The sequence below is a fragment of the Lactuca virosa genome, chromosome 4 (assembly GCF_052849685.1).
Source record: "Lactuca virosa cultivar CGN04683 chromosome 4, Lactuca_virosa_CGN04683_v6, whole genome shotgun sequence".
Taxonomy (NCBI): Eukaryota; Viridiplantae; Streptophyta; class Magnoliopsida; order Asterales; family Asteraceae; genus Lactuca; species Lactuca virosa.
In genome coordinates, this window is record NC_136429.1 from 57312509 (window position 1) to 57384597 (window position 72089).

Consider the following 72089-nt stretch of genomic DNA (forward strand, 5'->3'; position numbering starts at 1 on the left):
ATGAGGGTATCATAGACAACCGAAGACTCGAATATGAGAGTACAATGAGTGTTTGTTAAAAAGTTTGTGGAATGGAGTATCGTGTCGAAGGGTGGTGGATGGCAAAATATTGAGTAAGTGGGTAGCCATATGAAGAGCTTCCACCTAGTATGTAGGAGGAATGTGGGATTGAAAGAGCAAAGTGCGAACGACATTGTTAATTGTTCGAAGCATGCATTCAGATTTCTGTTTTGTTGGGATGCATATGGGCAAGAAAAACGCATGTGTATACCATGAGTGTCACAAAGTTGATGAAACTGATGATTGTCCAAACTTCCTGAGAGGTAGAATAATTCTTCAAGATTGTTTGCTGGAGAGTTTGAGATAAAGTTCCATAAATCCATTGCTTAACAATAGAGTCCACTTTGCACCATTCTTTGTCAGCAGGTTTAAGATTGGTACCGTCAAGATGATCAAAGACCGAGTAACCAATGTAATGGGTTTTGAATAACTCTCTCCAAGGATCATAGTTCAAACGATTCAAATCCAATATAATAGGCACATATGATTTGATGTTTGTAATACTATAGATCTGATTAGAATCTCGGAAAAGGTTTTCAATGGTTGTCCAAACTTCATGAGAGGTAGAATCATTCTTCAATGGTTGTACAAACTTCATGAGAGGTAGAATCATTCTTCAAGATTGTTTGTAGGAGAGTTTGAGATAAAGTGCCATAAATCCAATGCTTAACAATGGAGTCCACTTTGCACCATTCTTTGTCGGCAGGTTTAAGATTGGTACCGTCAAGATGATCAAAGACCGAGTAACCAATGCAATGGGGTTTGAATAACTCTCTCCAAGGATCATAGTTCAAACAATCCAAATCCAATATAAGAGGGCACATAGGATTTGATGTTTGTAATACCATAGATCTTATCATTGGCCATGGTAAGTAGAAGAAAAAAAGAAACAGAAAAGAGGGGAGAAGAAAAGAGGTTGCCGTTGACAGAAAGAAATAAGAGAGAAAAAATAGGATCGCTTTAGAGAAACAAGCTCGATACCATTTTGGCTAAGATATTTTCCCATGAATCCAATAATTACATTAACACAAATATATATACGTGGGGTACAATACAAAAATGGGCTGAATAAATACATGGACCCTTACAATAAATATAGCCCATACAAACAATATATATAAACATGAATATACGGTTAACACTTCACAAGCCAAACAAGTGTTCTACATCAGAGAGCCTTCTCGAACAAACCAAAACAATAACCATCGGTGTGTTGTCGAGCATGTTAATTATCGAAGTATTTGGGATCTACCATCGAATGATGATCGTGTCCAACTTGTTTACAATGACTCTGTCCAAAATGTTGACAATGGCTTATATAAAAATGCTGACAATGTCGGCGTAGTTCAAAATATCTTTTCATTTGATGCTCCACTTTTTATCGATTTCAGCATGTACTTTCTAAACATTCCTAGAGTCATTGTTGATGTAGAAAGTGCAACTGAAGTTCCTCCGCCAACTAGTATTTCTGATTTCGAGACTGAGGATGATAAGACCGATTTTGATTATGATACCGAAGAAGACAATGAATGATATGAGGAAGATTCTGATTAGAATAGTTTTTATGTAATGTCTATTTGTAGTATAAACTTTATTTGGATTCCTAGTTTAAATAGAAATGTTTATTCCTATGTAATGTGTATTTGTAATAGAAATTGTATCTATATGCATTATAATTTTTCAGGAAATGATGTCGATATGGCTCTTTTTTTGTACATCATGGCTGTTGTTATGGGCCCTAGACACGGGAGTGATGGAGCCGAGGACCCACGTTTTCCAGTCGGTAGAGGTGTTGGTCATCATGAGCAGGACGGTAAGTCTTATTATGAATTTTTATTTACTATTTTTATTTAGTTATTATAAATTAAATACCGTTTCTAATAACTTTTAATTATATATGTAGTTGAGCCATGTAGGAGAGGCCGAGGAAAAGCAAAAAATATTAAGCTTGAAAAAGCGCTCTTACAAAATAAGGGCAAACCGATTTACATGGACTATGATAGGGATATTACATATGATCCCGTAGGAGAGCCGAAGGACATGTTTGCACGTGAAGTTTGGAAAATAATATGACGGATAGTCTCTTTTGATAAACGGACTTGGAAAAAAGTTTCCCCTGCGATAAAGGATATAGTAAAACAACATTTAAGGGTAAATTATTTATATAAAAATATTCTATATGGTTAATTATGATTGGTTTTTACTTGGTTAACTTTTTTTTTGTAGACAAAATTTAATTTGGATCGGATGTCCCGGGATCCAGACGCTGCTATGTTGTTAGAGAGTTTTGAAGCGACTTTGTTAAAAGGTTATCGAGAACGTAAAGTTGATGCAAAAGAATATTTTTTGCAAGTCGGATGGTATGAGGATATCCCGAGAACATTAGCCACCCCTCCCCCACACCTAGATGATATGGATGCTGATAATTGGAGGAAAACAGTTAAGTATTTCCAAACGGACGAACACAGAGCTGATTCAGAAAGGAACAAAAAAAGTCTGTGATATGCAAACGACCGTGAACCATGGGGGGTCGAGATCGTATAACAATACTTGCTATAAGAAGGTAACGTACGATACATGTAATTATATATTTAAAATATAATTTAATTTTTAATGTTAAACAGAACCTTAAGAGAGTGGAAACGTTTCACAAGGCTCATACCGATAAGAATGGTGTATTTGTTAGTGTCGAGGCGGAACAACAATACATAAGTATTTAATTATAATTTTATCATATAATTAAGTGTTTATTTATACTTAATTTTTAATCACTTTTGGAAAACACAGAATCGGTTAGTGGAAGAGCTCTTAGAACAAACGTAAGGGCCTGAAGGTGAAAGAGAGTTAACACCCGCTCAAAAAAGAGCTACTTTCGAGAAAGTATTAGGATAACAATGTGGTCACATCAAAGGCATCAGCCGGAAACCTTCTGCTATCCCGCCGATTTCACAGCCATCGCAACCACCACCATAGCCATCACAGGTAAAACAATATTATTTAATTTCAATAAATGCATGTTGATTTGGGAATTTTTGTTTGTGGTGATTATTTGCTAAAAGCTTTGGTAATTGATTTTTTGTACCAAGTGTAAGAAATAGCAATGCACTTTGGTTTTTTGTTTTAGTTTAAAAATAGCGATGTACTTTGGCATCAATAAATGCATGTTGATTTGGTAATTGTGCTTTTGTCCCAAGTACAAGAAATAGCAATGTACTTTTGGTATTTTTTGTATTTTAAGTGCAAGAAATAGCAATGTACTTTGGTATTTCTTGTATTTCAGGTTCTTTAGAACAAATAGAGTAAATTATTTAATTTCAAAGTCTCATGTATCTATATAATGATCAATAAATGCATGTTGATTTGGTAATTGTGTTTGTAATTATGTTTATGTTTTAAGTGCAACAAATAGAAATGTACTTTGGTTTTTTGTCCCGAGTTTAAAAATAGCAATGTACTTTGGCATCATTGAATGCATGTTGATTTGATAATTTTGGTTTGTGGTGATTATTTGCTAAAAGCTTTGGTAATTGGGTTTTTGTCCCAAGTGCAAGAAATAGCAATGTACTTTGGTTTTTTTTGTCTTAGTTTAAAAATAGCAATGTACTTTGGCATCGATAAATGCATGTTCATTTGGTAATTTTGTTTTTGTCTCAAGTGCAAGAAATAGCAATGTAATTTTGGCATTTCTTGTATTTAAGTGCAAGAAATAGCAATGTACTTTGGTAGTTTTTGTTTATCTTTTATAATTTAACTTATAAGTTCATATATGTTGTTATTTATTATATAGTTGGAAAATCTTCGGGCAATGCTCAACGACCTGACATGTAAGGAGGAGCTTTATGCGTTTTTTCAATCGGGGAAAGATCAAGGAGGAAACGATGAGAATGGAGATGATGGTTCGTCGGATAATTATTTTGTGTTTTGTATGTTACACTTGTCGTGACACTTTGCTACTTGTTATAATTGTAAAATTTTAGTTGTTTATTTTGATATGAAATTAATTATAACACTATTTGGTATCTAATCGGATGTTATTATGTAATTTTTTTCTGCATTTAATGTTGTTATGTATCAGTTTTTTTGCACCCAAAATCGTTGATTAAAAAAAAAATTATTACCGGCGACAAGAGCATTAGCGGCAACTCTGGGTATTACCGGCGACAAGAGCATTAGCGGCAACAAATATTTTTTACCGTCGACATTTCGACCAATTGCGATAGAATAGTAGCGACGACTTTTTACCGGCGACGCGTCACCAATATTAGCTTTACCAGCGACTCTTTTAGGCTTTAACGGCGACTTTTGTCGCCGTTGATTCCCTTTTTTGTTGCAGCGCTAGCATGTATTAATGCATGTTTTTTTTCTTAAAAAATATCAATATGTATATCATTTAATTTAGAGCATAAAAATGATAAACTTTGACATTTTTGGTTTTGTTTTTTGAAAAAGTTGAAGTCGTAAAAAAATAAAAATAAAAACATCATAAATTAAAGGAGAATTTAGTATATGTCTTTGTTAAATATCGAAATATCATATTTGTCCAGCTTAATTTCTAAATATCGTAATTTATCATTCTTAAGTTTTCAAATTTTGTTCCCCAAATCCTTATTTTTAATATTTTATAATCATTTTAATTGTTAGTTGTGTTAATTGACTATACTTTCTTATAAATCCAAAATTAATATATCATTTATACTCTGAGGTGCGGAATGATTACACGATGGAAACAAATATTGTATGCTTAATATTAGACGAAAAGAATTATGTAGGGTCCTGCGTGGGAAACTTAATTAGTTACCACAATATGAGATTATCATGCACATTGGTTTGATTTTTCACCATTCTCCTTCCTCCTTTTTTAGTGGACGATTTCTAACCCTCTAAGGGTTTGTGAAATTGATCATCCTCCTAGTTAATTTTTAGTTACTCTATTGGAGTCATGGGCGTGAAACAAAAGAAGGATTCGTGCTACTGGGTCATCTTCATCCAAAGCAAAGTTGTTTGTGAATAGATTTCAATCAAGGAGTCTTTCAGAAGAACAAGAGCATCAAGAGGTTCGTAATTCTTCTATTGTTTTTCATAAGTAGGTTGCTATAGAATAAACCTAGATCTTTTAGGGTGCGTGTACACATATGGTTTCATATTGCTTCCGCTGTTATAACTAGTGTATAGAATGCTAGAAAACACATCAATCCCAATTGAGCATGTTGGCTTATAGTCTCTCCAATCTTGTCATTATACCAACAGAGCATATAAATATACAAGAAAACAATAAAGACCCTACTACTCTATGTGTACATGCACCCTAAATGATCTAGGTTTACTGAAATCCCACTAAGGATTCACATACGATCATGTCATAGTATTACACAGGAATCCAATACATAGACGGTCCAATCATGACATAAGTAATATAGTGAGAAGACTCACCTGAATCTAGCAACAGAATCTCAACAACAACAATTGTAACGAAACAGTTTGTACGAACACCTAACACCAATATGAGACCAATCCTTAGTGAATTACTCAAATCCATCAAAGTATGAACAAAACTAGTAAAAAAGTCAACGATCGATAGTGAACTAGTCAAAGTCAACGGTCAATGCGTCGCGACCAGCCCTTGGTCGCTTCGCTACCACTAGGCGACAAAATAGTCGCAACTACGAACTTAAGTTCACAGTGTGAACCTTCCCCTAGGTCGCGTCGCGAATCCACAACAACGTCCAATTTCTTATTAAGCACTTATCCCCTTGAAATAATGGTCCAAACTTTCTAAATCACCAAGAATTACTGTTTTAATTGATAAAGTTTCCAACTTTATCCATTGGTATGTCCCAAACATCACCAAATGTAAATCTAGGTTAAAAAGGGACCAAAATACAACCAAATCCTTGCATGACATGAAATAGAGGACAAAAATTACTTCTTAGTGCAACAAAGGGTCCATAATATCTCAAAACAAAACCTTTGGACTTGGAGTTATCCAAACTCCATTAAAACACCATAAAAGGGGCCAAAACAAGCTTACTAACCTAGATCTGACATGCATAAGCCATAAAAGTTTGAACTTGAATACTTACAGAGCTTTAGAAGGGTCATAAGAAGGTAGAAACTACAAGGGTTGCTTCACTTGACACCAAATATGAAAATCTACACCTTCAAAACCACCCAAAGGTCACACACTTAAGCTCAAAACACAAGAATGAAGGCTAGGGTTTGAGAGTAACGTTTATGGAGTATGGAGGATGTGAAAATGAGGTAACCCTAAGCATCATATTCCTTAAATAGGTCTCAAGGCCCGAGATATAGGGTTTAGGCTGATTGCGGCTTCATGTCGTGATCCTCACTCTGTCGTGACATGACACGTGGCTCGCAGCGCTACACTATAATATCCGCGACATAACAACGGGGTTTTCCCCAAAACCTCATATATGAAATCCTCAAAAATACAATTTAACAACTTTGGAAACGAGTTTTACAATACTTTTTAAAATGTTACTTTCACTCCTCCACTTTTCATAAATGACATTTTCCACATCTATATCTCTTAAAAATACTTCTTAAAATTAAATTTTTACCCCTATACTTTTTACAATATCACTTTAACCTCCTCCACTTTGAACTTTGTAAAATATCACTTTCACCCCCTCTATTTTGTAAAGTTTGGTGTTCATCCCCCATAGTATGTATGTATCAGTATAAATTAACTTATGTTCAATTGAGAAATGTGAAATCTATATTCCGAAATTTAATTCACAATCGGGCTTGTTATCTTTCCATATTTTTTAAAATAATTGTTTGTTATTCATCTTTCATCATGACTAGTTAGAAGGAAAAATTCAACCGTTCAGAGAAAACTTGAGATATCGTTGTGCATTCTTGTCCAAGATGAAGATATTGATTATGAAGAAGAACATATGTTGAACATGACGGGAAATACTGTTGGATTAGTGTCTAAGCCCGTAACTATATTTGGTAAGTACTTGACCCGGTTGTGCATGGTCCTTTTGGGTTGCCTTCACCATAGCAACTTGACAGGGTAATTTATGGAGAGAGAGAAGATATTATGGTTTATTGATATATTATAAGAATAATATATTAAATGAGAAATCATATTATTTAATTAATATTAGTTATAAATTAATTGAGAATTAATTTAGTTACTAAAAGAGATTAATTGAATAAAGGGGACTTAAACTGTCAAATGTGTGATAGTTGTATTTTGGGCTGGGAAACCTAATGGATTAAGGGGTGAACGAAATTCTGATGGGAGCCCATCATATTTTCGTCCATGGCCTGTATTCCAGAAGGTTCCATGGGTTGCTTAATGTTTAAGTTGTCCATTAGGGTTTTGATTGAAACCCTAGCTGCTCACAGTATAAATATAACCCCTAGGCTACAAAAATCGGCACTGCTTCTCTAAGAACCCTAGAGCCGGTTTTGTGTGCCTCCTCCCTCTCTCATATACTACCCTCTTTCTAGTTGGTGTTTGTAAGCCATTAGAGGAGTGACACTTGTGACTCTAAGCATCAAAGACAAGAAGATTCAAGCAAGCAAACAGGAGGTAATATTCTAGATCTGATTTGTTTCTTGTAATTTCGAATTATTACCATTAGATCTAGGGTTTATAATTCCTGGATGATTGCATGTACAATTAGTGAAACCTAGATCCAATCATTAGGGTTTGCATGATCACATAGTGTGTTTTATTGGCTCAAACCCATCAGTGGTATCAGAGCTTAGTCTGGTTTCAATTGTATTTGATGCTATATGAATTGGTTTTGCTTAAAAAATCATTTTTTGTGCATCTGGTTGTCTGACTCGGCGAGTCCCATTGTGGACTCGACGAGTAGGGTGAACTCGACGAGTCCATAAAGGGACTCGGCGAGTCGGAGAGTCAGGCAGGGGATATTTCGGGATTATTTGTTGTTTTGGTTAATGATCATTACCTAAATCGTTTTAAACAAATAAAATCCGAATTTTATTACCTTTTGACAATATCCTTAACAAAACAAAAGATAATTACAAATCATTTGAATAATAAATTTCCTATTTGATAATATTTGATTATTTGAAATTGATTTGATAAGTTATCTTGTAAATAATCTAAATTAGGTCAAATTTAGATAATCATTAAATTAGTTGTTTAATTTAAAATTATTTGCTATTTGATCCTTTGTGTTTTGAAAAGTTCAAAAACTTGTCCTCAAGTTTTGAAATTTAAATTTGTGATTAAAATGTTTAATTTGAACTATTTAAATTTCAAACCCTAGAATTTTACAAGTTTAAAATTAAACCTTATACATTATAATATTATAAGATTAGTATATATATATACATATATATATATATATATATATATATATATATATATATATATAACTTAAAATGCTAGTCTTACCATTAGTAGGCCTCATTCACGAAGCCGATCTATAAAGGGGGTAGAAGGTTATGGCCTATAAAATGGTCGTTTAATGGGTGTCCACTCTCACCCACCGCTTCCTTGATTGGTGGAGGGTCGTTAGCCGAACGGGTAGGATAGGGCAACCACCTTCTCATTAATAAGTATAATGAATTATAAAAGTAACTAAATGTTTTTTTTACAAAATTCCCAATCTTAGTTACTTTAAGCAAAAGTGAATTTGATGCAATTCCATGAAATTACACTTTGTACCCTTGCTAAGACGTTAATGGAGCGTGTGTGGTTAACCGGCACATTTATTGGGTTCTAAGCAAAGGTGGGAAAGGGTGACTCATTGTTTGTCATAGTTCGATGGAGCGTGTGTGGTTAACCGACACATCGAATTGGTGACTGTAACAATAAGGGCACCATGTATATTTGCATAGTTATTCACACCCGCTTTGTGATCCTCGGCATCCCAGTCACAAACTAGAGGGGCATATCGAGATTTAAACATGCCATTGAAAGGTTCAATGAATCTCAAAGAATCTAGGAGTTTTTCAATACATTTAAAACTTAATCTCTTTTTCATTTTTCATGGTGGAGAATTAGTGAATCGACATTCACTTACCTTCAAATTATTTGCTTGTTAGATTACGACATCCCTTTTCTAATTTGTGAATAATGTTGTTGGTTCCTAGCCCTAATTTCTCATTTGGGTGTTTAATTGGGGAATTCGTTTCTAATCAAACTTTGTTCTTTTTCCTTTTCAGATGTCGAACGTCAACAACAACGCTTATGGTTCAAACTCCTTTGGCTCGTTCTCACTCATGAACTTGTGTGGGAGAGTGATCTTTGATGGGTCCAATTTCAATGATTGGATCCGCAACATTCGCATGGTCACTCGCTACGAGGACGAAGAATATGTCCTCGATGAGAAGCTGAAGGAGATTGATATCAACACTGCCTTTGCTGAAGAGATCGCGGCCTTTGAGGCCCACAAGCGTAATGCCACGAAAGTCCATTGCATCATGTTAGCGACTATGACTGCAAAACTCCAGAAGTCCTATGAGGACATGTACCCCTACGAGATGCACCAAGATCTGCTGGACCGGTACCACCAGATCGCTAGGCAAGAAAGGTACGAGATCATCACTTCGATGATCACTACCAAAATGGGTAATGGAGAGTCCCTTACCGCTCATCTGCAAAAGATGCAGAGATATGTCGATCGCCTGCTAAAGTTGAATGTGAACTTTGATGAAGAGCTGGCAATTGACATTATCCTTCACTCCTTGCCTCCCTGCTATAGCCAGTTCCACATGACCTACCACATGAACAAGGAGGAGGTCTCCTTGAGCAAACTTCAGGGCTTGTTGGGGACTGCTGAGAGCAACCTCAAGGATAAATCTGTTGCATCAACTCCAACTCTCGCTGCTGCTCCTGTCTTGGCAATAGGACAAGGGAAGGGTAAGAAGAGGAAGGCTCCCTCTAAGAGCCACCACAAGGGAAAGTCCCAAGATAGTACCTCTTCTAGTGGAACCAAAGTTGGTTCTGCTAGACCCAAATCTAACCCTAAGGAGGCAGAGTGCCACTACTGCCACAAGATAGGGCATTGGAAGAGAAGGTGCCCAGAATATCTGCAGGCCATCAAAGATGGGAAGATCAAGCCATCTTTCGCAGGTATTTACACAATTAAATGTAATGGTTTATCACATGTGTTGGGTTTTGAGCATTCTAACACTTCTATGGTGTACATGCAACCCTATAAACCTTGGATCTATGTTTTCTCTATTATACATGCAAATATTAACTATTCCAAGGTTTCATCCTAACTAGCATATTATGAAGCACCTATACTACAAAGTTCTAGTTAGATGACATACCTTTTGATGTAGCTTGATGTCTTCAAGCTTTAAGAGCTTAGCCCCAATAGTGTGGAAGCCTCAAATGGAATCACAAATCACCAAAACACCTTGGAAGAACTTGAGAGAATATGTATGCACACTAAAATCGGCCCACTCTTATTTTCACACACTTGTCCCAATTTTGTGAGCCAAGGACCCCTTTATATATTATGGAGGATTAGGGTTACATCCATGTAAACCCTAATACCCATGACCTTTCATTTACATAGGATCCATGGGTTAAAAGCTCCATGGACCATCCATGAAAGCTTAGCCCAACCTAAATGAACTTGGCCCATTCCATATATATAAGAGTCCATATTTAATTAGTTCTTTTTGATCACTTAATTAATTCTAAATTAATTCTTGATTAATACTAATGAAATAATATGATTCCATATTAATATATTAGAACTTATAATATATTAATATAAATCATAAATATACTATTCTCAAAAGACTATCCATATAAATTGTGCCGGTGAAGTGCAACCCAAATGGACCATGCCGGGTCGGGTCAAGTACATACCAAATATAGTTATGGACTTAGACATTAATCCAACAGTCTCCCACTTGGATAAGTCTAAAACTATTATTGAGTATGACTTCAAAACCTAACTGGCAATCGTAGCTCTTAAAGCCGCTGTCGAACTCTGACCTTGTCAATGACTTGTCCATTAGATAAGGGATCATATATTCCTCCATTCTAGATATCATATGGACTGAGACATGGATTATAATCATTCTCTCTGTCCATTTGTTGTTTCCCGATTTTCGATTTATGATGACTGGCTGATTGAACAAATCAAATCAGTCCTGGCTGGCCAAGCACTCACATGTGTCATCGCTAAATCATCGAGGGGCCCACATATATCGCTTTTATCCCGAAGGTAAAAGGAATGGATAAACTTCGACTCATATGGCTTGTTCTACTAGTTGTTGAATCATACACAAAGGCACATTTTATAACATCGAGTTACCAAATGCGTTTTCGTGCAATCAATGTATAACCAACTCATAGTGACAACTCATATCTCTAGGTTTGAAGAATATAAGATATTATCGTCTCATGATCACTCGTGATAAAATCCATGAAGTGATTCAAATGAGCGCGGGTTGAATCCAATACTTAGAACTTATGAGCACTCATGAGTGTTGTAGCACCACTTTGTCCACCAACTTGGACCTCTACAAACCAAACCATGACAGTCTTGATTCATATCTACTTCCAACATATGACCGACTGTGGATGGTTTGAATAACTTAATCATTCAGGAAGAGCGACTTAGTTATTCTGGAAGTCAAAACAAGCAAAGTGAAACACAAGAATAAATGAATCAAATATGGTATCAAACCCTATGAATATAAATAAACACTTTTATTTATCACCATACTGATTACTCATTATTCATTGTTTCGGTTTTATTAACTTTATACTTGAATTTAAAACATTAGTTGTCCCATGCTCCAAGCATGTACACTATGTTTTTTTTAAACAATAGCTTTGCCATACACCAAGTATGCACTCTATGTTTGTCTATGATCCTTACTTTGTGAAATAAACCAATTGAGCATAATTTCAATGATTCTAATTTCACACTCCCAAATCCTTATCAAAAAATGTGAGAATTTCAAATTCCTATCATTTATCAAAATCTGTTTGGATTTTAAACTTATATGCACTGACCCTCCTGTAATGAATATGTACAAAGTCACAAAGACTTGTCAACAGTCATTATAAGGTATTCCAATGGAGATCAACTCCATGGAAACTAAGTCTCATATTCAAAGTACATTGCTTTGGACATGCTTCTTGCATTAAGTTTTCTAATCTTACACAGATAACTTCCACCTATGGAGACAACTTCATATTCTCATTTTGACTATCACTTCTGAATAAGAGATGCCTCTTTTCAGAATATGTCAATATGGTCCTTCCAAAATTAGCACTATACTTCCAACTGTCCCTGAGCAACCAATCTTTGGTAAACCTCAGATTGTCCTCGACAATTGCTTAATCATTTTAGTCATATCCAATTCTAGACCTTTTCCCTTCTTAATGCCTCTGGGCATTTGGAAAAATTTAGAAATGACAAATATTATAGCACATGCAATCGATCCTGTACCCAAAGCAAATGGTACACGATTCATGATGTCTCACATAAAGACATGATTCTAGACCAGTCTTTTGCTACAATATTTTTATTTGCCATGTTTTCAAAATTTGACTATGAAGAGGGATGTCGTAATCATAATCGAATTTTGAGAACACAATATATAGAATTTCCTTAAGTTGAACCAATCCAACATGAAATTCATATATATATTCTTGACTAAAGATGATTAAGGTCTCAATCTAAGCCTTTAGGACTGAAATGAAGTATATCCTCTCCCTTAATTATAGCAAAACAACTTTTTCAATCCCTGCAGCCTCACGAATTGAAACTTTTTGTTTTCTATAATTAACATTGCTAACTTGCAACACTAAAAATAATTATCATGCTCCCACTAACATGATGATTATTAGCATAACACTTATGCTCCCACTAGCTTTGACATGTACTCAGAAATCAGCTGGACTTCTAGAAATCAATACTTTATTGACTTTCTTACCAAAGTTCAGATTTCTGATACGAGATGCTTTGATAAAACTTTATCAAAATCATACACCTTTCCTTAGATAGCATGCATGTGTGTCTAAACAATTTCAGAACTATGAAAAGGGATGCCATAATCATAGTCTCAATTGTTTAGACCTTTTTCCATTTCTCATAAGTCAATGTTAGTGTGCCCGTTAACCACGCACGCTCCACTAACGACTTTGAGAACTGCAAATATCACAAGTGCTATCTACTTAAAATCTACTTAGTGAAATAATTTCCTCACCATCATTTTCATGAATCGGAAAGAAACCTTATGACACTTAGATTTTATGGTGTATGTGTTCTTATCCATGTGAATTTGTCAAACCATAATCACAAGACTAGGTTAGTGACAAATCCTAACTCATATGGATTGAACTTGTGCAATCTTAACCTCTTGCCACCTGGCAGCACAAGGGCCTGCCATTGCTTCCAAGTAGTTATGCAAACAATTAAGAACATGTAGAACTCAAATATATATAGCCAACTTAACTGGAATGGGAACAGAAATGTCAACATGATAGATTATAAACCTCAAGTCGTGTGCTAGTGAAGAACCTCAGGTTTTATTCTTGATTAGTTCTTGAAATTCTTTTTAGGATCTTTAAGACTCCCACTATCCTCTTGACATATAAGACTATCTTGCCAAATATTCAAGAGATAGTGCGGATTCTTTATCAAGACAAACACTTCACACAATTGGCCTTAGTTGGTCTTTGTTTTATCCAAAACATCACAACTTACCAATTTCAAATGTACAAGAGTAGGACACTTTTACTCTTACATTTGACAAGTGTTTTAAACCTTTCTTTAAGATATGTCACTCAAGTTACAATCTTGGAGTATGACTCTAAGAATTGTTTTGGAACGAAGTATGACTCATCTTCCTGATCTAACCATTTCAACAATTCATGACTCCTCTTCTTAGTCATAAGAATGCACTAAGATGACCTTTAGAGGACTAATTATGATATGATTTCTAAATCATTAAGATGATCACAAACATGATACTAAAGTACTCTCTCATCTTTTCAGATTTGAGAAACTTTTATCTTTCCGCCTAATTTGATTCTTCCCATTCGTTCTGCCATACATTGAGACTTTTCCAATGTTTCAGAATTATACTTAAACTTGTAAGTATAACCATATTTACTAAAATTTAGTAAATCAAATAGTCTTAACAAGCTTTATGGTGGACATGACCAGTGCACAAGAATGTGTACTCGATCCCTTTAGTCCTTCACTTGACTCACACATCCATGTGAACAAGTAATTAGTCTTGATTTTCCAATGCTTGAAAGTTCTCATTCATCATACTATTCAACTTGCATGATTCCAAGTTTCGGTCCAATTGAAACTTGGGTGATGAGGAACTTTCCTGATTTGGTAAATTTAGACACTACCACAAATGAAAGAATCAAATCCATTTTCCAATATTGCTGTCAGTGGAATCATATAAGCAACAATTTTCCATAAATGCCATTGTAAGGATACTTCAAATAAATAAAATTAAACAATTTTCTTTTATTTTAAAACTTTGCGGAAAAACTTATCCTTACAATCCACATGGAAAATTGTTGTTATCTATTCCTTAGCAATATATCATAACTTCTTAAGCAACTGCTCAAAATTCTGATGCGATCGAAATCCACCTTCGCGATCAGAATCAGCATATACTTCCTTTAAGATTTCTCTCTATTCTTTGATTCTTAAAACATCAACATGTGACCCAGTCACATCATGTAATGAGGATCTCAGAATAGAACTTAACAGAGTTAGATAATTGGCTCTACCTGATGTAGAGTCAAACTTATTGACTTTAACATCCTTAGGTAAATTTGGCAGCTTTGCAATCAACGCCCCTTCCTTTGGCAAAATAAACATATGGACCCTTTGGTAATGGGACTATCTCAGACTTAGCCTTTCTCTTTACCATTTGGTCAACCAGGTTGACTATGGCCAATCCCTTTCCATTGGAAAGAGAATGCTTTTTCTGGATTTCCAGTGTCACCATTGTCACTGTCCATAAAGTTTTTGGGAAGTTGATCTTCTAATCAAATTTGCTTTACTATCGTTCCAAATCATTGCTGATTCAGCAGCACCAAGCAAATAGATATGATCATTAAGGTTCATGTCATAGTCTGTTTCATAGTAGTCCCAAAGGAACTCACTATGTAACTTAGAAAGTGATTGAACATCCAACTTTCTCAAGACTTTGACACCCAACTCTCCCGGCTTGTCAATATGTGACTTCATCTCTAAGATGTGATCACACATAGACCTTGCTTGCCATTAGGGCTTGAGTGACCTTGAACTTGTGGGTTAGGGAGAATAATTGGAGGAGGTGGAGGAAGTGAAGTTCCAAGAGATTTGGGAGGATCATAGATGTCTGAACCAGACATCTTTTTGGGAGATATTCAAGATAGTTGATCTAAAGTCCTTAATATAACACCCAATATGAAATATTAAGGCTAGGACCCAGCAAACTATTTTATAACTTGGAAGAGGGATGCCGTAATCCAAGCTATAAAATATTTGAAGGTAGGTGAATGACGATTCACCAATTTCCACCAAGATAAACGAAATGTATTATTAGGTTTTAATTGGTTTTGAAACTCCTAGATTCTTTTGAGATTCATTGAACTTTTCAAAGGCATGTTTCAATCTCGAGTGTGCCCTTCAGGTTTTGTGAATGGGATGCCGAGGATCACAAAACAAGGTGTGAATAACCATGCAAATATACTTGGTACCCTTAATATTTACCCCTCAATCGATGTGCCGGTTAACCACACACGCTCCACCGATACTATGATAAACATTAAGTTACCCTTTGCCTACCTTGTTAAATCAAGCTAGTGTGCCGGTTAACCACACACGCTCCACTAACTGACTTAAGCAAAGTGCAAAGTGTAATTTCATGGGTTAGCACCAAATTCACATTTTCCTAAGTAACTAAGATTGGGTATTATTAAGAGTTTAGTTACTTAGTATTTATCATTAATACTTTTAATGAAGGGAGAATTATAGTCCTTGTCCTACCCGTTCGGCTAACGACCCTCCACCGGTCAAGGAAGCGGTGGGTGAGAGTAGACACCCATTAAACTGCCATTTTATAGGCAGTAACCTTATACCCCCTTATAGACCGGCTTCGTGAATGAGGCCTACTAATGGTAAGACGACTTGCTCTTATACATATAATATATTAAACTTTTAATATTATAATAGTATAAGGGTGTATTTTAGACATTTAAAATACTTGGTGGTTTAATCTATTAATTAAACTAGACTTTTAATTTAATTAAACTCAAACCATATATTTATGGATTAATAATACTCTTTTAATTAAACGCTTTAATTAACTATTAATAAAGTCCATAAGAGTTAATTTGAACTATTCAACAAAACATCATAATTCCAATTATTAAACTCAAATTAAAACCATTTAATTAATTGTTTAAGTTATGAATCCAAGAGTTTTAGAATTCAATTTTTTTTTCATAAAAAACTTTTCTCAAATTCCAAAACTTGAGGGCAAGTTTTGTAATTCCTGAAAACCTTTGGATTCCATAACTTATGGAATTAATGGTGTTTTATGATGAAACTTTCCATGTTCCATAACTTAAGAACAAGTTATGGAATTCTTTAAAACATTAACACCAAATTTTGTAACTCCATAAAAACTTTGAATCAAATTTTTTTTTTAAAAAAAAAAACATTCATATCCATAACTTATGGAAGTTTCAAAAACCCTTAAGATCACAACTTTAAAAAAACTTTTGAGCTCCGAAATTTTATGACAAAATATGTAACTCCTTAAAACATTTAGATCAAACTTTTAAAACTAATAAAATAATCATATCATTTTATCTTTTACTAAATTTGACCTAATTCAACTCATATAACAAATGATTCAAATTTTACAAATAATTCGTTTTTCACAAAACAAGTAATTATCTTAAAATTTGACAAACGTATGTTTTTTTTCCTTTTTTTTTCAACTTGAAAATAAAACATTTGCATCAATATAACAGAAAACAACCCATGGCTCTGATACCACTGTTGGGTTTTGAGCATTCTAACACTCCTATGGTGTACATGCAACCCTATAAACCTTGGATCTATGTTTTCTCTATTATACATGCAAATATTAACTATTCCAAGGTTTCATCCTAACTAGCATATTATGAAGCACCTATACTACAAAGTTCTAGTTAGATGACATACCTTTTGATGTAGCTTGATGTCTTCAAGCTTTAAGAGCTTAGCCCCAATAGTGTGGAAGCCTCAAATGGAATCACAAATCACCAAAACACATTGGAAGAACTTGAGAGAATATGTATGCACACTAAAATCGGCCCACTCTTATTTTCACACACTTGTCCCAATTTTGTGAGCCAAGGACCCCTTTATATATTATGGAGGATTAGGGTTACATCCATGTAAACCCTAATACCCATGACCTTTCATTTACATAGGATCCATGGGTTAAAAGCTCCATGGACCATCCATGAAAGCTTAGCCCAACCTAAATGAACTTGGCCCATTCCATATATATAAGAGTCCATATTTAATTAGTTCTTTTTGATCACTTAATTAATTCTAAATTAATTCTTGATCAATACTAATTAAATAATATGATTCCATATTAATATATTAGAACTTATAATATATTAATATAAATCATAAATATACTATTCTCAAAAGACTATCAATATAAATTGTGCCGGTGAAGTGCAACCCAAATGGACCATGCCGGGTCGGGTCAAGTACATACCAAATATAGTTATGGACTTAGACATTAATCCAACAACATGCTACTTCTTGGGTTCTTGATACAGGATGTGGTTTTCACATATGTTCTGATTTGCAGGGACTAAGAAGAAATAGGGATGTGGAGCATGGAAGGATGAATCTGATCATGGGGAACAGAAGATTGTCGCCTTTCACCAAGATTGGAGTTTATTCCTTAGTGCTTAGTAATGGATTAGATTTAGATTTAAACAGTTGTTGCTATTCGCCAGATATGGCAAGAAACATCATTTCATTTCATGGTTTATATAGACAAGGTTTTAGATATTCATTTGATAATGAAAACGGTTCTAATTATGCTTATCTTAATAATGTTTTATATTTTGAAGCATTTCCTTGTAATGGAATATATGAGACTGTGATGGTTGTAGATAACTTAGGAAATGATGTGTTGTGTGTGGATTCTTCCAATAGTATGGATAAAGCATGCTTGTGACATTGTCGTCTTGGACATGTCAACAAGAAACGCATAGCCCAACTCCAAAAGGATGGAGTGTTGGAGTCATTCGACCTTAGGGATGATGACTTGTGCGAGTCTTGTTTACTTGGAAAGATGACCAAGTCACCCTTCACTGGCACTTGTGCGATGGGTGAGGGTTTATTGGATCTCATACATACAGATGTATGTGGACCCTTTAGATCCACCACAAGGGATGCGAACCGCTTCTATGTGACTTTCACAGACGATTATAGCAGATATGGGTATATCTACTTAATCAAGCACAAGTCAGAAACCTTTGAAAAGTTCAAAGAATTTAAAAAAGAAGTGGAGAATCAGTTGGGCGGGAAAATCAAAATGCTTCGATCTGATCGAGGTGGAGAGTACCTAAGTCTTGAATTCCACGACTACCTCAAGGAATGCGGAATAGTTTCGCAATTGACGCCACCTAGGACACCGCAGTTGAATGGTGTAGCTGAAAGGCGTAATCGAACCTTGCTAGACATGGTTCGTTCCATGATGAGTCGTGCTTCACTACCTATCTCATTCTGGGGGTATGCCTTAGAGACTGCCGCCCATATCCTTAACTTAGTCCCTACGAAGAAGGTTGCCAAAACACCTCACGAAATGTGGACAGGGAAGGCTCCCTCGTTGGCACATATCAAGGTTTGGGGTTGCGAGGCTTTCGTAAGACGAGAGACTCACAACAAGCTCGAACCTCGTAGTGTGCGATGTATTTTCATCGGCTACCCGCAGAAATCCTTTGGATATCTCTTCTATAGACCGAGTGACAATGTTGTCTTTGTTGCGAGGAGAGGGGTTTTCCGAGAGTGAGAACTCATAAGCCAAGGAGACAGTGGGAGGCAAATCGATCTTGAAGAGCTTCAAGAGTCAAACGATGAAGGAACCTCTAACACTGGCACTCAACCAGAGGAGGAAACTCCGGTTGAACCGATTGACGAGTCCTTACCTCTTAGACGTTCCGAAAGGGTTAGTGTTCCACCCCAGTTTTATGGTTTTCATATTACTACAGAAGGGGATACATTCATTAGTGATAGTACACTAGTGAATCTGGACGAACCTAACAGCTATAAGGAAGCCATGGCAGGCCCGGAATCTACGAAATGGAAAGAGGCTATGGACAGCGAGATTCAGTCCATGTATGACAACCAAGTCTGGAACTTGGTTGACAATGTACCAGGTCGTAAGACGGTCGGGTGCAAATGGATCTTCAAGAAGAAGACCAACATAGATGGAAATGTGCACACTTATAAGGCGCGGTTAGTTGCGAAGGGTTTCACTCAAACTCCTGGAGTTGAGTATGATGAAACCTTCTCACCAGTTGCGAAGATAAAGTCTATCAGGGTGATGTTGGCCATTGCTGCATTTCATGACTATGAAATATGGCAAATGGATGTCAAAACCGCTTTCCTTAATGGGAAGTTGGCTGAGGATGTTTACATGGCTCAGCCAGAAGGTTTTGTCAATGTGAAGCATCCCAATAGAGTGTGTAAGCTTGAGAAGTCCATTTATGGACTTAAGCAAGCGTCTCGCAGATGGAATATTTGTTTTGATGAGAAGGTCAAAGAGTTTGGTTTTCTGCGAAACGAGGATGAATCATGTGTATATGTCAAAGCCAGTGGGAGTATAGTTAACTTCCTCGTATTGTATGTCGATGACATACTACTCATAGGAAACGACATCCCGACACTGCAGGAAGTTAAGTCCTGGGTCGGGAAGTGCTTCGCTATGAAGGACCTCGGAGAAGCTGCCTATATCTTGGGAATAAGGATAGTGAGAAACAGAAGTAAGAGACTAATAGGACTTAGTCAGAATACTTACTTGGAAAAAGTGCTAAAACGTTTTAGTATGGAGAATTCAAAGAAAGGGGAGTTACCAATCCAAAGTAATGCCAAGTTGAGTAAGACTCAAAGTCCGAGTACTAAAGTCGAGATAGCAGAAATGAGCCGAGTACCTTACACTTCCGCAGTTGGCTCAATCATGTATGCTATGACTTGTACTCGCCCTGATGTGGCCTTTGCTTTGAGCATGGTCAGCAGATATCAAGGGAACCCTGGCAAAGCACAGTGGACCGCACTCAAGAACATTCTTAAGTACCTTCGAAGAACCAAGGAATGGTTTCTGGTCCTCGGTGGGAGTGATGACTTAAGAGTACGAGGGTACAGTGACGCTAGTTTTCAGACCGACAGGGACAACTACTGTTCACACTCGGGCTGGGTCTTTACCCTTAATGGAGGAGCAGTGACTTGGAAAAGTTCCAAACAAGAGACCGTAGCTGATTCAACGTGCGAATCAGAGTATATAGCGGCAAGCGAAGCGTCAAAGGAGGCGATATGGTTGAAGAACTTCATCGGAGACCTTGGGGTTGTGCCGGCCATACAAGAGCCCATGGAAATTTTCTGTGATAATGAAGGAGCGGTTGCCTTGACCAAGGAACCTCGGGATCATGGCAGATCTCGACATATCGACATAAAATATCACTTTTTTCGACATCAGGTGGAAGAAGGACTCCTCGTAGTGAAGAGGGTATCGTTAGAGGATAACCCAGCAGATCCGCTTACGAAGGGACTGAGCAGGGTTAAGCACTTGCAGCACGCTAGGAGCATCGGGATGAAGGACGATATTAGTTTAGATTAGATAGTTTAGAAACGTGTAATAGATAAATTGTAATTAACATTCGCTGATTAAATAAAAGAGTATTATTTATTAGTAATGTTACTGTCTTATGTTAATCATTTACCTATTGTTTCATTTTGCATGTTTTGACTTCCTGAATAACAAGATTATTCAAACCGTCCACAGTCGTTCATATGTTGGAAGTAGATATGAATGAAGACTGTCATGAATTGGTGTGTAGATTGTCTAAAGTGTATTAGACATAGCAAAAGTTTGCTACAACATTCATGAGTGCTTATGAACTTGATTTGAGCATTGGAATAAACCCACGCTTGATGGAATCACTTCATGGAATTTATCACGAGTGATCGCAAGACGATAATATCATATGGTCTTAAAACCTAGATATATGGTTTATTGTTTGCTAATTGGTTGTGCATTGATAATGTGTAAATGCATCAGTAACTTGATGTTATAAAACACATTGTTGTGTATGATTTGATTAGTGGATAGTAAATGCATATAAGTCGAAGTTTATCTGTTCCTTTTATCCTAAGAGGGTAAAAGCGATATCAGGGCCCATCGATGATTTGATTTGACTCATGTGTCGGGCCCGATCAGGATTGAATTGATGTGTTCAATTAAGTTCTATGTCAAATGAATCAAAGATCGAGAAACTAACTGCTGGACAATAAGTATGACTATGTTCCATGTAATTGTCCGCACGGTATCTAGAACAGAGGATTATACGATCCCTTATCTAAAGGACAGGTTACTGATAAGATCAGAGTTCAACAGCGTCTTTGAGAGCTACGATTGCTAATCGGATTGTGGTTACATTTGTAGTTACTGGACTTATCCAAGTGGGAGACTGTTGGATTAGTGTCTAAGCCCGTAACTATATTTAGTAAGTACTTGACCCGGTTGTGCATGATCTTTTTGGGTTGCCTTCACCATAGCAACTTGACAGGGTAATTTATGGGGAGAGAGAAGATATTATGGTTTATTGATATATTATAAGAATAATATATTAAAGGAGAAATCATACTATTTAATTAATATTAGTCATAAATTAATTGAGAATTAATTTAGTTACTAAAAGAGATTAATTGAATAAAGGGGACTTAAACTGTCAAATGTGTGATAGTTGTATTTTGGGCTGGGAAACCTAATGGATTAAGGGGTGAACGAAATTCTGATGGGAGCCCATCATATTTTCGTCCATGGCCTGTATTCCAGAAGGTTCCATGGGATGCTTAATGTTTAAGCTGTCCATTAGGGTTTTGACTGAAACCCTAGCTGCTCACAGTATAAATATAACCCCTAGGCTACAGAAATCGGCACTGCTTCTCTAAGAACCCTAGAGCCGATTTTGTGTGCCTCCTCCATCTCTCATATACTACCCTCTTGCTAGTTGGTGTTTGTAAGCCATTAGAGGAGTGACATTTGCGACTCTAAGCATCAAAGACAAGAAGATTCAAGCAAGCAAACAAGAGGTATTATTCTAGATCTGATTTGTTTCTTGTAATTTCGAATTATTACCATTAGATCTAGGGTTTATAAGTCTTGGATGATTGCATGTACAATTAGTGAAACCTAGATCCAAACATTAGGGTTTGCATGAGCACATATGATGTTTTATTGGCTCAAACCCATCAAATACAACATATGTATGTTTTGGACTGGTAAGTGCCAAAGAAAGAGAGAGCATATAGTGGTGGTGAAGTCAGATGTCCGTATGAAGGGAAAAATAAAAATGTGCATGCACCATTTGCATTATGGTTGTAACCTTGATACAATTGTAATACACGATTGATGATGTACAATCATTTAATTGTATGTGTTTTCATCTAAAACCGTTTTTATAATTAGTAAAATTTGTTTGAATGTTTGAAAAAAATATTTTACTTAGAAATACTTGTTTCAATTTTTTCATTATCTTTTACAACATTCCAAAACTTAACGTGTATGAAATGCTTGTTGTTTTCTTTTTTGAACACTTGTAGTACTTTCTTGAAAATTATCGCATCATTTTCTCTACTTTCAAATGATGTTTCATGTTGTTAAATAAATTGTTCAACAAAATAATTTTTTTTTGTTTTCCACCATTTTGAGTAGACTTGGTCTTTCGTTCAATATTCTCCTTGATTCATTTGTTCGTGGAGATGTCTAAGAACTCGTCTCCAAAATATTGGACGTTTTTGTCGTTGTCCGCTTTCAAATCCTCAAATATATATTAACCCATACATATGCCAATGCATCCACTTCTTTCGGTTCTTAAGTTCTATTCACGACCTTCCCTTTTCTTTTAGCTTCCGCATGTGGTTGACTTTTTGGAACACATTCTCATTCAACTTGAGTTTCCAAAACAATTATAGGTTGACTTTATGCAACAAAATCGAAAGGATTGAAATCGGCTTAAGAATGGGTTATGAATTTGATTGATTTTGTGGTGGAGTTAATCCGGGTTGCATGATATAATATGGTACTATACCGGGATAATGCTAGGACGGTGAATAAATTGGTCCACCAAATTGAGGATGATAGAGTGATGAAAGTTTGATGTATTTATTGTAGGAGTTTTTTGGTTGTTTGAAGATTTTGAATAAACCATGGTTTTATCTTATATAGAGAGATTGAAGAGGTAAGTTTTCTTGTGGTAAAATTGGATTATGAAGGGCAATATTTATAACGGAAACAATGTGAAAATAATTGAATTTTTAAAAAAGCGGGCAGAAATTAAAAGGGAGGGAGAGAGAGAGAGAGAGAGATAGATGTGGAATCTAATTGCCACGTCTGAGCCTGTATCAAGGACGACGTGTAACACAGCCACAATAAGAAATCGTGGTGCATATCATGCTCGCTTCCTGTAGTCTTTTTTTTAAAACGGTAGATTTTATCATAAAAAAGTCTAACAAGCAGGTAGACAACCAACAAAACAATCAAGTAATAGTCGGTTGAAAATTTTGAAACCATTCAACCAAGTTTATGTCTTTTCTATTTTTAAAATTACACCATAAAAAGACCGAGTAACAACTTTATCAAAAAGAATTGTCGCATTTGCATTTGTAACTGCAAATACCGAAAGTTCGTAAAAGTCCAAATATGTCAACACAACGAATAAGAAATAGCTTCCAAATACCTCCAACACCTCCCTATAATCATAAACCGAGAACCAGATCAACCACTTTGCATAACAAGAAAATTTTGGAATAACCAAACTCCACCATCTAGCAATTTGGATCATAAGATCTTTGAGCCACATGACGTGCAAAGAACAACTGAGAAACATCATCTGGAGCCACATCAAATAGGATACAACAATGAAGAAATATCCACACCCCGAATCCCGATGGTCTAAGCCTCTACTCCTTCTAGTAAATCCTAAAAGAAAATCTTAATTTTGATTTATTTTTTACCATTAGTCTCTTATACAAAATATTATAATTGGTTTGTTTTTTTTTTGTACTATTTTAATTTATTATTAGAACGAAATTAATTTATGGGGTTACGTTTTTGTTGTACCATTGGTTTGTTTTTTTTGTACCATTATACGTAAAATAATTTTTATTGCTATTAAAAAACTAAAATTATAGTAATACATAACTGGATAACTTTTTAAAAATATGTGGGGTTACGTTGGTGACAAAAAATATTTTTGTTAGGGACATTAGTATGAACTTTCAAACGGCAGCCGTTGACTCCATAATTGAAGTTTTTTAACTGTTTTCTTCAAACAATTTCCACTGCTTTGCCTTTACCCATCATCTCCGCTGTTATATAAGACCCGACACAGATATCATCTATCCACCATTCCAACTTCACTTCTACTTTCGAAACAATTAAAAATGGTGTTTCAAAGATCAATCGTCGACCAAGTTTCCGGCTGGCTCGCTGTCTACAACGACGGTTTTGTTGATCGGACATGGACAGGACCACCGCAATTCAAGTTCATGTCTGATCCCGTCCCACCACACCACAATTTCATCAATGGCGTTGCAACTCATGATCTCTTCACCCATCCAGATTCGGATCTTCGCGTCAGGGTTTATCTCCCGGAGATACCCGATTCCGGAAAGCTTCCCATAATCCTACACTTTCATGGTGGAGGATTTTGCATCAGCAAGGCTGACTGGTTCATGTATTATAATACCTACACTTGTCTTGCACGTGAAGCTGGAGCCATCGTTGTCAGCACCTACCTCCGTCTTGCACCGGAGCACCGCCTCCCTGCCGCCATAGATGATGCCTACTCCACCCTTCTCTGGCTCCAAGATTTAGCCAACGGAAAAGTACACCAACCATGGCTGTCTTCTAAGGGAGACTTCAACCGTGTTTTCCTCATTGGAGACAGCTCCGGCGGAAACATAGTCCATCAGGTGGCCAAAAAGGCAGCCAGAGAAAGCCTACATCCACTTAGACTCGCGGGAGCCATTCCCATCCACCCGGGGTTTCTCCGGTCAGAGAAAAGCAAGTCGGAGTTGGAAAAACCCGAGTCTCCGTTTTTGACTCTGGACATGTTGTATAAGTTTCTGAAGCTGGGGTTGCCGGTGGGCAGCACCAGAGACCACCCGATAACACGTCCGATGGGAGAGGTGCTGCAGGGGGTGGATTTGCCGCCGTATATGCTGTGTGTGGCGGAGGAGGACTTGGTGATAGATACGGAGATGGAGTTTTACGAGGAGATGAAGAAAGCTGGGAAGAAGGTTGAGTTGTTTGTGAGTAATGGAGTTGGACACAGCTTTTATCTGAATAAGGTCGCCATTGATGTGGATCCAAAAACCTCCGAGGAGACTCGTAAATTGATCCACGGGATGTCCCACTTCATTGGAAATCACTAATTAAATTGTTATATAGTATGGGTGCATATATATATATATATATATATATATATATATATATATATATATATATATATATATATATATATATATATATATATATATATATATTATACTAGGTTATAACCCGTATACTAAACGGAGACGACGTAAAACAATGTTGAAAGTTATTAGGTGTTATAGTTAATAACATATTTGCTACTATTATTTTTAGAGGCTTGGATGTTTTAACCGTAACTATATAATTATTAGTTTAAATTACTTTTGCAATGTATATTGAATATATGAGCAAACGTTCCATGTGTTTACATGAAAAAAAAATAAAAATTAATACACTAACATTTTTAACCCATATTAACGAAACGACCTTTAATTAACAGATTTAGACACAACCATCAAATTAACACAAATTTTTTTATAAATTGTCCATTCTTACAATTACAAAGCTCATTATCTTTTATTTGTACTTTGTAATTACTAGCGTTTGTTTGTAAATAAAAAAAAGTCATACGAAAATAACACACTATTTCCTTTTTAACAATTATAAAAATTTATTTAAATATTTACTATCAAATGAAAAGGCTTAAATAGTTGGAAAGTTGCACTCGGTGTAATTAAATTTAAATGTTAACTAAAATCTTCTAAATTCGATGATGAATAAACTCATTAGCCACAAACATTCAAAAGTAAACTCTTATGTGTGAATTTCAATTCAAATGGCTACAGCCACACACAAGGAATATCAATTCTGAATCCTATAATAAAATCAAACCTTTGAAGGAACGATCTTGTTCTAATTCATAGTACCTAATGAAATCGTTACATTAAATTGTTCAAAATCATAGAAATTTACACAATGGCAACGTACTTACAACACCTTACCCATAAAAGCAATACAGTTACATTATGCTCATCTGCATATTGAGGGCTCTTGCACTTTGGACTTACATAAAAATTTCTCATATAAACGTTATCAATCAAAAGAGAAAAAAAAACTAATCAATGCATGAAAGAGTAGACCATGTAACCAGGAAATCCAAATCCAGTAAGAATTCAACATTTAATGACCTACATAAATGATTGAACTCAATACTGTATAATCTCATATGTTTTAATTTCCTTTATACCACTTTCCAAGAAAGTTTTGTCATGCGATCTCATGTATGAAAAAATCATAATCACGTTATAGGATGGCAATTGGCAGGTACAACTCCAGACAGATCCCAATATTTAAGCTAGGTGAAAAAAAACCACTTCCAAATCTAGAATCTCAAACACTCTATAAGAAATTAAGTTGTTCATAATGGAATTAATGTTTTAACCAATAACAATGAATAGTCTCTTTGGTTGAGATATTTGACCAACATAACATTTTTCCTTCTGTTAGAGCTCAAAGGTATCCGAGTCTTTTCTCTGAGTCCAAAAACATTAATATTAGTTTCAAAGACCCAAATCGCGGAATCAAAGAGGAGTTTAAAACTTTTAAAACAAAATAAAAAAACATAATTACACAATAAATTACGTTGTTTCTAGATATATGGAATACATACTTTCTATGATAATTTGTCCCACAGATGCATCAACCTTCACATGGTTTTGATTTTTTGGTTTCTACAAAGACCACATAAGTATCAAGATTAGATGAACCTGGAAATCAAACAAAAAACATTTGAGTTTCATCATTTTCAACCTTGTCCTTTGTATGGATTACTTAAGCTATCAATTCCAAGTAAAAAGTAAAAGTGGAAATGAATCAAAGAAGATTACAATAAAATATTTCAAACTAATACCAGAAAAGCAAAAAAGACCACTACCCGATATTTCATATTTCATTCTAGCATTTTAGCAAACACTTGGCAGGCAAGAAATGCGAGATTATATCCATGCACTTCTCCAACACTGAAGTCACATAATGTTATACTGAAAGAATTCCACACTCGCAGTTACCAAGTACATGTCCACAAACCTTGAACAATTACTGGGATTGAATTCATACGGTCGTTTAAATTCAAAAATTAAAATGTTAGTCATTCACAAAAAAATACGAAGAACACGATCAGACTTTCTCACAATTAACTTGCGTATATAATATCTATAAATAAACATTGGATAAAATACAAAATAGTAAGATCGAAAGAGGATCAAATCACCATGAAGATCCTTGAGCTATTAAAATCGAAAATATTCTGAATAATCGGAGGGGATATACAGTGAAATGAAGAGATCGGACATGAGTTTAGTAGAGAGAATCAGGGTGGAGGAGCAACATAGAGAATATGAAGGCTACCCATCAAACAGCTTGCATATAGTAAAACATACATTCTTGAATTATTACTATATCTTGCTTTGTTGAAACATATTTTGGATACTTGAACGGACTTAAGCCCTTTGATTTTAGGTTTTTTTGCAAAATGATAATGTGAGATTCATGCGATGATAGAGGGGGCGATGGGCGGATTTGAAGAGGGATTGTCGAGATTTATGAGGAACATATACGATTTCGATCCATAGAAATACAAGATTCAAAATTTGAAATCGAATTAGGTTTCCTGGTGTGGGAATGTGCCTTAATTTAAGGGGATTAAAAATGGAAATAATTTAAATGCCAAAATCTATCCTTAATTGTGAACAAATATTACGTAAAATCAGTTTTTTACTACCGAGGTATTGGGTTATGGGTTATAACTTATAACTGAACTGATGAGCGGAAAAAAAATTGGTGAGTTCTAAGAAAATGCCACGTGGCAAAAAAATGGGTTAAAATAATGACATGTGTCAATTTTAGGATTCATTTATCAGGAAGGTAGATTTCTCTCTTCTCTCTTAGTGAATAAAATTCGGCTTTAATGATTACTAGGCATATAACGCTGTGTAGGATAAAATTATAGGGCTAAAAGAATTTTTTTTTGTCAACAATGTTTTTTTTATGTATCTTTAAAGAACTTTCTTTTTTTTGTCAACAATGTTTTTTTTATGTATCTTTAACAATATTTTCATAAGTATTTAGAATGGCCATTTTTTTTCTTACCTAAAAAACTTCTATATATAAATATATAATTAACGATATGTAAAAACGTTTTTGGATAGATATATAGAAATTGACCACCATCTTGCGAATTTTGTTATTATAGTTTAGCTACACTTGATAAACAAAGAGATATATTAGTTTATAGAAAACATACAACACTTTTAGAAGATTTTTTAATATATTTTGATGGATTTTATAGTCACACACATATGATAGTTGATTAGCTTCATTGTAACTATTGCATATATAATATGGCTCTGATGTCATTTTGTTAATATTAAAATACATCATTTTATATAGATATTTAAAATTGATATCTGTACGCTAATCCCTAACTGCACATTTAATTTCATCATAAGAAAACTGAACTTCTAAGTTGTCAGCTTGTATACAAGACAACCGATTAGGTAAGATGGAACCACACCAAACCCGAGGACCCTTCATAGAAGAAAATCGATGTCGAAAATGATCAAAAAATTTCAGATTTGATCAAGTTTGGAGACTGACCTGATACTGACGACAAGTAAATCTCATACTCGAACTCCCAGAACTAGACTCCACCTAGTCAACGAAACAATTAATCCTAATTAATATTTAAGGTCTAAAGTTCAACTTCCGAGTCCAAATCCCAAAACTAAGTCCTTGAAGGGAAAAAAAAGAGACCATTTTACCCTTCTCATGGTCCAAAACTCTAAATCTTGACCAAAAGTTAAAAGTCAAAGAAAGTCAACTTCCTAGCGCGTATGCTACACGTACCATTTCTTACGCAAGGCGTACCACACGAATAGCGACCAGACGGGGACGGAACCGGCTATGTAGGGCGTAGCCAGGAGTACGCCCGGTGTACTCTGATTGATTCAATTTCACCATCTTTTGTGTCTTAATCCGCTAAGACATCTAACTAAACTTTAGATCTGACCATCCTAGAGTGTCTTAATCCATAAAGTCATCGACTTTAAGCCTTTTCATGGCTAAAAATGACCCCATGCAACAAACCCTAACTTCCAACACACTCTATGCCACTATACTAATGCATGGGCCAAAGGAAATGATCAAGCAACCATTTTTATGAATCTACAAGTCCTAAAATGCATGAAAGGACAACTAATATTCCTTGGAGTGCTCCAAACTCATAAAGATCCAAACTTGAGGACAAAAAGCTCATAAATCTCATCCATAGAGGTTAAATAGAAAACTCATCAAGGTATAAGCTTTATAACAGAAAAAGATGCACAATGAGGAGTGGTTTCTGGATCTTCAAGGTTGCAAACAACAACTCCTTCTTGTCTAGCCTACTTCTTCAACAATATGCACCAAATACTCTTAATAACCTCCCAAACTCTCACTAACAACCTTAGACTCAAGATTAGGGTCTGAGGAGGGAATGATAGCTGATAAAGATAGTCCAAAAGGGATATAAAGTTGTTTAAATAGGGAGCAACCGTTAAAATTAGGGTTTGGAGTCTGGGCTAGTACGCTCGGCATACCACAAGTACACCCAACATACTAGCAGATCCTCCGCATTTCCAAAAGACATGAGTACGCCACACGTACTCTCAGGATGCCCAGTGTACGGCTACAATGCGAAGCCTTTCCTCTCAAGGAACCAATTGTGCAGCTTTTAATAAGGTTAAGGGCAATAATAATAATACCTGATATTGGAATGTTACACTAAGTTTCAACCGAAATCCGATGAAGCCATCTTTCTGGGATACTCAGCCAAATCTAAAACTTATAGGGTTCTGAATCGTAGAACTCGTGTAATTGAAGAAACTTTTGATGATAATTTTGTTCGGAAAAAGCAGATCCTGCTCATGTTACAACACTTATCATGGAGTCCGATGCTCCCCCTCCTGGGTCTCCGAGTCCTCAAATTATCTTTGAAGTTGATTTCGAAAGCTTGTTTGGACCAATAGAAACTACCGAGAACGGTTAGGGGCTTCGACGCTATTTGGGTCATCGTGGATCGATTGACCAAGAGCACCCACTTTTAAGCGATACGGGAGAGTTCATCGGCCGAGAAGCTGGCCGACTTGTATATCTACGAAATTGTTGCTCGCCATGGGGTACCGGTCTCTGTTGTCTCAGACTGTGATGTTCGGTTCACCTCCCGTTCTGGCAGAAGTTCCACGAGGAACTGGGCACGCGGCTGCACTTCAGTCGAAGCTATCATCCGCAAACAGACGGCCAAAGTGAGCGGACCATACAGAATCTCAAGGATATGCTGAGAGCCTGTGTTATTGACTTCTGTGGGAGTTGGGACTCCTACCTACCCATTGCAGAGTTCTCCTACAACAACAGCTTTCATTCCAATATTGGTGCTCCACCATATGAGCTGTTGTATAGATAGAGATGTTGCACCCCAGTCTGTTGGGGTGAGATTGGTCACAGGGTGATGGGACGGACATAGGTAGTTCTGCAGACTACCGAGAGGATTCAGCAGATCAGACAGCGGCTGCATACCGCTCAGAGTCGGCAGAAGAGTTACGCCAACAGACACCAATCTGAGCTGGAGTTCCAGGTGGGTGACATGGTATTACTGAAGGTCTCACCCTGTAAGGGTGTGATTCGCTTCAGGAAGAGGGGAGAATTGGGTCCCTGATACCTTGGGCCATTCAGGATCATTGCCAGGGTTGGCAAAGTGGCGTATAGACTAGATCTCCCGGAGGAGCTTAGTCAGATCCACAGCACTTTCCATGTGTCACAGTTGCGGAAGTGCCTATTAGATGAGGAGGCAGTGGTGTCATTGGACGATATACAGGTCGACGAGCGCCTGAATTACGTGGAGAGACCAGTGGTCGTTCTGGAGAGGAAAGTGAAGGTTCTACGGAACAAGGAAGTACCTTTGGTAAAGGTACAATGGGAGCATCGGAGGGGATCCGAGTGGACTTGGGAGCCGGAGGCAGAGATGCGAGAGCATTATCTGGAGTTGTTCGCCGCAGCAGACTTCGAGGACGAAGTCTAGTTCAAGTGGGGGAGAATTGTAACATCCCAACTCCCATGTATAATTTTTAAAAGCTTTATATTCATCTTATTGAGGGAACTCGACGAGTTGGAGGCCCCAACTTGTCGTGTCGAACCTAGTCAGCCCGCGTGATTTATGGCTTCTACTCGACGAGTTGGAGGACCCCAACTCGACAGGTAAAGGTTGTGCATGAAAACCCTAATTTTAAGTGTTTGCACCCTATTTAAATGACCTTAAGTCCTTTCCTCCAGCCTCCTTACCACCTTTTGACGGCCAGAAGCAACCCTATTCTTGAGTGTGGGAGAGGCTAAAAGTATGTTTTTGGTGCATTTGTTGAAGAACCTTGAAGATTAAGAAGCTTGGAACGAGGGGAAGCTTGTAGATCCAGTATCTACATAGTGTTGGCATCCAGTAGAAGGTAAAAAGTCTTTACCTTGGCCTTCCATTTCTTAGATCTCTTCTAATGTTGGAACATGGGCATTTTGGTGCAAAATGGAGTCACTTTCGGATTTGAGCTTTTCACAAGAGCATAGTTTCAGATCTGGACTCCTCTAGGCCCTTATGGACATAAGCCTCAAGCTTTATGAAGTTGTGTCCCTCCATCCTGTCTAAAACCTTATTCTAAGGCTAGTTATGAGTGTTTTAACCTCATGGAGCTTTGCATGCACGTAAAGTTAGCAAATTTACGTGATAACAACACCCTAGGAGCCTAGATCTACAGTTTGGAGCTTTAGTTTCACTTAAAAGCATCTGAATGAGAAATAGACTGAAGGAACTCGACGAGTTGCATAGTCAACTCGACAAGTTAAATGAGGGTTTCCCGCCTTTTGGATTCTGCATGAACTCGGCAAATTAGAGAGGTAACTCGATGAGTTGGTTAGGGTTTTCCTGACATTTTGGACACTACATGGACTCGATAAGTTGTCTGGAAACTCGGCGAGTCGACTAGTGTTTTCACGATTTCTTGAGTTCTGAAGGAACTAGACGAGTCAATGAGCTACACTCGACGAGTTGGGTCAACATGGACTGTTGACCTTGACCGTTAACTTTGACTTTGACCAAGTGTTGACCAGTTTGACTTCTGGGGGTATTTTAGTAATTTGGAAATTTATGGAAGTGGATCATTGGTGGATATAGGTGATTGAGTTTGAAGCTATATTTGGGGAGTTTGACATTATCATGCCGAGCTACTTGTGAGGTGAGTTATCCTCACTATACTAACAAGGTCGAAGGCACCAATGCCAGCCCTTCTTTTGGATTGTTATACTGGTTATTGCATGATGATATGCTTAGTGACCTGTTAGGTCGGTATCATGGTATATAGGATGATGTTATGTTAAGGACCGGTTAGGTCGGTATCCTGGTATATAGGATGATGTTATGGTTAGTGATATGTTAGATCGGTATCCTGGTTATAGGATGATACTATGTTAGTGATCTGTTAGATTTGTATGACTATCTGTACATGCTAGCTAGCATATGATATTTATGTGCACGTGATTGTTTGATTGGGGGTTAGATTGAGGCGGTCATGCTTTGTGCTTGCGCCAACATACCCAGGGCGGACCGGATAGACTGCAGACCCGGTTAGGGCGTACTAGTCAGGTCGAAGGCCCGGCGAGCGGTCCGGATAGGCTAAAGGCCCTAAGAGGCGGTTCATACGTGCCGATAGCTCGGAGAGCGGTCCAAATAGATTGATGGCACTGCGAGGCGATCTAGTCAGGCTGATGGCTCATTATGCATGATGTTTATATGATATGGTTATGATTTGTATGGCGTTGGTATTTTGGGGTAACTCACTAAGTTTCGGGCTTACAGTTGTTGATCTTGTTTCAGGTACTTCTGATGATCGCGGGAAGGCGAAGGCGTGATCGTGCACCTCCTTATATTTTTATGATTTGATTGTGGGATACTCTGACATTAAACCATTTTGAAAATAAATTTGTAATAATTATTGGTTTTTAAATGATTTAAAAAGTTTTAAATTGGCATGATTTTTATGCGTGTTACAGAATGATGATGTGAGTTATAAGCAATAAGAATGATGTTGTAGGAGAAGGCTTGAAGAAACGCAACAATTGAAAACAAATGTGAGTCGCGGATTCAAGGATGAATCGTATATGTATATGATAATTTGAATATGATTTTTTGGTATTAATGGTTTCCTAATAAAAATGGGTTTTATATTAATGGTTTACTAATATAAACAGATTTATATTAATGGTTGATATTTAATGCCTTAATTGAAATGGTTTTTAGTAATATGTTTTTAAAGTTGACCATATTAAAACATTTATAACCGGAAATTCAAGATTTAAAATATGGGAGACTTTTATTGGAATTAAATACATTCCATATCAGCTGCTTGGTTGCTTAGTTCTTGTGATGTGGCTAAGGTCTGGTGTTCTGAACATCATAACTTCTTCATAGGATGACAGATTTTAACGATCTTTATATCCACGCGTTCGTATATGAATCTACTACAATTTTCGTTTAGATTACTCCGTTAAAAAGTAATATATTTTAACTTAGGATCTTTATATCCATGCGTTTTTTATGAATGTATGTATGAACATTTTTTTTATAATTGTAATTAAAAATATATTGTTTTTAACGAGAGCAATCTAAACGAAAATTGTAGGGTGTTACTATTAATATCACTTTTCTTGTAGGGTGTTACTATTAATAACACCATATCTGGTATAGAAAATGGTGTTATATTAAAAAAGAAAAAAAAACTACACCATTTGTTACGCCTAATATAATGGTAGACCAAAGATGAGTAAGGGTTTGTAAATTAGTTGCAAAGCCAAATGGTTTTCACAAAAATTATTTTACGAAATAAATGATTATTTTATGATAATCTCTTTTAAGTTATAATTTCATGACATATAACACCTTCTGTTTATTAGATTTACTAATTCTCTTTTATATTTATATCCTTAAAAAACACAACACATGTGAAAGTTAGTGATAAGATGTTACTTATTTGAATCATCATATATTTTCACACAAATAAAAGGTTGGTGGATAATAACAAGTACAAAAATTAACAACCAGCGTCACAATAATTAAAAGCAATGTAAAACGAAAAGATAGTAATAAAAATAATAAATGAAACATCCTTTCAATTTTGTCACTTGACTCAACTTCCCATTACCTTGAAGTTTCTTAGAGCTTACACTACCAACCTAAATTCAACAATTTTGCCATTTTTTACTTTATATGGGAAATTTAAAAAAATATATAAGATTCTGGATCTGGTAACACGAGTTTGCTTTATTATTCCTATCGGAAACCTTAACTTTTATTATGATGGCAAGCAATAATATATAGATTTTATAAATAAGTTCGATATCATATATATTTTTTCACGTTTATAATGACTGTGGTATGAGTGTGGTCAAGCGACTGTTTTTGTAAGGGATATTTTAATTTAATCAATCTTTTGAACTTTCAAACGGCAGCCATGGACCCCCATAATTTTCACTCCTCTGCCAACCTCAGTTCCTCCACTCCTATAAAAATCCCTAATACACAGATACCATTCATCCACCTCGAGCCATTTCCACTTCTCAAAATAATAAAAAAAAAAAAAAATGGCCACTCAAAGAACAATCGTCGACCAGGTTTCTGGCTGGCTCACTGTCTACGACGGCGGTTTTGTTGATCGGACATGGACAGGACCACCACAATTCAAGTTCATGTCTGATCCCGTCCCACCACACCACAATTTCATCAATGGCGTTGCAACCCATGATCTGTTCACTCATCCAGATGCCGATCATCGCATCAGGGTTTATCTCCCGGAGATAACCGACTACGGAAAGCTTCCCATAATCCTACACTTTCATGGTGGAGGATTTTGCATCAGCCAGGCAGACTGGTTCATGTATTATAATACCTACACTCGTCTTGCACGTGAAGCTGGAGCCATCGTTGTTAGCACCTACCTTCGTCTTGCACCAGAGCACCGCGTCCCTGCCGCCATAGATGATGCCTACTCCACCCTTCTCTGGCTCCAAGATTTGGCCGATGAAAAAGTACACGAACCATGGCTGTCTTCTAAGGGAGACTTCAATCGTGTCTTCCTCATTGGAGACAGCTCCGGCGGGAACATTGTCCATCAGGTGGCCAAAAAGGCAGCCGGAGAAAACCTCCATCCACTTACACTCGCCGGAGCAATCCCCATCCACCCGGGGTTTCTCAGGTCAGTAAAAAGCAAGTCGGAGTTGGAAAAACCCGAGTCTCCGTTTCTGACTCTGGACATGTTGTATAAGTTTCTGATGCTGGGGTTGCCGGTGGGCAGCACTAGAGACCACCCTATAACATGTCCAATGGGAGAGTCGCTGAAGGGGTTGGATTTACCTCCGTATCTTCTGTGTGTGGCGGAGGAGGACTTGGTGATAGATACGGAGATGGAGTTTTACGAAGAGATGAAGAAAGCTGGGAAGAAGATTGAGTTGTTGGTCAGTAATGGAGTTGGACACAGCTTTTATCTGAATAAGATCGCTATTGACGTGGACCCAAAAACCTCTGAGGGGACTCATAAATTGATCCAAGGAATCTCCGACTTCATTCGAAACCACTAATCAAATGTTTCCTGTTGTTGCATGTGCTATATATCTTTTCTCTCTTAGTTAATAAAATCTGGTTTTAATAATCATTTAATTTCGCGGTTTGGGACCTCTTAGAATTTAAATATCTTAATCAAGAGTGTAATAATGAATTTGGCGGTTTGGGACCTCTTAGAATTTAAAATATCTTAATCAAGAGTGTAATAATGAATTTGGCTGTTTTTTTCACTTTTGAAGAAATAGATATCAAGGGATCTACCAATGACGTGACAGACAAAAAGTGAGGGAAGCTTCTCACACACACCTTCACGTCTTAGATTAAGTCAAGTGTCAAAATTAAGAAATAAGATTAAGAGAGAGAATTAATGAATTTCATATAATTTTTCATAACATTATAGAAATAGGAAGATAAATAAGAACGAAATGAACATGAAATACATGTTTTATAGAAGTACGAAGATAAATAAGAACAAAAGATAGGAAAATATTTATTTTTTCATAACCTTAAAGTTATTTTTGGTTGTTTAAAAATTATAGTGGTTATTATAGAACTTTTTTTAAACTTTACCATTGAACTTGTTTCTTGTAATCTTCTTCGGTAAACTTTTTTTACATCAGTTACCATGTACTATTGAACTTTTTTTCTGGTCATCTTCTTCAACGAGTTTTCGACCATCATTTGTTTTTCGACGAGTTCTTCGCACATATCGCACGCACACTCACCAACCCAAGAAAAAAATCCTTCATATATTCATCTTTATAAAACCCCAAAGAGCCCGAAGTTTTTCTTCATCTCGAAGAACTCGAAAACCTAGAAAAAATAACCAATAGAAAGCCCATAAAAACCTACCAGGTCTAGAAGCTCGATTCTTATGTGGGTTTTCATTTCCAAGATCCTCGAAGCTTTTCTTTATCTTCAAGAACTTGAAGCTCAATATTTTAAGAACAAACAAGGGTCTTTTGACCTAAGAACACGATCTGAAAGTGTGTGTTTGGTTGGAAGTCACAAAAAATCTCAGGTTTATTGGAGAATCGTTGGAGAAGCAGGGGCGCTTCTCTTTGGGTGGTCGCAGTGACACCGGCAACCACTGTTTTTTGTATGCGTAGTGTAAATTTTGCGGATTTTTTCAATTTTTTCCTTTTTTCTACTATAAAATATGTCACCGGCAACACTACTACGAAATTATGCGTTCACTCATGTGGAGAATGTTAATGGAGAGTCGTCAGAGATGCAAGGTCGTCTGAGCTCGGCTAAATGTGAATACCAAAAACAAGTTTAATACAAGTGGTGTACAATATTTGGTCATAATAATAGTTTTCAAAGTTTTCAAAAGCCAAAAACAAATTCAGTGATGAATAATAATAATAATAATAATAATAATAATAATAATAATAATAATAATAATATGGAAACAATAGAAAGTAACCAAGTTTGAAAAAAAAAAAAAACAAAAACTCGTTACTCTAAAAGATCATTAACCCTTGTGAAAACTTAAAACAAAACACCTTTCATTAATAGAGAAAATGTTTTAATTGGGTTTTTAACATAAAAAATGATAATAAATCTTGTAATCATGCATGTTTATTTATATTATTCTATTAAAAATACCGACAAATATCGGAGAATATTTACCACAAATTTGTCCCAACTTGGTATAGGACCCATGCGTTTCATATCTTAGACGTAAATTTTCTGTTTTGGCCTATAGGTATAAATCAACATCTTCATTTATTTTCTGAACAAGGATAAAAAAATCTTAAATATATAGATCGTTTATATATATATATATATATATATATATATATATATATATAGTATTAGGACTTATTTTGTAATTTACAAGGATAATTTTTATAATTTATTTTCTACATAGGGACCAAACCTACCAACATATAAAAATCTTGTGGCCAAAGGCTTAAGCTCGAAAAATCTAGGGACTAAATATGCTAAAATACAAAACTATTATGTGGTCAAAACTTATAAACTGTAGGGATTAAATCTGTCAATATATAAAACTCTTGTGGCCAAAGTCTCAAACTTAAAAGTCCTTTATTCATTTCCCAATTCAAATTACTATATCTAATAATAGACAATTTGTGGTATACATTTTCATTAGTTAAGGAAACCTTGAATTGATTGAATTAAAAACCATAAAATGACTACAGTTAATTCTATTGCAACCCTTACTTTGTCCAGATAGATATGGCCTTTCTTAGGAAATGAGAATACATGATTTTCTTAATCAGTTTTTGGTTCTCTCTTTCTATCTATAAACATTTATAATTTTCGCTAGTAATTTGGTTTTCGTTTTTTGTGTCTAGAATCGAAGGTGTGCTTGTAGATTATCATAAATTGAATTTGGTGATACTTAAGCATAATGTCGATATATTAATTCTGAAAGTGTGATGTGCAAATTATGTACTACCTAGTTTTAAATGTATAATCCTAACCTACTCAACTAACTAATTGCACTTAGACACTGTACCTAGTCAAATTTATAGAATAGTTTAGATAAGTTGGGTATCGAATATAGGGAAATTTTTTAGCTAATAATATAATTACTAAAAATTAATCTAAAAACTATAATTAAAGAATGGGTTTTTATCTGATTTTTCAAATTCAGATTAAATTAAAACTAGGCACTTAACTAAAAACGATTGTAAACAAGATTAATAAGACACTTCCGTTTAGTTTCGAATCCCCTTTTTCCTATGTGTAGTTTCTACGTATGGATTTATTCAGTTGGTTACCAATTTAGATGTAATTAACAGTCTTGATCCGATCTCCTAATATTTTCACCAATTTATGAAATACTATGTAATGATCATACACAAGCAAACACATAATTGATTATTAATGATAATTGGGCTATGTAAGATATATCTAGATAATAATCTATGATCAATACAATTAATTAAACACAATTATGATCAAATTATGTTCTCCAACACAGTTAAAGTTGTTACATTTATTACTTAATCTAAGATGTGATTAATCCTAGCTCTAACAATTTAATGATCATAAAGTACTAAGTAAACAAGTTCATGCAATTCAAATGGCCATTAAACTACATTTAACTTAAATCGAAGCAACAAAGATGCAAACTTTAACATGCTAGGTAAAGATAATCAAACACATGCATTAACCAACTTCATAAAATCAAAATATAAGAAACTAGCACATAATATTAGGGTTCGTCTACACTAAACAAAAGCCTAATGATTAGCTATTTATAACAGAAAATAAGCACACAAAAACATAAGAATTCGACATTGTTAATCTAATGCAAACTGAATGTAATGTGTAATCTTCAAATCTTCAATCTCCAAGTGTTCTCTCTTCCAAAGGGTTGTCTTTCGCAGATCCTTGGCCTCTAAAATTGATTATCTCTCCAGAAAATCAGAACCAACCTCCTAAAATTCGATATGTAAAGGGATATTTATAGTTTCCAAATATCGCGTGTTACGCCGTGAGCATTAAGGTTCGTGTTGTAAGCTCAGTACAATTCGTGTTCGGCAAGGAAACTGCATTTCGCGTAGTTATCTTATGGAATCTTCATTTTCATGTCGTGAGAAGTAAAGACTCACGTCGTGAGCTTCTATTTGACTCAATTTTCTTCTCTTTTAAGCTCCCAGCTCAGCTCCAGTCCTTCCAGGTTCCAGCTTTTGTCGGTTTTAGTACATTTTCCTCAAGAATGTGATATTTGGCTGCAAAATATAATTTAACTCAATAAGTACCAAATATATTTGCAATTAACCAAATTATATCTTAAAATGTATTAAAATAATGTCTAAATATATGTATAAATATAGCAATATCAAAATACCCCACACTTGCGTTTTGCTTGCCCTCAAGCAAAACTGATTTTATTATCATATCATCACATTAAAACCCTAGCTACTAACATTGCACAAGACAATTGATTTTGAGCTTCCCCATTATATCAAGACCGCAACGCACATATTTGTGTCTAATTTTCCTAAAAGCCTCCCCAATCCTAAATACTCATAATCTTCATAAACACTTCCACACTTCTTTTGAACAACGCTCATTTTATGCATCCCTCCGAATATACCCTCAGAAATCTTTTTTAACCTCAAGGTAATTTTTGGTTAAGCCCCAAGCATACATATGGAAAAATAACCTATAAATTAAAATAATAATAAATAACTTGGCAAATTGCCTTATTATTGAGTCTTCAATGATTTTTAACTTTTCTTCATAATATTTCTTGATCTTCATAACTTTGTAAACTCTTATTCTCTCAAACTTTTCGAACTTTTTTTTCTTTTTTTTTCCTTTTTTTTCTTTTCTCACATTTTTCACTCAAAACTAAAAATCCTAAAAAAAACATATGCTTAAGCAAGAGAACTTAACTTCACCCCTTATTGGTTAGAGGTATTAGTCTAAAGTGCAATGATTACATAAGCTCTCTTGGATACATTTTTGGTACATGATGCTATACATATTGTGGCCCTCAAACTAAGCAAGGTCATGTTTTTGTTTCATGATTTCACTAGGATAGGGAAGCCACAAATATACTATAACATATATTGGCTCAAGTAAACATTGAAACTTGCATCAGATCGTCCCACACAACACTAGCAACCTAGATCTCAACACAACAATATAACAAATTTTAGCTAGATTCAAATTTTAGATTATTATTTCAAATGCTTTTAATAATTTTTTGAAAAATTCTAGTCATTTTTTTCATTTTTTTAATCAAAATGTTTGTATTCTTAAATTCAACCCCCTACCCCATACCATGCAATGTCCCCATTGCATGATAAAACAATAAAAGAACATAAATTAAAGAAGAGAAATTGGAACAGACTCCCCTGGAATAGTAGTGACGAGATCGAATTCTGAAACTTGTGTGGAAAGCTTGAACATCTTGAATATGTACTGGAACTGGACTTTGGCAGCTACTCATAAATTTGTCGAATAAAAGTGTGAATAAAAAACTTGCACTTCAAAAAGTATGGTGCAAGAAACTTCAAAGTAATGCATCGTAATGTGGGAAAGCATACACCACATTTTCTTTTTGAAAGAAAGAGCATAAACAGGATTGATAATATCTCAAGTCATGATAATAGTGAGCCACAACATGAGTATGGAATAAAAGACTTCAGAATTGTGAAAATAGGATGCTCACGACGTGAGGTAGAGAGCTGATCACACAGTGAGAACTGAAGCATGACAGAATGTGTTTCTTCTATAAAATATTCAAGTTGTGCAAACTCTTTTGCCCTCTTAAGTCGTTAAGAAACAGTTTAAGAACATATTTTCTATAACTCTTTCTTTACTTCTCTAAAATTGCACATCGTGGTCACCCCACACTTATCAAAAAGTGTGGTCTTCGGTTTTAAAACTATAACACTAACGACTTCTCTGTATTCTCATTTTTTTCTCGATAAATATAAATTCTGTTGGAAAATTAATTTAATTAATTTCCAAAAAATGAATTTTCTCCATTTTTAAGCACAAATTTTGGACTCTAAATATAATCAAAACGAGTTATTGATTATATATTCGTGTCCTCCTCCGTGATATCTACGTTTCGATATATCACACGTCCAAAACGGATTAAAAATGAATGAGAAATTATTTGTCAAAGTATGGCAATTGGAAGAGAAAATAAAGGAGTTAAGTGGGTTTAAACTCATCCCACATTGGTGGGAGAATGAAAAGGAAATTGGTTTATAACTACAAAGACTAGCTACCTTTGTAAGACTTAATAGAACCAATGCTCTCTCTTACGCGCGCACGCAGGGGGTGCAAATGCGAGCCAAATTGGCTTCGGGCCACTGAACTTGTGTGTGAGCGCGCGTCCTGCGGGCACGAATGCACCACCGGTCGACCAGAAAAGTTCAAGGACATTTTTTCCTTTTGGTTAACAGTTATAAAAATGAATTAAGAGCAATTAATCATAGATTTCGGTTTTGATTTCTTGATTAATTTTCTTATTTAATTGTGACAGTTATGATTTCGTTTTAATTGCATCGGTTACATTGGGTAGTATATATACAATGCATATATGACTGATTCCAGACACCGGATGAAACGAAATCACTCTCTTCCTCTCTTATGCTTCTGCTTCATCGTTTCTCTCTTGCTGCAACCAATGTATAATCCGGGCCAAGTGAGGGTTCGAGCAATCTAGAAGAATTGTTTTCTACTGTTGTATCCTGAGAAACAAACACCTATATAGGGCGAATTTGTTTTAAGGAAATTGTGTTAAACACAGGCCTCAGTCAAGAATTTTATGCTTTTGTTCTTTCGTATAATTTTGGGTTATATTTTCCTAACAATCTTAAAACAAATCGTTTGGGCGAAACGAACTTGGAAAAAAAAATTGTTCCTGTTTCATCTTACAGTGATAATAAAAATGAATTTTTTTCCTCCCTCACACTTCCCAAATCTGTTTTCAGAAATCATTTTCTAAGACATTTTCTGTGTTTTTTTCCTGCTTTTTTGTTTACATGTATCTAACTGTTTAAGGTTATTGCATCCATAATCTGTTACTGTTTTCTAAAACAGTTTTCAGATTCTTTCTTTTGTTTCACAGCCTTTCAGAACCTGTTTTCTGGAAATAGACAAAACTTAACAGTTTAGTTGTTATTAAATTTTAATCTTTAACAATTTTACATTTGCTTCCTTTTATGGCATGACTACTGGTGAAGGTTCCCAACCACCACAGCCTAATGGTACTCCTAATGCTCAAGGAGCTCAAATGATGACCATGTCGGTCAATCATGCTGAGAAACCTGAGAAGTTCTCTGGACTGAACTTTAAAAGGTGGCGGCAGAATATGCTCTTCTATCTTACCACATTGAATCTTGCTAGATTCTTAATTGAAGAGGCTCCTCGGATGCCCAAAGGAGAAGGAGATGTGCAAGCTTTAACTACTATTGATGCTTGGAAACCTTCTGATTTCTTGTGTAGGAACTATGTTCTTAATGGTCTTGTTGATTCACTTTATAATGTGTATTGTGTAACAAAGACAGCCAAAGAACTATGGGACCCATTGGACAAAAAGTATAAAACTGAAGATGTCGGGACAAAGAAATTTGTGGTTGCCCGATTTCTTGACTATAAAATGGTGGATGGCAAAACTGTTATGTCCCAAGTCCAAGAACTACAAGTCCTCCTACATGACATGCATGTCGAGGGTATTGTGTTGAATGAGTCTTTTTCTATTGCTTCCATGATTGAGAAGTTACCCCCTAGTTGGGTTGATTTCAAGAATTACTTGAAGCATAAGAGAAAGGAGATGTCCATTGAGGACCTTATTGTTCGCCTTCGAATTGAAGAGGACAATAAGATAGCTCAAAAGAGTAGTTATACCCCTACTTCTGAGAAAGCTAATGTGGTGGAGCATGGTCAAACTGCTGGGAAGAACAAATCTGGAAAGGGCAAATTCCAAAAGAAAGCCAAGGGTTCAAACTTGGGAGCAAAAGATGGAACTTTTAAGAAACAGTTTCAAGGAAACTGCCATAATTGTGACCAACGGGGTCATCGGGCTGCAAATTGCAAGCTTTAAGAAGAAAATGAAAGCGGATGGAACCATTGACAAGTACAAGGCAAGACTAGTAATTAAAGGCTATAGACAGAAAAGTGGCCTTGATTATTTTGATGCGTACTCTCATGTCACACGTATTACATCCATTAGATTGGTACTTGCAATCGCTTCTATAAGAAATATTGAAGTACATCATGGATGTTAAAAAAGCTTTTCTAAACAGGGATTTAGAAGAAGAAATCTACATGGAACAACCAGAAAGGTATGTTGCCCCAGGAAAAGAATCAAAGGTTTGCAAACTAGTGCAGTCATTATATGGGTTGAAACAAGCCCCAAAACAATGACATCAAAAGTTTGACCATGTGATGTTGGAAAATGGATACAAGATTAATGAATGTGACAAGTGTGTTTATGTTAAAAACACAAGTGGGGGTTATGTTATCTTGTGCCTTTATGTTGGTGATATGCTTATTGTTGGTAGAAACGATTAAATGGTTCAATCAACAAAGGACATGCTAAAAGCAAGATTCAACATGAAAGATATGGGTTTAGCAGACGTCATCCTTGGTGTGAAGATCACAAGGACTGCAAATGGAATTACTTTAAATCAAACCCATTATGTGGATAAAATTCTTGAGAAGTTCAACTCCGGTGATACTACTATAGCTAGGACACCAATTGATACAAGTCATCATCTAAGTAAAAGTAGAGGTGAAGGAGTTGCACAAGTCGAATATGCAAGAATTATTGGTAGTCTGATGTACCTTATGAGTTGTACCAGACCTGACTTAGATTTTGCAATAAGCAGACTAAGTAGATATACCAGTTTTCCAAGTGATGAACATTGGAAGAGTATTAAAAGATTATTACAATACTTAAGATACACTCGCAATTATGGGTTGCACTATACAAGATATCCCGAGGTAATAGAAGGGTATAGTGATGCAAATTGGATATCTGACATTAAAGACTCCAAGTCAACCAGTGGGTTTATGTTCACACTTGGAGGTGGAGCTATATCATGGAAATCTTCAAAACAAACAGTTATAACTAGATCCACCATGGAATCAGAATTTATAGCACTTGATAAAAGTGGAGAAGAAGCTAAATGGCTACGACAATTTTTGGAAGATATACCAGTATAGCCTAAAACAGTTTCGACAATCTTAATCCATTGCGATAGTTAATCGGCAATTGGACGGGCGTAAAGTTCTATGTATAATGGTAAGTCTCAACACATCCGTCGAAGACACAACACCATTCGACAACTACTTTCAACTGGAGTTATCTCAATTGGCTACATAAGGTCAAATGATAACATTACGGATCCGCTAACCAAAGGGTTAAACGGGGAGTTAGTTGCAAAATCGTCAAAAGGAATGGGATTAAAACCCACGAACGAATAAGTTATTGCAAAGGAAAACCCAACCTAGTTGACTGGAGATCCCAAGATCTAGGTTCAATGGGACAACCTACTTGCATATAACATATGTGGATCACTGTGGGGGTCAACCCCAACCCATTCCTATAAATAACAGTGATGCATGTTAAGCTTATAGTAGTTGGTGATAAGTTGGAAATCATCACACTTTAGCTTGTAATGATTATGATATAATCACCTATGTGAGAGAGAAGTGGGGTTGCTTCAAAGGGAATTGAATGGGAAAGTTCCTAAGAACTCTTACAGAACCAGGCAAGTGTCCATGACCAAAACGGACACATCAATGAGAACCTAACTAGGTCAGGGAGAATCATGTGAGACATATATTGATTATTTACACAAATGCCAGAACAGTTCAAGGGCATCGAGTCTACTGGTCCGCTAGTAAAATAAATATGTATCTTAAGGGAAGGTTCAAAAGGTCAAACCTACCTATCCTGTGCATGATTCAACTGTGGGATTTTACCTAAAGCAGCTTGAAATTGCGGATGCTGAAGCAATTTTCATTCATGTGGGGGATTGTTGGAAAATTAATTTAATTAATTTCCAAAAAAATGGATTTTCTCCATTTTTTAGCACAAATTTTGGACTCTAAATATAATCAAAACGAGTTATTGATTATATATTTGTGTCCTCCTTCGTGATATCTACGTTTTGATATATCACACGTCCAAAACGGATTAAAAATGAATGAGAAATTACTTGTCAAATTATGGCAATCGGAAGAAAAAATAAATGAGTTAAGTGGGTTTAAAACTCATCCCACATTAGTGGGTGAATGAAAAGGAAATTGATTTTTAACTACAAAGACCAGCTACCTTTGTAAGACTTATTAGAACCAAAGCTTATCTTGCGCGCGCACGCAGGGGGGTGCAAATGCGATCTAAATTGGCTTCGGGCCACTGAACTTGTGTTCGAGCAAGCGTCCTGCGGGCACGAATACACCACCGGTCGACCAGAAAAGTTCAAGGACCTTTTTTGCATTATTTTCCTTTTGGTTAACAGTTACAAAAACGAATTACGAGCAATTAATCATATATTTCGGTTTTGATTTCCTGATTAATTTTCTTATTTAATTATGACAGTTACGATTTCGTTTTAATTGCATCGGTTACATTGGGTAGTATATATACAATGCATATGTGACTGATTCTAGACACCGGATGAAACAAAATAATTCTCTTCCTCTCTTACGCTTCTGCTTCATCGTTTCTCTCTTGCTGCAACCAAGGTATAATCCGGGCCAAGTGAGGGTTCGAGCAATCTAGAAGAATTGATTTCTACTGTTGTATCCTGGGAACAAACACCCATATAGGGCGAATTTGTTTTAAGGAAACTGTGTTAAACACAGACCTCTGTCAAGAATTTTATGCTTTTGTACTTTCGTATAATTTTGGGTTATATTTTCCTAACAAATTCTACAAACAAAACAAACTCCTAGGATGGAAAAAGAAAACAAATATTCATCATTCGGTTACATAATTTTAAACAAATCAAATTAAAAATAAAACAAACATTATAACACACAAAGAATAAATTAAGAATAAAAATAAAAACTCAAATAAAATGATAAATAAGTTATCATGCATCATCATCATCGTCTCCATGTGCTTCACTAGACCCGTCCCCGAAATTTTGTCTCGATGCCAAAAAGCTCTTCCCAAGTCGGTATGTAAGGATATTGAGGTGGCATGGAGGATGGACGCTCTATATGGAAATGGGAAAATAATACGTCCATGGATTGGTAATGATAATTTACACCCCTTGAAGATTGTCTAGATAAGAACGAACCCGACTATGAAGTGGGTCGGTGGGTACACCTCCAAAGGGAACATCCTGAAACTGTTGTTGTGGTTGACCCCGTTCTCCTCGTCCTCTAACATTTCGTTGTCCTCGTGGTCTCGCCCGCTCCGCTAGTTGCTCTACTTGTTCCACCTCATCATCAGCCGGAATACGCTAATGTGTTCCCATATTGATTACAACATTCATTGTTTCCTCAAAGTAAGATCGGAACCTTTGATGCATGTAAGAGTACGCATCACTCTTGGAATGAACACATTATATGAATTTGCCAAACAAGTGACAAAATGCCAACCCGCTATTAGGCTCCCAGCTCTAGATGTGACTGCACTACTTGCCAAATATTATGCAAGAATATAAGGAATATTGCGAAAAAACCTTGATGCTATGATGCTCCGCATAAAAAACAAATTTGAACTCGTCACTTTATCCCCATGTTTTTTTATGGTTGATTGAATATGTCACAAGGCGGTGGATGAGACAATGAATGGGAGACAGGATTTGGCTTTCTTGTGAGACCCCGGAATGAAATACGCCATTAGCTATTGTTGTCCAAAAACTATACCTACTTACACCTTGAGAGTAATCCCGAGTGGCTAATCTCAAAAACCTATCAAAAATGGGAGACATTGCTTCATGTTGTTCTACAAACCCATTCTCCAAGCGAACTCGGTCAAACTACATTCTCGATATTGACCATCGAGACGAAAAACTAAAACCATGGAAAAGTGAGGATCAATCGTGTTTACTTCAAAAGAAATCGTTGAGAAAATTCAACACATAACTCTTTGAAAACTGGTTCCTTAATCGAAAATAAAATTTTCCACCCGTTGCATGTGAAAGGAATCCCATTTTCTTCAAACATCTTTGTGAGATACGGGGTTAATCTTCCCAAAATCCCAATTTCATTCAGCTTGTCCCAATCTATCATTGGTGAAACGGCAAATTCGCGATTGTAGAGCCATCCCAACTTGTTCGTGTAGTTGTTTAAATTTTCACGTGGGAGATCATCGGGAAATTAATAAAATGGGTGTAAGCTCGAAACATTCCCTTGTTGCTGTTGAGGGGCTTTTCTTGGATCCATAATACCTGAAATCAGAAAACAAACCAAACCCAAGCAAAAAACCACATATTTAGCAATTAACAGAAAACAAAAAACTAAGTTACCCAGTTCTCACGTCGTGAGCTTTTAAAGCTCACGTCGTGAGTTCAGTTCGACGTGAAAAACAGGAGCGATCATCATCGAGGTCAAATCGAACCAAAACAACCATTGGGGTTTTCTTAGGCAGTACTTCTAATTCCATTAAACACACATGCAGCAACAAATTCGCAAGAAATAGAACCAATTTTGACATTAGCATCTCAAGAACAAACCCTAACTCCCAAACACTTAAAATCAGTAAAATTAAAGTAATAAAGCATGAGAATACTACCTAGGTTGAAGATGGAACACGAAATCAAGAAGAGTTTGAAGAAAAACGTAGGAAAATTGAAGTTTGGAGACCGATGGCGATAGTTCTCCGTGAGTGGGTTTAAACAATGAAAGTCAAATGTTCTATCTGCATATATGTGTTGGTCCTATTTTGAAGCTCACTTCGTGAGCTTCTACACTCACGTCATGAGTTTTAAATGAATGTGCTATATCGGGCATATTGGATTCCCCACGTCGTGGTTTCGAAAATTTTACCAATTACAAAATTTTGCTTTTTAAATTTTTTTACCACTCATTAATTTAATCCCAGAATTGATTTTTTACCTTTCTTTTAAAAATTAAAGATGACTAAGATGACTTATCCTAAAAGTTAAATGAAAATGCAAAACTAAATAAAAAGAAAAAGAAAAAGAAAATACAAACCGAGCTCGGGTTACCTCCCGAGAAGCACTTCTTTTTGAGGAGTCGTGAGCCGGACTCCTTCCCACTCTACGTTATTGTAGGTGGGAGTGGGCTCTCTTGCTTCTCCTTCCATCTTCTTTTGTATGCTTACACTCGCCTTATGTACGCCTTTTTCGAGTTCTCTTTGTTTCTTTGATTGGCGCTTTCTTTTTGCTTGTGTTTCAATCCCTTACTCTGCCCTTTTAATTTTTCATTCTATTTGTGTCCCTCTTTTTCTAACTCCTTCTTGGTAATTAATTGCTCCTTTTGTTTTTCCTCAACTTTCGTCTCGCTAATCTCTTCTTCTTTTTCTTTAATCAGCTATGTGACTTGAGTGGTCTTGTAAAAGCAAACACCTCAAAAATCATATGCGTTGAAAATGGAGGTTTCGAATGATTTTCTTCTTTTTCCGATTGCTCTTCGGGTAAAGGCTCCTCCCATTCTTCACATGCTTCCTCTTTAATGTCTTAAAGCTCATCATGTTCAAAGAACGTTGTATATTCACACCTCACCATATTTTCATGGCACGAGATGGGTAAGGGAGAGGTAGGCTATTAAGCTCAACTACTGAAAAATCATAATCTTCTTTTATCTCCCACGACGTGGCACTATTGTCTACATGTCGTGTCGACTGGGCAACTTCATGATACTCTTCCTTTTCTTTCGCTTGTACTTTGAATGACTAATTAGACTGTTCTTCTATTGAATCAAGGACCCCTATATGCACCAATTCATCTTCTTCTTCTTCTGTATAAACAACCATGACTTGAGAGATTGGGATTGGCTCGATTTTTATTGAAGGTGTATCCGGTAGTTTTTCTTGCACAAACTTTGTAAATTGCCCAACTTGCGCGTAGATGCTCAAAATAGATTCTTGTTGTTGTCTATATGTTGCATCTGTAGCATCATGTTGTTTTTCGCCGACTTCCATAAATCCAAATAGCATGGACTCGAGAGTAGATATATTCTCGGATTGGACTTGTTCCATTTGGTAGAGATCATTCTTTAGTTGTTGAATTTCTTTTGTATCTCGATCTCTCTTGTACTCTAATTCACAATCCCTCATAGAATGGGGTCCTCCACAAGCTCTGCATCTATCTTGAATTGATCCACCAATTTTTGTGATCTTTTCTTCCATTGCGTCGAGCTTTGCAATTACTGAACTGATAACATCTTGACCTCCATCTTTACTTGATTTTCCTATACTGAAATCCTCATTTGAGATGTGATACTCTCTTGAATGCTTAGCGAATTCTTCAATCAAAGCTTTATTTGTTGTCAGATCCTTCTTTGTCATGGGCCCTTGTGAGTCAAGAAGTTGGCGAGTGCACACATTCACTCCATCATAAAATATTGAGATTTCTTGTTGCACATTGAAGTCATGTTGAGGGCAATGTCGTAACAATCTCTTGTAACGTTTCCAAGCTCCATATAACGACTCTCCCTCTAATTATTGAAAATTTTGTATGTTTATTTTAAGCTTCACCACTTTTGAAGGAGGGGTAAACTGGTTTATGAACTCAATCTTAAAATCAGCCCATGTCGTAATTTCTCCAAAGGGAAGTAATTTTAACCATTCTTTAGCTTCACCCTTCAATGTAACCGATAAAAGTCGAAGCATCACTGCATCTTTACTTTGGAGCATTAAAATAATGTGAAATCTCCACCACCTCTTCTATATGCTCCTAAGCTTCCTCATGCTCCTTCCCATAAAAAGGTAGTTCATTTAGCATGCCAAGAATATGTTGTGGTAGTTTGAACTTTGTAATGGTTTATGAACTTTGTAATGGTTGGGATTTTTGGTGGATTAACTTTTTGCGGTATTTACCCCCACAAAAATGATCTATTAACCTAAAGCAATTAAATTAACAACTAAAATAATTGTTCCCTGGAAACGGCGCCAAAAACTTGATGTGCAATTTATATACTACCTAGTTGTAAATTTATCATCCTAACCTACTCAATTAACTAATTGCACTTAGGCAGTGTACCTAGTCAAATTTATAGAATAGTTTAGGTAAGTTGAGTATCGAACACAGGTAACGGATTTAGTTAATAATATAATTACTAAAAATTAATCTAAAAACTATAATTAAAGAAGGAGATTTTATCTTACTTTGCAAGTTCAAATTAACTTAAAACTAAGCATTTAACTAAAATGGTTGTAAACAAGATTAAGAAGACACTTGCATTTAGTTTCGAATCCCCCCTTTTCCTATGTGTAGTTTCTAAGTATAGATTTATTCAGTTGGTTACCAATTTAGATGTAATTAGCAGTCTTGATCTGACTCCTAATATTTTCACCAATTTTTGAAATACTATGCAATGATCATACACAAGCAAACACAAAGTTGATTATTAATGATAATTGGGCTATGTAAGATATATCTAGATAATAATCTATGATCAAGACAATAAATTAAACACAATTATGATCAAATTATGTTCTCCAACACAGTTAAAGTTGTTACCTTTATTACTTAATCTAAGATGTGATTAATCCTAGCTCTAGCAATTTAATGATCATTAACTACTAAATAAACAAGTTCATGCAATTCAAATGGTCATTAAAATACACTTAACTTGAATCGAAGCAACAAATATGCAAACTTTAACATGCTAGGTAATGATAATCAAACACATGCATTAACCAGCTTCATAAAATCCAAATATAAGAAACTTGCACATAATATTAGGGTTCATCTACACTAAACAAAAGCCTAATGATTAGCTATTCATAGCAGAAAATAAGCACACGAAAGCATAAGAATTCGACATTGTTTATCCAATGCAAACCGAATGTGATGTGTAATCTTCAAATCTTCAATCTCCAAGTGTTCTCTCTTCCAAAGAGTTGTTTTTCAAAGATCTTTGGCCTCTAAAATCGATTATCTCTCCAGAAAATCAGATCCAACCTCCTAAAATTCGATATGTAAACGGATATTTATAGTTTCCAAATATCGGGTCTCATGGCCTGAGCATTAAGGCTCATGTCGTGAGCTCAGTACAATTCGTGTTTGGCAAGGAAAATGCATTTCACATAGTTATCTTCTGGAATCTTCATTCTCACGTCGTGAGAAGTAAAGACTCATGTCGTGAGCTTCTACTTGACTCAATTTTCTTTTCTTTTAAGCTCCTAGCTCAGCTCCAGTCTTCCAGGTTCTAGATTTTGTCGTTTTAATCCATTTCCCTCAAGAATGTCATATTTGGCTGCAAAATATAATTTAACTCAATAAGTACCAAATATATTTGCAATTAACCAAATTATAGCTTAAAATGTATTAAAATAATGCCTAAATATATGTATAAATATAGGAATATCAAAGTGATCTTACACGATCCACAAGTGTAGAGGTCATATGTTGAACGATATGTCTGATTCTCTATGCGATATCTACCACAAATGTTGAAAGTGCTATGGAATTATGGGACACCCTTGACTCAAAAAACATCGCTTAATATGCTTCTAGAAAGAAGTTTGTGGTTAGCGGCACATTTTTTAGTTAAAAACTAATGACACGTGACAAATTGGATTACATGTGAGAAAAAATATATGTGTGGTTTTTAGAGCTTTGAAGCAACGGGAGCCTTACCTTTTTCAGAAGCAAATATTGTTAGTAATGACCATCACAATTTGAAGTATTTAAATAGCTAGAAACATATAAGTAACATGCATGTAATATGGTCAATTTACATTTAGAAGTTTCTATTTGTTCAAAACCACAAACTCGATGTGTTAAATAAGGTGGTTAATACATCAAGTTGTCGAGCTAATTTGTTGGTGATTATGCAACAAGAGGTTGTGGATTTAGAATTTTGAAACAAATTATATGTTGATGATAACAATTTTAGTGATTTATGGGATTAGTGTATGATCAAACGAGCTAAAGGGGAATTCCATGTCACGAATGGATTGTTTATACATGAGTAATCAATTATGTATACGATAAAATTTGTTGCAAAAGAAGTAATTTAGAGATTTGCATAATAATGGATTGAGAGGACACTTGTGACGTCATAAATCAGTACATGGTGTGGAAGAGAGGTTATATTGGTCTCAACTAAAGTCAGATGTACGAAAGTTCATTCGCAAGTGTTATTTGTCAAACAGCAAAAGGACATGCATAAAACACTTGTATTTATATGTCATTACTAATTTGAAACGTTATATGCAAGGATCATGCTGTGGATATTGTTTTAGGACTCCTATGTATTCACTATGTGGTAGACTCTATTTTTATAGTTGTTTATAGGTTCTGAAAGATGGAACACTCTATCTTATGCAAAAGACGTCTAAAGCCTTACATGTAGCATAGTTATTCTTTTGATGAAATGGTTTGTTTGCATGGATGTATTTATATGTCATTACTAATTTGAAACGTTATATGAAAGGATCATGTTATGGATTATGTTTTAGGACTCCTACATAATCTCTATGTGGTAGACTCTATTTTTATAGTTTTTTACAGGTTCTGAAAGATTGAACACTTTATCTTATGCAAAAGACCTTTGAATCCTTACATGTAGCATATTTATTCTTTTGATGAAATAGTTTGTTTGCATGGATTCCCAAAGTTAATAACATCTGACGAAGATTCAAAGTTCTTATGTCATTTCTTGGTTACCTTATGGAGGCGGATGAATATGAGTATAAAATTCATCAATACATCATACACTCAAATATATGGAAAAACATAGGATATCAACTATATGTTGGGTAAGTTAATTTGTAGCACTTTTTGTGACAAGCCATAGAAATGGGATGTAGCGCTAACATGAGCGGAATTGGCATACAACAATACAACTCACTCTACAACATGGAAGCCCCCTTTTTTCTTTGCTTTATAGGCAATACCTAAGGCATGTGTTGGATTTATCAAGATTACTAAAGGCTAACAAGATCATATCAACAAAGAATATAACAACTCAATGCTTGATGTGCAAGTAGAAGTCAAAGAAAAGGCTCAAGAAAGAAATGAGAAATAGAAAGAGTTTGTTGATATGAAGAGGCATAATATATTGTTCGAATAAGGAGATAGAGTAATGATTTTTCTAAAGAATGAGAGGTTTTATGTAGGGACATTTAGCAAACTAGAGCCTAGAAAGTATGGTCCTTAACTGATACTTAAAACAACATGTCACAAAAATAGACATGTCGCTAAATGTGTGTCAATGATTATCCATCATAAATCTCTCATAAACTCATGGTTCTTATTTTTTACAGTCTGGTTTCAAACCGGGTTGAGTGATATATCTATGATGTTGAAATGGAGTTGTTCCGTCTAAGGATTAGCTACCAATGTACACCGACCAAATAATTTTCGTAATTTATTGCTAACATGTTTCAAAAATAGAATTATGTTGTGTCTAAAATTCTGTGTTTTTAGTGTCTACAAGGCAGTCACCTCTTCTTATTTGAACTAAGTAATTGACTTTTTATTTGTCATTCTCTTGCAGTCTCGGGTAAAGAAACTCATTGATTCAAGTTGTGAGTTACAAATAATAGTAAATAAACATATTGTTATCCTTTCGTATTTCTTCTTTGCACATTGGTTTTTATTCATATCCTTGAAGCCTATCATCTTTACTTCTTCAATATTTGCATTTGTTCAAGTATTCCACGACTACATTTTTTCTCCTCATAGTTACCAATGGTTACAAGATTATGTTGGATTAAGTTGTCTAAGCTCATAACTAAATTGGTATAAACTTCCAAATAAAAGCACAGTCCTTTTTAGTTTGCCTTCATAACCAAAAATAGCTAGAAATGATATTAGGAGAGAGTGAGAGTGAGAGAGAAAGAGAGAGAAAGAGAAGGAAATGATTCGTTAATATATTATGTGATTAATATATTAATTAGGAATAGATAATTGATATGTTAATTTGTTATGTGATTAATAAATTAACATGAGATCAATAGTTAAATAATTTATTTGTTAATTTATATGGTTAATAAATTAATAAGAAATCAAATAGAATTAATTAACTATTAATCAGAATTAATCGGAAATTAATTTGGGATTAATTGGAAATAATTAAAGGTGCAAGGGATGAATTGTAATTGTTCGATAGTTGAACAAAAGAAAAAATTCTAGAACCTACCATCATATGGACGGTTGTGGGAGTTCATTTAGGGTTTCTAAAAGCCTCCTAGTAGTATTTAAGGAAATGATTTGAAATGGGATTAAATATATTATTTAATCATTCTAATCTTGATTTATCCCTAAGTTACCTAAATTATAAATAGGATCCTTCGGGGACTAAATTTCATGGATCTCACTTCCTAAAAGGTTGTGAACAAAATTTTTACCTCTTTCCTCTCTCTCCTCATCATTTGTGGGTTTCTAGGATTTTGGGTACAAACCATTAGAGGCATTAAACTTTTGATGCATGCTTTCTAAGGTTTTCAAGAGGAAATTTTGTTTCGTTATTTACTATAATAATCAAAAGGTATGTAAACCCTAACTCTATGTGTATCTCGATTATTATAGAGTTCTTTTAGGGTTCTTGATGTTCATAGTTTTTTGTTATCAATAGAGAAAACATAGATCCAATTAGGTTGCATGTGAACTTAAAAGTTAAGTTATTTTCCGCCTCATGCAAAGATTTATAACCTATAAAATCCTTCAGATTCTTGGGTTGATGATAGTATTGAGTTTATGCCTAGTGTGACCACATATGAATAAAGTGTATAATTTCCTTTTCCTTCTATCTTTTTATATGTCTATTATTTAAACACAAAAGCATTACACATAAATAAAGTGTATATTCTTACATTTCTACAATCAAACTACATTGATTTGGACAAACTAATGCAAATGACTTCACTTTATTGGGAAGAGATTTCCAACATAATATGATCTTTAAGTTCTTGATGTAGAACTTAAAAATTACATTAATGATGTATGAGAAGATGAACGATTTAATCAATTGAAAAACATTGGAAAACTTGACAAAAGGATGGTCGAAAGAAGAATACAATCTTTTTCTAAGGTTTATCTTCTCTTGAAACTTGCACTGATGTTACCTGTTGCATTAGCAAGTGTGGAACACACATTTTCTAAATTGAAGTTGAAAAAGACTAACATGCGCAAGAAAATGGATGATCGATTTTTTGAATGATAGTTTAGTGTCATATATTGAAAAGAGTGTTTTAGAAAGTATTAGTAACGATATAATCGTGAACAATATTTCAGGATCTAAGATCTTGTCAGGTACAATTATAAAAAATTTAAATCTTTTGTTGCGTATACGACCCAACCTGCTATTAGTATTTGTTGAATCTTTCATTTCTATTGGTTACACTTAAATAGTGAGTCTCATGGTTCTCTGTTCTAAAATCATTACTAAAAGAAAGGAGTGTTCATTATCATAAATGTTAGGAAGTGTGTGATCTTTCAATATGAAATGAAAAGGCTTAATGGTCACTAAAAGAAAGGAGTGTTCATTATCATAAATGATAGGAAGTGTGTGATCTATCAATAAGAAATGAAAAGGCTTTCACTTAATTATAAAAACAACCATAAAAGGAGAATGTGTATATAATTATATTAGGTTACAAACTCGTGTATTACACGGTTGATAAATTAAAATTTTAGATAATAAAATAAATATAATCTTTAATAATAAATTTTTAGATACATGTTTGTTTGTAAAAAACAAAATAACCATTCATTTCGCATATAGATTTTTTTAATTTTGAATTATTACCACCAAAAAAATCATTAACACATTTACAAAATGAAATCATAAGTTGCAAATTAACATCATATTCTATGAAGACTTTCTTCTTATTTTTATGCAACTCTTTTATTGAAAATCTCTATCTTAATAAAAGAATCATTTTTTTGTCCATGTGTCATATTTTCAGCTCATTCTTTTAACAAGTCAAATTACTATTCTACCATTTTCTTCATTAATTTGTAAATCATTAATCATTTTATTTCCGTTAAATGAGGAACAAATTTATTTGTTTTTTGGTAAGTAGATAGAGAATATCACGTAATTTACGCACAGTTTTCCTCCCCAATCTCACGACCTCATCTTCTTCCCCACATTTTCCGCATCTCTGTTCATTACCATATCCTTTTTGCATTCTCTAATTCCCCTTTTGTTATGATTTCATATCCTTTGTAGGTTGGGTAGTTTTTTAATTGTTCATAGAATATAAACTGATTAAATTGATATTGTGCGTTTTTTGTATTGTTATCCCGATCGAGGTCTAATTTGTAGAAAGTTTGACGTAATTATGTGTTGTTGAGAACCCATGTGGAAGTTACCTATGTTATGACATGAAATCATCTGTGGTTTCACTGAGAACATCACCATACATTCCAATTTTATGGTTTATTTCCATGGTGACAATCCCATCCTTCATCTCAGTAATCACATACATTTTCCTCTTGCTTTATTTAATTCTTGTTATTTGCTTATTTCAATTTTATGTTTTTTTTTTAAAATAGGTACAAAGTGTTAGCCTTTATATTATTAGCCCACTTGCTTATGGGCTCTTTAGTCTTTAGCCCATTACGGTTTTGTCTAGCTAGTATTTATATCCGCTTTCTTCTTTGTAGTCTTTATGCTTTTCATTGAGAACCCTTGTATTTTCTCTTTATTATAATCATGTGACAATGTTATCATGGTATCAGAGCGAGACATAGATGCAGACATGGCAGTGGGATTAGAAGCTAAATATTGTCTGAAGCTCTCAAACACCATGGGATCCAATGCAGATGCGGGCATGTTTCCAACAAAATCTGTATCTACTGGTGGGGTAGCAACAGCAGCAGCAGCAGCAAACTGTGGAGGACGAGGGGTCCATGGAGGAGTACCAGATGAACGTGGATGAAACTTCTGTTGACCAGACCAATTTTGTTGTCCCGACTGAGGTTGACCAGATTTACCATTGTTGACTAACAGTGGACACTGAGCTTTCCAATGATTCTTCTGTTTGCAGAATGCACACTCATCATAAGCAACACTTGAAGTTTGTCGGGACTGATTTGAGGAGACAGCAAGCACAGTAGGAGCGGGAGTAGGAATAGAGGTTGCTATAAACCCTTTATTTGCATGAGACTTGATACAAGTCTCTTCTGCAATTAACTCATGGACAACAAAATCAACTGGGGGAAGAGGAGAGCGATGAAGAATTGTTCCACATAGACCTTCAAAATCAGAACGCAAGGCCATCAAGAACTGGACCAAGCGTTGTTCTTCCCTCCTAGCAATGTAAGGCTCAAAATCTTTTAACTCTTTAGATTGAGTAAGAGCCAATTGATCCCACAGATCAGACATAGCAGCGTAGAAATCTTGAATACTCTGGTCATTCTGTTGAAGGGCACGAATATCATATTCTAACTGGTATTGTTTAGAAAAATTGGACTGAGTATACAGTCTCTCCAAGTGATTCCAAACTTCCTTTGTTGTGTCATACTTAGCCAACTGCATACCAATGGACTGAGTAACAGAGTTATTAATCCAAGTGATAACCTTGGAGTTATCAGTCTCCTAAGCATCAAGCAATAAATCAAAATTCTCAGTTTGAGGCACTGAGGGTTTGGCTTTAGTCCCAGTGACATAGCCCCACATATTCTTCCCACGAAGGAAGTTCTTCATAACGTAACTCCAATACGTATAATTCTTTCCATCTAGACGAGTACTGATTGACTGAAGGGAATCATCCTTTCCAGTCATGTTGGCAGCGAATAAATAACCACAATAATAGTATAACAATCTGAGAATGAAAGGAGTAACAAACCAGCGGAAGCAATCAATCGGACAACGAATCAACAGCGACAACGAATCAACGTAACAACGAATACTGACAACAACAAACAAATTAACAGCAACAACGAACGAATCAACAGCAACATCGAATCAACACATCAATCTGCTACAAACGAATCTGCTACAGTAACCCTATAAAATTTCGATTCGCGCCACAGATGACTGAATATTGTGCTATGGTTGTAACTACATGTGATATTATCTGGTTACGGTGGCTGCTTGCGGATATGGGAGTTCATATTTCTTCATCTACTCCCTTGCATTGTGATAACAAAAGTGCGATACAAATTGCAAAGAATTCTGTTTTTCATGAGCGGACGAAACACATTGAGATTGATTGTCATTTTACCCGTCATCACCTGCAGCTCGGGACCATATCGCTTCCGTTTGTTTCATCAACCTTGCAGATTGCGGAGATTTTTACGAAGGCTCTATCAGCTTCTCGGTTTCGGTTCTTATGTGACAAACTCTCAATGCTTATTGCTGCGGCATTGTGAGTTTGAGGGGGGATGTTATCCTTTATATTATTAGCCCACTTGCTTATGGGCTCTTTAGTCTTTAGCCCGTTAGGGTTTTGTCTAGCTAGTATTTATATCCGCTTTCTTCTTTGTAGTCTTTATGCTTTTCATTGAGAACCCTTGTATTTTCTCTTTATTATAATTATATGACAATGTTTATCACAAAGAAGTTGAAGTTGTTGGATAGATTGTGACAACTGTTAATTGATCAAGAGGGCGTCAATTTCGTTTCACCAACCCAAAGGTTTATGTATATGCTGAATATCACTTTTATTTTTCCTTTTGTTTGTTGATGTACTAAATTTGTCTTCACTCTCTATCATCATGTTCTTACTCTTAAACCCCCACATCCTAATTTTTAGCTTTCATTTATTTCCTCTATAATTTGATTGAATTAGATTGGTTTTATATGTTGACAACAGGTAAATGTTATGAGATGTTGATAGATGTTGTTTAATGTTGCCTAGCAGGTGTTTAATGAAATGTCTAAGAAAGGATCGTCAGGTCATGGATGATAGATCTTGCTTATGATATGATTTTGTTTTGTTTGAGATATTTTATCTATACACGATGTTCTAATGAAGTACTTTGTAAATGTATCTTTTACTTGAGGGTCTTATGATTGTTGTGTTTTCTTCCTTTTTGTAGATTTATTTTTTATTTTTTATTTTTTTTATTTTGAAGGTGATTATCTGCATAAAGAAAGAGAAGATGAAGATTTTGAAGATGATGGGACTTCATCTACTTAAAAATGGAAGAGGTAAAAGGAATCTGGTGAGGAATATAAATAGTATGTATTATTATGAATTTTTATCATGTTTAGTAATTTTTTTGGTGTCTTATATGTATGTGACTTTTATGTCATTAGGGTAATGTAGTGAAAGGGGGTGTCATTAGGGTAAAGTAGTAAGCAAATGGGAATTAACAAATGAGAATTTTTTTTTTCGGAAAAAATGACAATTATGCATTTTACTTTAATTTTTTTATGTTATGGTAAAAAAAATTTGGCATAAGGTCAAAATGGTAAAAAAAACATTTACATCATGTCAAAATGGAAAGCAATTTATAGCAACTTTCTTCAGTTTTTACCATTGATAGCATTGTATTTTCATTTTTTGACACATAATAGCATTTTACTTTAACTTCCCTTTTATGGTGTTTATATATTTGTAATTTATATATCAAGGTACATTTTCTGAAAAACATTAATTGACTAAGGACTTTTAATTTAAATATTATCTTTTACTTAGTTTTTGTAAATCACATTTCATTCATCATTTTAATTTATAATTTATCATGTTATGTTTATGTATGTTTATTATATTACTGTCATTTTTTATTTGTCATATAACAATGTCATTTATTTGATTGATTGTGTTTTTTTTTACTCTATTCAAATTAATATTGCATTGTATAAATTCATGATTTTATCAATACCTACATATACAGAACGAATATTGAATATTTATAACATTGTATATATTAATTTTAACTAATGATTATAAATCTACAGACGAAACTTCTATCTTTGTAAACTAATAGTTTTTTTTTATAAATCTTTGATTAGTTATTAGGATTTGAAATTATTAATAATGTTTTTCATTCTTAACTGTTATTTTGTAACTAATGGGTTATTTGAATATTTTTTATGTTTAATATTATTTTCAATTTTTATTTGTTTTAGTGTTAACATGTTTGTTGAGTTGTGTACACATGGTTGGGAGGCTATAAAATATTCATTAAGAACATCAATTTCAAGTATTTTTATCTTAGCCTTGAACTATATTTTATTATAAAAAAAGGAATTTCTGGTATGGATATTGTTTTCACGCTCCTTTATGGTCATATGTAGTCAAAGTGCAAGATTTTTATACTCTATTTAAATTTATATTCTATTCTATAGATCATACCTTCACATATAATCGTATATTGGATATTGAAATAAAAAATTATATTAATTTTAAATAATCAATCTAAAAATTTAAACAAAATTTTTATCTTATTATTTTAATAAAGTTATATAAATCTTTTATTCGCACTTTTCATAGGTTATAACCTAATATTAAATATTAATGTTCTTTACCAAAAAAGTATCATTGTAAGCTCACTTTTCCTTGATTTTCTTAACAATAACTACTAAAATTTATGTGAGTAGGTGAACTTTCAATCAACTTTGCTCAATTGGGTCGAATATTACAACCCACGTATTTTGTCCAACTTTTACTAACCTAATATCAAGTTAGCAACCAACGGTTTACATTAATTGAGTTGTACTACTTGGAGTTGTTTGTGATTGAACTTATTAAATAGCTAAGTTATTTCTAAAAAATAAAAAGTCTAAAAAATGTTTAAGAATGTAACAAGTATTTCTTAAAATATTTTTTCAAAATATATATATATATATATATATATATATATATATATATATATATTAACTTTTTTAAAACAGTTTACGGTTTAAAATGATGAAAAAACGACAATATTATTATTTAAATTTAACTTTTTTAGCTTATAAATTGATATTATATAAAATATTGTATATAAAAATATTAAATAGTTCTAAATATATAAATGGTTAATACCATAAAAGCCATAAGTTTTACACCCCGATTCTAAATTAGCCATAAATGGATTTTTTGTTTCTAATTAGTCATTATGTATGTGTTGACTTTGGCCTCAAGCCCTGTTAGCCGGTTTTCCCGGTTTCAGCCGGTTACCCCTTTACAAATAGAGTTTTTATTTTTACTGTTAGAAAACCCATCTTCCACCTCCTACTTCTTCCTTCTCCGATTTCTTCTTCCACGCAACAACTTCTTCATGGCTAGTTCATCTACAGGGTCTACAGGGTCAATGACTTCAGAATTGCAAAATGTTCATGTCAATTTCAGGAACATAAACAACCCCATGGTTTTGTGTCGTTGTGGTGTTGAGGCTAGCTTCTCAATTTCCTAGACGGACAAGAATCCTGGAAGGAAATTTAGGGGATGCACCAGCTTCAAGGTATGTTCTTCACTCTTTGATCTAGTATAAAGTTTTGTTATGGGACTAAGGGCAAATCTGTCATAAAAATGTGCAGGATCCTTTCAGGTATTGTAAGTTCTTCATGTGGTTGGACCCACCTTTGCCTAGTGAAGATTACAAAAACCTAATGTACCAAATGCATTTAGCTCTGGTTGGTATGGCTGATGGCAATGCTCAATTGGAACAGGTGAATATGGATCAAAATAGGAGGTTGATGTTGATGATGAAGCTTATGTTCATCATGTTCATGCTATTTGCAGTGATGTTGGTAACAGGGATTGTATTGCTGGTGAAAGTGTAGGAAGTTAGGAAGTTAAGTTTAGTCTTTTGTGAAGTTGTTGATTAGGTGAAAGTTGTATTAGATGCTTATTTTGGGAATTGGGTATTACAGTCCTATGGGACAGTTGTAATAGCATCTAGAAAACACTTTGAAGGTTGTAATATGGCTACCCTTGTAATATATAGTCCTACGGGACAATTAATATGAAAAGCATTAACCAGAAATTGACAATGTACTATCCATTACAAACTGACATTGAAATTACTACAAACCACAATCTTTATAAACATAATAGCTAAATACATAAATGGAGGGTAACAATCAGAACCAAACTTCCAATTTTACAACAATGTTTACAAGCCAAAAGATGATTTCCTAAAATGACAATGTACTTACTACAAATTACAGTAAAAAGATAACATGTTGTCAACAAACTGGAAGCTTGTTACCAAAAGATGCTTTCATAAAAAAAGGCTATCAAAAGATTTCTGCCCAATTAACCCCCCATCCATAACAACATCAGTCCAATGTAATTGCTTTCTAAGTTGTTGAACCGCCTCCTTCTGGATCATGCACTGCTTTTTTCAGCTTGATCTTGATAATTCTTTCTTGGGGATTCCTTTTTCTTACCAACGGATCTTTTGTTTCTTGAATGGTCTCTTCATCAACTATACTCTCAACCAACATTTCAGATCATGAAGATGCATACAAGCACCTCGATGAAGTTAATGACATTGCTGAAGGCACTTCCCCCAGGAATAATCACCACTTGGGCACAGGTGTGTGAAGAATTTCTTAAACAATTTTGCCCACCATCCAAGGTTGTTAAACTTAAAAAGGCCATAGTTAATTTCGAGAAACAAGTGGGGGAGTCTTTATATGAGGCATGGGAGCGATATAAGGGGTTAATAAGGAATTGTCCCCAAAATGATCTTAACAAGCAACAAGAAGTCTTGATCTTCTACGATGGGGTGAACATAATGACAAGGCAACTCCTTGATTCTCAAGGACCTTTAACAAAGAAGAATATCATTGAAATAAAGGAAGTAATCGAAGAATTTTCAAAGCATTCACGGGAGTACCACAACCTTCATAATGATGGAGCAAGGGGAACCGGAAATGGTGCTTCGGAAGACATGGCGGCGGTTTTAGAAATGTTGAGTAGCATGGATTGAAGAATAACAAAGATAGACCAATCCATACACGCAATACGTATGGGTTGTGAAAATTGTAATGGGCCACATTTGACAAAAGATTGCCATTTAGACGAAAACGGGAATAGGAAAGATCAAGTTTTCTACTCAAGTGGAGACCACTATGATGAAGATTGAAGAAACCTGGAGAAATAATGGTTGTCGTATTAGGAATACAAGAAGCAAAAAGAAGAGAAATATAGACAAACCGGCCGGGGCTTTTACCAAAAGGAACAACCACAACCCGAGAAAAAATTTGACTTAGAGTCAATGCTTCATAGGTTCATGGAAGCTTCTGAAAAACATCACGATGCAGTTGATGCTACCATGAGAAATCATCAAGCATCCATTAAAAATATTGAGGCTCAACTCGGGCAATTAATTACATTAGTTAACGAGCGGTTACCTCCTAAAAATCTCGATACTAAACCACAACCACATGTCATGGCCATAACCACTGAAGAAGACATTATTTATGAGTTTTTGGAGGCCTTAGAAGAAGAAACAAAGCAGCCCAGATCACAGCTAAAGCGGACGAAAACCGAATAAAAAATTGTTGCTAAAACACCTACCTCGCGACATGAGGATTCAACCCTCACGACGTGAGCTCAGGGCAGAAAAGTTTATCTTTTGTTCAAGCTTATCAAACTCCATTACCGTTTCCTTCTCAAGACAGAGTTCAGCCGTTGGAACAAGAACATAAAAAGTTTATGCAACAAGTCAAGGGTATTCCGATCAATACTCCTTTAATTGAATCCTTAGCCAAGGTTCCCGAATATGCCAAATTTCTTCAAGAATTACTCGACACTCGCCAACAACTAGAAAAGACCTCCAAGGTAGTTCTTAGTGAGCAAAGTTCCATGGTTATTATGGAGGGGATGCCAAGGAAAATGAACGCCTTACACTTCCTTGTGAATTTAGAAATAACATGAAGACATATGCTTTAGCCGATTCTGGAGCTAGTATAAATTTAAGGCCTTATTCGTTCTACCAAAAGCTCAACCTTCCAGAATTGAAGGCTGCAGGGATGACAATTCATATGGATAATCGTTCGGTGACTCATCCTCGAGGCATAATTGAGGACTTATTGGTAAAAATTGGAAAATTTATTTTTCCACTCAACTTTGTGATGCTAGACATGAAGGAGGATGAAGATGTCCCAATTATCCTTGGACGCCCATTACTTAATACCACGCGAACCTTGGTGGATATTCGCGAGTCAAAGCTTACATTATGAGTGGGAAATGGGGAAATGAATTTTGGAGTTGAAGATGGATTCAAGAAGGATTTTGCTCAAAATGAAGTATTTTATATGGAAGAGGAAAATGAGCTTGAGGAGTTAGAAAAATTAATGGAATAAGAAATTCAAACAAGTGAACAAGTCAAGCGTACCAAGTCAAGAGCTTCAATTCCAATGGTCTTTGAGGTTTTCGCCTTTAAAACTCCAAAGTCTCCAGTGAGTGAAGAAAGGGAAGAAATTATTTTCTCAAGTGAGGATGAAGAAGAAGAAATTACACAAGACTTGAGCAAGCCGACTTTGGATGAGGAGGATATTGAAGCTCGGGAGCTACAAAAAGAAAAAGGAGAACCTAAACTTGCTGCGAAGAATAAAGAGCTGAAACCGAAACATGAGGAAGGCGATTCTAAAACGAAGAAGGAAAAATCTAAAAAAACCTACTTAAGGAGGGTGCAAGCATACAAGAAAAGGTGGAGGGACCAGAAGGTGCAAATGGAGATCATATCGCCAACCAATCCCACGTAGGGCGGCACGAAGTCTGGCTCATGACTCCATCAAAAGAAGTGCTTCTCGGGAGGCAACCCGAGCTCGGATTGCATATTTTTTATTTTTCTTTTCGTTTTTTGCATTTTTTTTAGTTTTTGCATTTCTATTAAGTTTTAGGATAAGTCAATACCATAGTTATCTTAATTTTTATAAATAGGAAAAAAAATCAAGTGTGGGGTTAAATTTAAGAGTGGTTGAATTTTTTTTAAGAAATTTAATGTTTTTGGTAAAAAAAACCTCGAAACCACGACGTGGGATTAAACCCCATGACGTCGTAAATAATTTTTGCCCGATGATATTTACACAATTTGAAACTCACGACGTGAGCCGTTAAACAACACGGGGCGACCATTTTATACCTCACTTTAAACATTTGACTATTACTTTGAACTATATTTTTCAACCACTCGTACGAACGGATAACCTATCCCTATACTTCGATTTTGTTCCAATTTTCTTCGAATTTCTCTCGATTTCGTGTTTAATCTCCGATTTCGGTAAGATCTCCACTCTCTAATCTTTTTTTATTATTATTTCTATGCATTTAGAGTTAGGGATTGTCTTGAAGTCTAAATGTCAAAATTGATTCCATATTTTGCGATTTAGATGTTGCATGTTACTTAAAAGGACTTAGAAGCATAGCCTAAGCAAACCCCAACCCTGCTTTTCGTTCGATTTTACCTATGTGATGTTCGATGCTAAGTTGTTCGTCGACTGAACTCACGACGTGGCCTTCGTGACCACGACGTGAGAACTGGGTTCACAGTTTTTGGTGATTTTCTGCTTATTATTTGATTTGTGGTTTTCGTAGTTGGGTTTGTTTGCTGGTTCTTTTGCAGGTAATATGGGTCCAAGAGTAGCTCCTTTACAGCAACAAAGGAATGTTTCAAGCCTACACCCATTTTATGAATTTCCCGATGACCTTCCACAAGAAATGTTGAATAACTACAAGAACAAGTTGGGTCGGCATTACAATCGTGAGTTTTCCCATTTTGCCAACCATAGATTGGAACAAGAAAAACGAGATTGGGAGGTTGGAGAGATTGAACCCGTATCTCACGAAGACATTTTTTGACAACAGGGCATCTTTTACATGTAACGGTTGAAGGAGTTTGTTTTCAATTAAGGAAGAGGTTTTCAAGGAATTATGTGTGGAGTTTTTCTCGACGGCTTCTTTTGAGGCAAACACGGTTGATCCTTATTATGCACATGCCTTGGTTTTTTGTCTTGGTTGTCAATATCGTAAGTGAAGCTTGGCCGAGTTTCTTAGAGAATGGACTTGTACGAACAACAAGAAACAATATCTCCCATTTTTTATAGATTTTTATGATCAGCCGCACAGGATTTCTCTCAAGACATAAATGGGTATGGCTTTTGGAAGTGTGACAACTGGCATTTCTGGTTCAATCAAAGTCAACAAGTCAGCAAAAGTCAAACAGGTCAACGAAAGTCAACTAATTAGGACATAAATTTGTGGCTTATACTTTGCTTTTAGAGTTTTCGGTTTAGGACCGAAAACACTATGATCTCGCTTTTAGAGTTCTCGGTTTAGGACCGAAAACACTTTGATCTCGGTGGTACTTGGACCGAAATCACTATGTGATTTCGGTGGGCTTAATGATGTTTTTGGTCGAGATAAAAAAAAAGTTGACTTGTGACATGAATGATGCATTTTTTCCCAACAAGAAATATTACACAACATATAACAATGCCTTTACCCAACAGATAACAATGCACACATCACTTCACCCCACCCCCCTCCCTATTACTTACGGCCGAACTCTCCCCCTCCCCATCTTCAACCTTTTCTTCATCTTCTTCATTCTTTCTCTTAAGAACAAGTTCAAAACTTCCAAGGATTATTTTTCAAGTTGGTTCTTAGAGTTTTGGTAAGTGTTTTCTCCATAATCTAGTGTTCCTACACATTTTCATACTAGTTTCATCTCATTTACACACATTATCATGTGTTAAAACCCATAGGATAATACCATCTTCAAAGAGTTTTTCAACCACCTTCAAGTGTCCTAAGGTTGAGGATCTTCACCATCACCTCTTTATCCAACCACAAACACACTCAAGGTGAGTTCATACCCCTTCATTTTCGAGTTTTTCCAAGTTTTAGGGGGGGGGGGGGAATACAAGTAAACAAATCCTATTTGGATGATCTAAAGGCTTTGCAAACTAAAAATACAAGTTATGTCACTAAAACATATTTAAGCTTAAAAATTAGCTTTTTACAGAAAAGTTGTGGTCTATTCATGGACTGTTTTACCCTACTTAAACTTCATATATTTCAAAATTGTTCCATATGCAAATAGTCAGGTCTATACCTTTTTAAGGACTACTCGCACGCGTTCATAAGATTTTTCTACAATTTATGGTGATTTTTACACAATTGTCTATCATTTCAGAACATTTTCGGACCAGTCTGTAAAAATAAACATTTTCACTCTGGTTAGGAACCACTTAAGGTCAGGGAAAAATATTATGGAGAAAGTAGACTCATTTTCTAATCTCTAAGAGTTTACGGATCCAAATTTCGACTTACGATGATTTTTCTATAATTTTTTATAAAAACATAGACAGAAAAGTCAAAAACTAGAAATTGTCTTTATCATACTAAATGTTTTTATACTTGTGTTTAGATGTAAGTTTATATGTTATAATTTTTTAAAACATCTAGACATGATAACTTACATGTATTTATATATATGATTATATAAATGGACTTAACAAAACATTTAAAATAAACTATAATTGGTATAGTTTGCGGTTCGTAAATACTACACTATCATTTTGGACAAACCATATAATTATTTAAAGGTATAAATATTTTTTACACTATGTAACCCCTATGGGATGGTAATACTTTCATTAAGGGTTTTCATTACACTAGACGTAAACCGGTTAATACAAATTTTGAGAGACATGCCTTCACTGTACCTACCAGAGTACACACTAAAGTCCTGAATTACAACCAGAATATTGGTAAGTGAATGTGACAATTGTGTATAAATCTATATGGTACTAACAACCCCGCACCCAAGCTGTTAGCTACAGTTAGATCGGCAGGTCTAGGGTGACAAATGTCTAACATTCCGATGCCTGAAGAGCGTCGTAGCAGGCCACTAATCGCTAGCACGGTTATAATAACCCACATGGGGTATGAACAATACATTTGGTTTTATGGGGCTAATATACATTCAATCAGTTTTATATAATTATAAAACTACATAATACTATTTTCCAGTACAGTGCAACCTACATTTTGGTCTTTAGGTTTAAGACATACAAGTCACTTTTAAAGAAAATATTGGATTTTCTGACAGCACACTCTATCATTTTTACAAGGAAAAGTTACCGATTTTTCTCATACAAAACTCTTATGAACTCACCAACTTAATAGTTGACACTTTTTCAAAACAACTTGTATTCTCAGGAAATCAGTAGACAGGCAACCAAAAGGGGTTTTGAGGATGGGGCATCGCAGCATCACGTCATTTACTTTAGTCTTATGTATTTGGTATCAAGTAAACAATGTTTTGGATACAATGTAAACTTCTTAATTATCAATATGATACTTTTATGGCTTTGATCACTATTATTCATTTTGTTATGATACTGTACATGAAGTCATCCACCCTCAGAAGTTTCCGTCGTTCTGGTTTGGGGGTGTGACAGGAAGACAATTGCAAATGGTGAGTTTGTTTTCGGGGTATCACAGGAAAGCCAAATCCGGTCTCCAATTCATCGTTTCATCCACCGCCTAGTGACGTTTTCGATTAATCACAAAAAACATGGTGATAAAGTAATGACTTTGAACTTGTTTTTTATATGGAGCATCATCACACCAACCGTTTGCTACAATATCCCTTACTTTCTGGCGCAATATTTGGCAAGCAAGGCGGTAACGTCACGGGCTGGGAGCCCAATCGCGGGAGGGCATTTAGTAACCCGATTGGCAAATCCGTATGGAGTGTTCGTGCCAAGAGTGATGTGTACTCTAACATGCATCAAGGGTACCGATCTTACAATGGGTTACTTGGAAGTTATGAATATAGTGGTTAATATGGGTACGCATTGGAGCATTGTAGGTGATAATGTGGGGGAATAATTTGATCAACCCGGAAGAACAATCGAGACAAAGAGGACGAAGGAACGTGAGAGGGAGAGGTGAGAGAGGTCAACCGGTGCAACAAAATACATCCATGGGAGGAGGACCATCTCGTGATGAGATGATGGTCGGGTATTTTGGCAGAATGAGCATGAGCATGAATTGGATAGGTGGTACTATGGAGAACATGATTCAACATGTTAACATTGAGCAACCACCTAATTTGGGAAATCAATACCCTATTTGTCCTGGAGCGAGTATTGGTCGTGACAAGGGGATAGCACTGGAGCAAGAGACGACGAAGATGAAGAATAATATTTATCCTTTTTATTTTTAGTTATTTTATTTTCTTGGTTATTTTGGTGTGTTTTATTTCGTGTGTTTTTATTTTTATTTTGTATGTTTTAAAACTTGTAACCAAATTGTGTGATGTTTGTTTTCTACGTTCCACCAAATGTTTGTTTTGGCCACAAAATTATTAGAGTATCGATAGAAGAAAGAAAAAAAAAGACAAGAGAAAACGAGAGAAGCCGTTTGTTTTAGAGAAAATAGTTGAAGCCCATAATTTTTGATTGGTGTGGGATGAATTTCGTGTGCAAAGAGAGATTAAAGAAAAGAGAGGGTTCCAGAAAAATAAGAGTCTTAAAAGAGTCTTAATCCATTAAGGGATCAATGTCATCATATTTGGAAAAGAATACTTTTTGCAAATCTGCAACCTGTGAAGACCCAGTTTTCACGACATGAGCCTTTATTCCTCACATCGTGAGCTCGATGCCATCACGTTTTCAATATCAGATTATACCATACTCACGTCGTGAGCTTCACTACTCACGTCATGAGTGGTTAAATATGACATTTTACTCTACTCTTTCAACCTTACACTGTGGCGTATGCTTTCCCACATTGAGATGCTTTGCTTTGAAGATCTTATGCACCACACTTTTGAAGATGCAAGTTTCTGATTCACATCTTTCCGGCATATTCACGCGTATCAATGAAGTCCAAGTTCCAGTCACATACTCAAGGTGTTCAAGTTTTCCACACACGTTCAGAATTCGATCTTGCCACTACTACCCCAGGGGAGTCTGTTCCTTTTTCTCCATTTTTATTATTTGTAGTTTTATGCATACAATGAGAGCATTGTATGAAATAAGTGTGGGTAGGGGGTCGAAAAAGGAAAATTAAAACTGCTAGAAAATTTAAAATTTTAAAATTTTAAAAGTAGATTTGAAATAATAATCTAAAAATTAAATCTAGTGATAATTAAAAACTTAAGCTGCTAGTGTTGCGTGGGATGATCCAATGCGAGCTCAAATGTTTAACCGAGCCAACATATGTTATAGTATATTTGTGGCTTCCCAAGTCCTCGTGAAAAGTCATGAGATATGAAAGATAATCCGGTAGTTTATATGGCATAATAAGTTTTGCAGCGTGTACCTGAAATCTATCCAGGAGAGCTTATGTAGTCATTGCACTTTGACTAATACCTTTAACCAATAAATTTTGAAGTTAAGCTCCCTTGCTTAAGCATGTAGGATTTGAGTGAAGAAAGTGAGTTATATAAAATAAAAGAGAGAGAGAGAGAGAGAGAGAGAGAGAGAGAGAGAAAGTTGCAAAAAAGTTGTAAGAATTTTGGAGCTATCAATGTATGAAGATCAAAATACCAAAATTCTGAAGAAATCCAAAAAGTTGAAGATGCCAAAAATAAACAAAACTGTGGTGAATTCGAAGAAATCAAAGGGAAAATATCAAAGAATAGATGAATTTAAAAGAGCCCCATTGTGGTATCAAAGTTGTAATTCTTTCTAAATCATATGTATGCTTGGGTAGCTTAACCAAAAATACCTTGAGGTTAAGAAAGATTTCTGAGGATGGATCCGGAGGGCTGCAAAAACCAGTGTCGTATAAACTAAGGGGTGAAGGTTCATTAGGATTGTGAGTATTTAGGATTGGGAAGTTTTTAGGAACCTTACACACAAATATGCGCATTGAGGTCTTGGTATAATGGTTGAGTTCAAAATGGATTGTCTTATGTGATATTGGTGATGAAAATTAACTTTAAAAAAATGCTTGGGGGCAAGCAAAAGATAAGTGTGGGGTATTTTGATATTGTCATATTTATACACATTTTTAGGCAATATTTTAATACATTTTATGTAATATTTTGGTTAATTGCAAAGATATGGGATGCTTATTGAATTAATTTACATTTTGTAGCCAATAAGGACACTCTTGAAGAATAAGGACCATAAGAGACAAGCATTGGAACTTTGGAGGATTGGAGCTTAAAAGAAGAAGATTTCAGCTGAAAAACCAAACTCACGACGTGATAGATCAATGCTCACGACGTGAGGAGGGAACTTTTAGAAGATTAGTATGCGGAGGCCAGAATCCTTATACGATACGGATAAAAACCAAGCTCACAACGTGAGATCGGTCTCCCATTAA

General features: G+C 35.3%; 2 protein-coding genes, 2 non-coding genes and 1 pseudogene across 4 annotated transcripts; 4 read left to right on the forward strand and 1 right to left on the reverse strand.

Annotated features, from left to right (window-relative positions):
• The first annotated feature begins 24684 nt into the window (after positions 1-24684).
• Positions 24685-26006, forward strand: LOC145104491 (putative carboxylesterase 17). Its single transcript, XM_079041726.1, has one exon. It carries the CDS (start codon positions 24744-24746, stop codon positions 25734-25736), a length of 993 nt encoding a protein of 330 aa, XP_078897852.1. The 5' UTR covers positions 24685-24743; the 3' UTR covers positions 25737-26006.
• Positions 26007-35293: 9287 nt separating this feature from the next.
• Positions 35294-36395, forward strand: LOC145104494 (putative carboxylesterase 17). The gene has a single exon (XM_079041728.1). It carries the CDS (start codon positions 35329-35331, stop codon positions 36319-36321), a length of 993 nt encoding a protein of 330 aa, XP_078897854.1. The 5' UTR covers positions 35294-35328; the 3' UTR covers positions 36322-36395.
• Positions 36396-44323: 7928 nt separating this feature from the next.
• Positions 44324-44977, forward strand: LOC145104490 (secreted RxLR effector protein 161 pseudogene; annotated as a pseudogene).
• A 5345-nt stretch (positions 44978-50322) lies between these two features.
• On the forward strand, positions 50323-50429 carry LOC145110465 (small nucleolar RNA R71). The gene has a single exon (XR_013709843.1). It is a non-coding gene; the product is annotated as a small nucleolar RNA R71 (small nucleolar RNA).
• A 12949-nt stretch (positions 50430-63378) lies between these two features.
• LOC145110417 (small nucleolar RNA R71) lies at positions 63379-63485 on the reverse strand. Its single transcript, XR_013709796.1, has one exon. It is a non-coding gene; the product is annotated as a small nucleolar RNA R71 (small nucleolar RNA).
• Between the last annotated feature and the right edge of the window lie 8604 nt (positions 63486-72089).

Coding starts and splice junctions, on each gene's coding strand:
- LOC145104494 (XM_079041728.1), top strand. CDS start 35,329: ATGGCCACTCAAAGAACAATCGTCGACCAGGTTTCTGGCTGGCTCACT.
- LOC145104491 (XM_079041726.1), top strand. CDS start 24,744: ATGGTGTTTCAAAGATCAATCGTCGACCAAGTTTCCGGCTGGCTCGCT.